The 65,901-nt window shown below is 32.2% G+C and overlaps 5 protein-coding genes and 1 long non-coding RNA gene across 6 annotated transcripts; 1 reads left to right on the plus strand and 5 right to left on the minus strand.

The window, feature by feature from the left end:
- Positions 1-7,121: 7,121 nt before the first annotated feature.
- On the minus strand, positions 7,122-7,874 carry LOC130626116 (uncharacterized). Its single transcript, XR_008981809.1, has 2 exons — positions 7,504-7,874; positions 7,122-7,405 (listed from the first exon to the last, which is right to left on the minus strand). It is a non-coding gene; the product is annotated as an uncharacterized LOC130626116 (long non-coding RNA).
- Positions 7,875-19,030: 11,156 nt separating this feature from the next.
- LOC130626121 (malonyl-CoA-acyl carrier protein transacylase, mitochondrial-like) lies at positions 19,031-20,960 on the plus strand. The gene is made up of 2 exons (XM_057441224.1): positions 19,031-19,173; positions 19,316-20,960. The coding sequence occupies exons 1-2, from the start codon at positions 19,036-19,038 to the stop codon at positions 19,685-19,687; spliced, it is 510 nt and encodes a 169-aa protein (XP_057297207.1). The 5' UTR covers positions 19,031-19,035; the 3' UTR covers positions 19,688-20,960.
- A 4,166-nt stretch (positions 20,961-25,126) lies between these two features.
- LOC130625907 (gamma-aminobutyric acid receptor subunit delta-like) lies at positions 25,127-30,950 on the minus strand. Its single transcript, XM_057441034.1, has 8 exons — positions 30,403-30,950; positions 29,797-29,885; positions 28,927-28,994; positions 27,979-28,208; positions 27,497-27,579; positions 26,799-26,957; positions 26,233-26,597; positions 25,127-25,537 (listed from the first exon to the last, which is right to left on the minus strand). The coding sequence occupies exons 1-8, from the start codon at positions 30,519-30,521 to the stop codon at positions 25,163-25,165; spliced, it is 1,488 nt and encodes a 495-aa protein (XP_057297017.1). The 5' UTR covers positions 30,522-30,950; the 3' UTR covers positions 25,127-25,162.
- Positions 30,951-35,112: 4,162 nt separating this feature from the next.
- On the minus strand, positions 35,113-39,979 carry LOC130625086 (uncharacterized). Its single transcript, XM_057440163.1, has 4 exons — positions 39,930-39,979; positions 39,648-39,799; positions 38,111-38,259; positions 35,113-37,512 (listed from the first exon to the last, which is right to left on the minus strand). The coding sequence occupies exons 1-4, from the start codon at positions 39,977-39,979 to the stop codon at positions 37,279-37,281; spliced, it is 585 nt and encodes a 194-aa protein (XP_057296146.1). The 3' UTR covers positions 35,113-37,278.
- A 415-nt stretch (positions 39,980-40,394) lies between these two features.
- On the minus strand, positions 40,395-51,466 carry LOC130625468 (mucin-2-like). The gene is made up of 5 exons (XM_057440570.1): positions 51,158-51,466; positions 44,316-44,562; positions 43,316-43,476; positions 42,722-42,823; positions 40,395-41,400 (listed from the first exon to the last, which is right to left on the minus strand). Exons 1-5 carry the CDS (start codon positions 51,204-51,206, stop codon positions 40,574-40,576), a joined length of 1,386 nt encoding a protein of 461 aa, XP_057296553.1. The 5' UTR covers positions 51,207-51,466; the 3' UTR covers positions 40,395-40,573.
- A 4,831-nt stretch (positions 51,467-56,297) lies between these two features.
- Positions 56,298-60,466, minus strand: LOC130625860 (contactin-2-like). Its single transcript, XM_057440974.1, has 6 exons — positions 60,307-60,466; positions 59,332-59,616; positions 58,239-58,577; positions 57,685-57,787; positions 57,127-57,329; positions 56,298-56,639 (listed from the first exon to the last, which is right to left on the minus strand). Exons 1-6 carry the CDS (start codon positions 60,371-60,373, stop codon positions 56,404-56,406), a joined length of 1,233 nt encoding a protein of 410 aa, XP_057296957.1. The 5' UTR covers positions 60,374-60,466; the 3' UTR covers positions 56,298-56,403.
- Between the last annotated feature and the right edge of the window lie 5,435 nt (positions 60,467-65,901).

The following is a 65,901-nucleotide window of genomic DNA, read 5'->3' on the forward strand; positions in this document are numbered from 1 at the left end:
GATTCTTCACCTGAAGTATCAACCTCTTAATTTCCGTTTGTATTTTCCAGTTTCTAGCTAAGTATTTTTCAAGCCATGGTATGTACATAATCGTTTTCCAGCGACACAACTGCTAGACAATAGCCGAAGAACCTCAGCAGAAGGTGAATCGCTAAGCATCCAATCGATGTCTAGCTTCTCATTATTTAATAACCATCCTTTTTGATGAGGCGAAAGAATATAGAGGGTTTTGGACCAGCGCCCTTTTAACACTAGTGACATAGGTTCTCTTTTAACAAAAGGCTGTTGGTTTTCGGCTTAAGTGACAAACACGAAAGTCCAGCGAATGGCGGTGGAAAAGTCCATGATCACTGAGGACAAATACAACAACTTAAATCTTCAATGAAACTAAAAATAACAGAAAAGTTCCGTAAATATGTTGAATATCAGCTATTTATTCGATGTAAAAACTTGTCTTGCATTTAACTTAAGCTTTCTAATAAAATAGACTTCAATCCTTTTGAACTAGCTAGGTAATTATATCCTTCAAAATTTTGCATAGGGACATATAATTTTTTTGCACATAGGGTCAGTCTAAAAACAACAATGACTTTAAAATCTTTTTAAACGTAATAATTACCTTTTTAAAGCTAAAAACAATGTTTTAACACCTACAGCTCTGTTGCCTAGTCAAAAAAAAACTTTTGAATTACCGATGTTTAATATATTATACAGACCGTAGCTTATTTTATGGCAAAAAAAATACTGAAAGAAATTTATTTATTTTTAACAAAGTAAAAACAAAAAGTATCGAATTCACCATAAAAAATTAATTATTCATAAACAGGTTGTCTAGACGTCTATATGGTTTCTACTGGTCTGTTTATTACATACCTTTCTACAGAATGTGCGAGAATTAAGCTTATTGAATCGTATACCAGATATGTCGTTGTTACTACAAACAACCGTTACATATGACAACTATTTAATGGGGTGTGAACTACATCGTTCGATAGTAAAGTTTTGACAAAACTGATCTCGCCATTGGTTATTCCATGCCCGTATTAATTCATTGTGATAATTTCTTGAACTAGTATTTCGTTTTACACAAAAATGGAAAAACTTTCTGTAGTACTTTTATTAGCCATCTTGATTTCATTTATGAATCCAAAATCAAATGGCCAATCGAGATCAATTTTTCAATTCGACAACCTTTTAAGGAATATTTTCCCCTTTCTCGAAGTTTGTTGCTAAATGTGGTTCTAGAAAAATCTTGATTTCTCGAGGGTTGTTTTTTTACCCACGTTTTGCTGAATTTTGAAACAGTAAGCACATCAGTTAGCTTGCAAACCAATCTGGTGCACCTATAATCGTCAACGACTAAAGAAAGTATTCTCAAAAAAGCGATGACATCATAGCAAAGCTGCAGGTGTCTGCACATTTTTGTCCCAACCAAGCGATGGCGCTATACCATATTTCTGCAAAGGTGTATAAGTATTTCTTAAGCTACCGCAAATTAATTTCAGATGGTTAAATTCATATTAAAATCAAAAAAAACACAGTATGAATATAGTTAAACTCATTTTTATAATACAGCATGTCTTAAAAATACTTTTGCAAATGATTAACTGAATCCAACTGCAGTGGGATTAAGGGTTGTGTTGGAAATAAAGAAGTGAAAACAAAGTTTTTAAGCTGCATTCACATGCACGTGAATTCCTAGGTAAGGGCGTACGAAATTGCTGGTGTTCATTCATTCTCTTACGCTAGATAGAATCACTACATGCATGTCACATACTTTACGGTAAGTGCTTACGTAGATTTTCTTACGAACATAACATTTTGTCCGTACGAAACTCTACGAAAGCCGGTAAAGAAAAAATAAGGAAAAATCTGCGCAATAGAAAGAAAAAATCAAAAAAATATACATAATTAAAATGTTACAAAGACGATATTATAACTGTATCACGATTTGTAGGGCTAATCCATGACCTCTTTTTACGGCGCAGTAAAGATACTTTTTGACGACATCGGGAGATTATATAGAATGGTTGGTGCTATGTAGATTTCAGTGTGGTCTGTGTCCAATTTTTTTTTGCAATGAACTAAATATGAAAGCATGTTAGATCCTATTTTTACATCAAACCAATCAATAAGCCTTAAGTAACTATCGTGAAGCGACTCACCACTTGGTATTGAGTCAGTGGAAATAAAAACTTGTCCAGACTGTTTTAATTATCAGAAACTTTTAAAAGGAACCACAACTTAGACTACTTAACATAATTACACCTCAGTGAGAAAGTACGCTGACGTAAATAACTGGTATTATTTCAAAAGCCACAACAGACTAGTTGACATCATCACTCATGCTTATATCACCAAATCGATGTTGGAATTAATAAGTTGTGGTAAGGAAGTTCTATATACTTTAAGCGAAAGAATGATTCCAGTATCATAAAGATGTTTTTGGTGTAGATTCCTTCAGTTTATCACAACACCCTTTAACTGAAAGAAGGTCGTACATGTAGATAGATATAAACCTTACAAAATCCCTTGAAAATTTCTGCGCGAATATGCAAATTCAACGATAATCGTACATCAAAAAATAACGAGGCATGTCATAAAAATGGAATAAAATCAAATTCCATCAATGTTAAAGTTATGTGGAACATCGGGATCTTATTAAAAAAGTTATCTCAATAAGAGTAGTCGTCTGTCTGTCTGTCTCTGCGGAAAATGTTACCGCAAGTAGTGAGACACACGCAATGCGCTATATAAAAGACAGGCTAATCCTTGGATTTGTCTACAGGCCACTGACTTACTCTTTAATAATAGCCATTGTCTGTCTGTTCATGTGTCAAAATGGTACCGCAAGTAGCGAGACACACGCAATGCAGTAAATAAAGGACGGGCAATCATGTGGATTTATCCACAGGCCAGAGACTAGTGTTACACTAATCATAACATCACAAGTTAAAGCAAGTGTTAAATTCTTATTCGGGAGTCACGAAAACCAAAATTTAAGCAAAAAAAATTTAAAGCTAATCTACCGCCAATAAGTTAGAACCTTTTACACACCATCTCTATGATGCTGAATATGATCTTAGAGGAAAAACATCAAAATCTCAAATGAAAACATTGCAAGAGTATCAGTATTTTTAAACTCAAATTGCATTGTACAGCATTGATGTTACATTTGCAAGCCGAAAAGTTATTTGCTAGTTTTAACTTTTTTTTGTTGGTACTTCATCCATGTAATTGTACTGTGTTACTTTCCAATATTTCAAAAAAAAGTTTATTTATTTACTGTGCTAATTTTACCCAAGGGTCTTTCGAACGCAAGTAAATAGATAATGTAAAAGATTCTTCAATCATTCGCGTGTTTTTGCGTTCATACAACCTGGTTTAATTCGTTAACATGTTTGTAGTCAAACGTACATTCTGTTTTGATTGTATACCCTTGTGACTTCGTAGCTAGTGACAATGGTAATTAATATTTATCAAAATCAGGTTTGGATAAGTTCATTAAACTCAATACCATATTTTGTGTGTTAAAAAGGGTTGCGCCAAAGCTTGTTTTCGGAAAATCCCTACTAGCTACCGCCTACTTAACCAATTATGAGTCCTGAGTTTTGATAATAAACTGTACAAGTTCTTTGCGCCTCAGCATGTTGACAGAGCAAATATACTTTGATACGTTTATGCACACGAACCCCATTCTTGTTTTGAAATGAGGGTGCGCGGTTTGTAGGTCTACTTTTGACCTTTTTCTTTTCCAAATACTATATATTTCCTGTATGTTTTCATACGCTAAGATATATATTGTTACGGTTTCTACAAATCAGATGTACATATCTTAAACACACGAATTTAAAGATTTTGCCTACGAACGAAGATTTTGAAGGAGCATCCCGAAGCCACCTACCTAGTCTTGTATATTGCTATTCTTTCAAGGTTTTTCTTCGTTCTTAAAAAAGAGCTTTTTATCCTGGGGTTGTGGCTTTTGTTAGCTAAGTCTCGCTAAAAATTGAAGGTAGCTAAATACAGTTGGCTGTAAAATAAAATTGAATAATCGTATGCTAAATGCAGTTAGGTAGCTACACCTTTTACTGTAATATAAATTTTGAAAAAAAGTCTAAAGTTTATTATTGCGAAAAGTGTCGATTAAGCTTTGATATTTGTGATTTACTTTTACCCACAATTAATTTCGTATGGCTTTAGGATGTGTTTTTTATTTTAACTGACAATGAACTTCGCAAACCTTTTCCGCAACAGGCTGTTCCTGTGTTCTTATTTTAACCTAAGCTGCGATAATTTTTTTTTTGGGGGGGAAAGAGTATTGCCAAAACAGTGTACTTATTTAAACACTCCACACAAGCTTGTTTTTACATGTACTGAACACTTATCCGGATATCCCTGCTAATTTTTGAAGGTTACCAGGAACTTATCAAGAAAAATAAAAAAAATATCCGCGGACTGTTTTTCTAAGACGAGGTAACAACGGGTAAAAATTTTATTTCAGCTTAAAACTGTGGGAAAGTCATTTTTGGGAAAATACTTTACACCCTAAACGTTATAACACTCTGGATTTGCAACATACTGTATACCTTTACTACAGCGCTTCACCTGGATATGCAGCACGGTTTACCTCCACTTAAGCGTTCAATCTGCCGTTGCACAATTAATTACCGGTGGCTTAACCCGTAAATACATATGGATGCAGCTTAAGGAAGACGAAATAGAATGGTTGTCGCGATGTAGATTTAAGTGTGCTCTGTGTCCGAAATTTTAAAGATAATTGGATGATTGCAATTACCTCGATGTAAAAACATGATAGGTCTTTGTTTACACCCATCAATAACCCTTAGATGACTATTGTGAAGCGACTCGCCACTGGAAATTGCGTCAGTGAAAACAAGAACTTGTTCAGACTGCTTTAATTATCAGAAACGTTTAAACCGTAACTAAGGCTACTTGAAATAATTACAACTTATCAATCGAAAATTATGCTTACGTATATGACTGGTATTATTTCAAAAACCAGACATGATGCATACAATAAGTTGTATTAAGGCAATATTTAATCATAGTTACTTTTGGTAATTTGTAGTATTTAAAGGGTCCTTCGAAGCATAGCTTATTGCGCATTATTTCGGCATTTTAGTGTAATAAGTGTTAACATTAGTACGAAGAATATCTTAATTTAAAAGCTTTTCATAAAGGCTGAAACTGGTGAGGTGGGGTACAAATTTGCACTTTTGAAAACAAAATAACGGTGCTTTCTTATCGATTCCCTGTAAACCCTGGAACCTGGTGAGAACAAACACGTGTAACGAAATAAAGTTTAAAATAACTTACCGAAGCGAAACCATTTTACCAAATGTTACTCTCGACGTTGTCAACAAAAGTAAAAAATAAAATCCGTCTAGTAACAGTGAATTGTTAGTTTATTAGTTATTAAAACCTGTATAAGAATCCACTTAAATATATTGTGCTTCTTATCACAAAAAAGTTTGTTGATAATTTCATTCAAGAGGCTGAAAAATCATTTTACCTGAAGTCGCGTGCAAGAATCCACTCAAAACAATGAATTAAATTTTTTTTAAAAAAATGTTCTACAATAATAACAACATTAATTGCCTGTGACTTTTCCTGTACAATAATTTATAACAAAGTACTCGTCACGGTAAATTTATATTTGCAATAATTCTCCTGCTAACGATAAAGTAATTTTCGTACAGACAACACTAAATGACACTGCACAATTTTGTTTTTATCCAACTTTCGTATATCGGCGCGTGCAACATCTAGTACTTGTAAGCTCCCAAATTAAATTTGTTTAAAGAAACTGCAAATTCCCAAAATTTTGGGTAATATTATGGTGATGGTAATATGAAAAATCATTGCTTGAAACTCGTGCAGTTTCAGATTCATACATCTTTACTCGACAATGACGCTTATTATTATTACTTTAACCATATCAATAACGAAGTTAAAACGGTACTTTCCTAGGTCAAATTAAGTTAGAAGTTTATACACAAACCATTTCAATGATGTTGAATGTAACTGTGACATCAAACATCAAAATTCTAGTACTTTAAAGAACATTGTATTCAGAAATGTGTATCTCTATAATAATAGCCGTATTCCGTCTGTCTGTCTCTGCGCGGACCCCCCGCTGAGTTAGAAAATGATGTTACGGAAACACGAATATCAAATGCGATATATTCTTATCCACTTTATTGCGACGGGTAAATATAAAGGACGAGCGAACCCGTGGATTTTTTCCCGGGTAACGACTTCTCTATAATAATAGCCGTCGTCTGTCTGCTGTCTCTGTGTAGACCCCCCGCTGAGTTAGAAAATGATGTTACGGAAACACGAATTTCAAATGCGATATCTTTTATCCCCTTTGTTGCGACGGGTAAATATAAAGGACGGGAGACCCCGTGGATTCTTCCACGGGCTAACGACTAGTACCCTATAATAAGAGTATATAAATCAGGATTGGTTACAAGGTTAAAACAATAGAGTAGCTACAATGATAGAAAAATAAGAATAATTAGCAACCTGGTTAGTCCGACATTGTTTAATGTCGTTTGATGTCGTAAAGGATCTATATGTCGTTAGCGCATATTTGTGGATTTTCACACACCTTTCGTGCCTTGACGGATGAGTTCATTTCCGGAAATTTTTTTATTTTAGTTGTACAAGCCCTGAACTAGACTTCAATCGACTACGTAGAACTTTCAATGTTGTAAGCAGGAGCCAGAAAAAATAGCAGTGTTTTGACCATAATATTTGTAAAATACCAAAAAAAACGACAACGTTTGCACAAGGCTTAAGTGAAATTTACGCAAATTAAAACTATAGAACGCAGAGAAAAGGACAAACGTTTAAATGATTTTCCACTGCGGGTTGAATTTTCTTTCTGGGTTGCCCGTAATGGGCGAATTCTTTTGTGTTCGAGCAATGACTTGTATACATTTTTTTCTTGTAAATAATTTGCTCTTGAAAATAACTTTCAAAAGACTTCCTTAATCTGTAAGTATGTTGATGGCAACTCTTCATTCTTTTACTGCATAATGCACAAGATGTAGTCATCTCTGGCTTATCATAAAAACTGAAGTTATTATGGCTAGTTGTGCCAAAACAAAGTCTTTGTATTTCATTTTTAACAATTATATACCTAAACTTTCGACATTTTTCAGTAAACAAAACAAAATTTATTGTTCAAAATACAGCAATTAAATATTCAAACTTGCGCACTGTCCGTCACTACGCGGTAAAATAGTTACCAGATACTTGAGCTCCGGCTTTAAAATCACCTTAAGGAACACAAAGGGACAACATCACTCTGCAGGGTCCAGTAGTGCAATGTTGCAATATCCAGAATAAAACATCTGCTTCTGTCCTTAGACATTTTCTAAAAGCCAATAAAAATCCATAATATTCATTTTAAACAATAAAATTGTTCCATTTTACATCAGTAAAAATACAGATTTTCAATAATCTAATTGTTACCTTATTTAAACATGTTGCCCACCAAAGGATTTTACCAACAGGAAATCGCTTTAAATCCACTAACTTATTTATCAGCATAGTATTCCATGTTGTTAATCATCTGGTTTATGCAAGCGGAGAATACATTCTGATGGTCTTAGGCCTTTGATGTCGCGCCGATATGGATCGGTATTAATATTAGCTTGAAACGTAAACAAACCCCGAACACAAAGATTAAAAAGCATTTGTAATGATTTTATATTTAATTCCTGTGATACGTTACCTGATAAGCAATGTTAAGTTTTACTGATAAAGTACCTGGAATTAGCGTCAATATTTTGTCTGGAAGCTTTCTTAAAGCTAGAAGCTTCTTTAACATAGCTGGCTAACTAGCTACCTACATTGACTATAAAAGACGATATTCCGTTTTACCGAAACTACTAAATGCAGGAAGACAACTTTGTAGCACAAATACGTTCCCTATAATTGTCAGTCTCGGTCCTGCAGCTGTTTTGTTACTCAGTTAACGTAAAATCGTCAAAAGACATATTTAGCTATCTATCCAAAAAAAATCTACTTTAATATTGGCTGCGCGTAAACTTTTAACTGCACATTGAACGTTTTGCCTTTACATCGGGGAAATCGGTTATTACTTTATTAGTGTTGCAAAATTTGGGTTCACAAAGTTAAAATAAAAAGGGACGGTTTAGTAGTTGCCCGGAAAAATATATAGAACGGATGCAGGTACGAATTTGCATTTAACGGTTCCCTTTAAGCGAACATCAAACCTTTGTTTCAGATAAGAGATGTTTATTTTTAGAAATACATAAATTGAGAAAGTGTTATACCTCGAGCAGGAAAAAAGCAATTTTCCGTCGGAAATTTAAAACTTACAAAATTTACAAAAACACGAAGAATTATTTAATTCTAAATTCCTCTCAACATTATTTCTATCGGTGCCAAATTACTTTTTCCTTTAATCTATGAAATGAGAAAGCTATTCTGAGAATGCAAACAATAATTATTGCCTTGGTGTTTTACTTTTTGAATTTCGTGTTAAAGACGCATAGAACGTGTGTTTTTAACAAACGGTTAAGAGGTTTTTAGAGCTTAAAAATTTTGTGGAAGTTAAGAAAGGCTACACAATTAACGAAAAAACGTTCTTTAAAAATTTGTTTTGCAATTACGTCCATTGAATAGAAAAGCTGATTGATAGTGGAAAGTTATTATTGCGGGTAAAATGCTTTTTGATGACGTCATCAATCAACGATTCCAAACGGAAATATTAGACCAGCTTTACTGATCTGATTAAACGCTTTGACGTCAGTCTAAAATACATTCACGTGCTGCTGTAAAGAAAAAGAACATGTCGACTATGTTTGTCACAGACACGCGGAAACAGTTAGGCCAATAATAAACGCGATCGAAAAGTCTGTGGAAAAATCCAATTAGGCAAAAGAACGATGGAAATATATAGCCTGTTTTATGAATTTTAATGAGGTCAGCAATGCACAGAGAAAAAATTATTTAAAAATCTTCTTTACCCGTTGTCTCTCATACGTACAGCTTGAAACACTGATGAAGAAAATGTGTGCGACCATATGCTTTTGACGAAAGGTTAAGGAAATGTATCGGTGTAAAGGATTTGTTGACGTCACCAAAGTTGCGCGAAAGAAGAGAAATTGTTTTAAAATTTTTTATACCTGTTTCCTCCATTATATAGAGCTTTAAATGCCGATTGGGGAAACGTATATCCCATACATTTCCCCGATCGGCATGTGCTTTTGACGAACGGTACAAAGACATACTGGTTTTGAAGACTTTTTTGACCTCTCTGTTCTGAAACGGGTGAGTTGACCCAGCATTGCCAAACGCGTGAGATGACGTCAGTTATTTTCCTGGCGTTTCCAAAATATTAGACCTTTCACATAAAAGTTCACTACAACGGCCTCACTTAAAATATTTAAAATCTAGCAAAAATAAATACACTTCAAGTATCAAATATTATTAATTGGCATTTTCTACTTGAGCATAAACATGCAACTTGGAATTTTTTCATAAGCTCAGTAGCTAGATGTTTTTCAGTAGCTAGATCTATTTACGATATAAGATTTGCTTGCATCACCTTTTTAAATTAAACAATTATAGATGGAAGATAACATGACGCTATAAGATTTTGCTGAGACACTGCTTTTTCTAAATAAGAGACAGAAGTGTGGTTAACCTTTAAATGTTATGACAGCACAGAATTTACTCTGTGCTTCCGTCCGGTTAAATAACAAGTCATGTAAACATATTCCACTAATAACATGTACAGAGGATTACTGCAACTAAGTTCGTGATCAGAACCAAAAGAATTTTTTAAGATATAAGGGATGCCTCCATTAATTACAATTGTTTGGTGTTACTTGGAAACCAATTTGCAAAAGCTCGTAACAATGTTGTCATCAAAATATGACTTTGTGAAACCCAAATGAGCTCAAAATTTAACACGCATGCATCTGAAAACTTGAAATCCAGGAAATGTTTATAGTTGCATGATCGCCAAACTTCTGAACAGAACAGATTAAACAAAAACATTTTTATTTGATACATTTTATTTCTTTTTTAAAAGTTTGTAATCTACACGCAGCAAATGACTTCTTCATACATTAGATCCCGTGTATGATAAAAGAATCTCTTTCAATGTAATGGACAAATGCATTTTGCTGTAAACATATTATAATTTGCGAGGTGTTTGCATTTTATAAATTCTATATTTTGCAACAAATACACCCATGGCTTTTATTAAATAATTCCAAACTCTTAGTTTTACAATATGTTACGGAAGGGAACGGACAGAAAAAGAAAATCTAAACATTCGAGCTTTAAATGTTTACATCGAGTGAGTGGAAAATTGTCGTTTCTGTTCTGTTCCAGGAAAGTAGAAACGAGTTTAACTTTTTCCTTGCCTTTTGTGTGGCAAGGGCAGGTAGAATATTACTTAACCAATCAGATTATTTTAATTCGATAAAATTGCGCAAAATGTGTTTACTTTCTGTATTAAAATGTGCGCAATAATATAAAATGGAAATTACGAGAAGAACATTTTCTGTTCTGTTCTGTTCTAGTTCGTTCGTTCTGCGGAAACCTTTCTTGAGGTGAGAAACAACCTTACCTAAAGGCTGATCTGAACTTTTGAAATAGTTTCCATACATAAAAAAAATTCCAATATGGGCATGCGCATTAAAAAAAGTTTACAACACTATCCGGAAATTTTTCATGGATTTGACGGAATTTCGAAATGTAAAAACTTTCGACTTGGACATTAAATATGCGACAATACATCATCTGTGTAAGCATTGGGGAAAGTTGTGAAAAGCATTGCATTCAAGATGGCGGGTGATATGAATTAAAATCTTTTTTCCCGGGAAAAATATGTCAATAAAATTTTTTTGTCAGATAACTATATTCACCAGCCTTAATGCTAATCATTCAATTTCATAAGTTTGCAGCAAAGTCAGAATATTACTGAGCTTTAAACAAAACTACATGAATCTGCTTTTTTTGCTATTCAGCAAAGATTTGTTGTCGTTTTGGACAGGTGCAGCCTGTCATCTTTAATGACATTTTGTCCAAGTAAACTGCCATGACTCCAATTTAAAATAAGTAGAGGCCTCTTGGAAGTTTAATATTTCATAGTATTAAATTATTAAAAATTTATTTGTGGTTTTATTCAACCCTCAGTTTTTAATGAGTTGATTTTGCAACTAGTTATCAGCATTACGTTCTCAACAACATCTTTCCATTTCAGTGTGGGACAAGACGGAAGACCTTAATTTGTGCTAGAACCATAGCTTTTATGGCTAAAAAACGTGATAATAAGGTTACCTACTCTATACAAAACGTGCTGGTTATATACATGGCCATGTCTTATTTTCACTGAGCTCGGACACAAATGTTGCTGTGTATCTTATGAATATATTTATTAGCAAATATTTCTTTATAGATACATTGTAATTGGGTTTTGCGAATATATTTGGATTCTCATTTTCAAGTACATTGGTAGTCGTCGTTTTTCTTTAATTTTCAAACGTTGCGATATGACCAGTAGCCATTGTCACCTGAATTCTTTAGGTTGCCAAAGGACGTAACTTACGGTTTTTTCCAATTAACCTTTTTGGCACAGCTTTGTACATGTACCTTAGCACGAAGACATTTTTAACATCGGAAATACTTGTAATTTTCCAGGTGTGATTTGATTACCACCTGAAGAAAATGGATACGTCAGAAACTGATAGAAAACAATGTGCTGCCGTTTCAAACAAATTTCTTCTTTGTAATTGACTGCTCATGGTACATTCACTAAACAAAATTTGAAAAATCTTATCTATTCGTTTCTTCTACAGTCATAGGTTATTCTGCGTTTTCCTCGGCAGTAAAGGAACATACGCTAGTATTAGGCGAAAACACTTCTTGAACACTTTCGATCGAAGCAAGACGCAAATATGAACGGAAACTTTTACTGGAGTTATTTGGGGTTGTTGCTGTCCATGTATTGTACATATTATTAACTTTATCAATTTTGGCATCACTTTTGCCATTACTTTTGTTATCTTGATATGTTCAAATTTCCCCTTTGAACAATTAGGAAGTGCACTACATAACAGCTTTACAGAGCCTGTACCCAATTTACATATGATATGGCCAGTTTGTTGCTTTGCCACAGTTTCTGCCTGCGTATTTAAAAGAAACACAGTTATCTTACCGATGAACTCTGCTTTTAGTTTAATTAACTTTAAGCATTACAATTTCCATTACATTGTTTTGTTTTTTTTGTTTTTTTTATTTCTTTCTTATTAATTTCAAGTTGATTTAACACAGTTTCAATTAATTTAATTGACTATAGAAGTAATATTTTTTGACAGAAATAAACCTTTGTATCTACATTTTAACTAATGTTTTATTTCACACTCGCATCTACATCGCATTAAACTTTTAGAGCAAGTGCTCTGGCATGTTTTTATAGGTAACGCCATTAGCAGTCCAATCAAGGTTTTAAAGTAAAAAGCAAAATCATGTAAGTGAGCCTACATGTTTACCAGGTGAATGACTAACGTTCCCTTCCAGAAACAGCTTGTTTGAAATTTTTTTTGCTTCAAACAGCAGCTTTTTTAACAAGCTAAGCCAAATATGAAGCGTGCATCTGCATGAACAGGCAGTCAAAAAAGGATTCAAAATATACAAAATTATGTTTATTTGCATTTTTCTTTCTACGCCTTGCTCGGGAGTTTCTCTTATCTTAGTTTACAACAATAAAATCATGTTTCTAAAATTTTCCACTGATGCCGATATAATTTATGTAAATTCCATTTAATCAAAAATTAGGTAACTAAAATGTGACAAAAGAATCGATATTTTTAAACAACTCTTTCATGAACTTTGGAGGACAGGGTTATTTATTTAAGGTCAATATTTTCCAGCGCGTTATCATTACCAATTAATTACAGGACCTTATTAAGGAAATATTAAACGGTTTGTTAGAAATAACTGGGGATTGCGCGAGCAATTTTTGAAACCGCATAATCATATACATTGGTTTAAATTATTAAAATTTTTTTGATAGGAGTACCGGTACGTCACGTACGAATTTGCGTATGTTCCTTGTTAAATTGCGTCCTAACTGTTTCAGCAAGTTCACTTTTGGTGAAACTAGGAAACGACCGACTAGTAAAGATGTTGCTTATAGGAACACTCAACAAAAAACATGATTTTGAGACAACAAGAGATTTACATGAATAAATATTTATCAAAAAAGGTAAAATAATGCCTTTTTTGACTTTTCTGTATCCTCTAACATAATATCTGTTCCGTTTAAATTTTCATTTTTTTCTAAGTAATCTTCCTTTTTTCAGTATAAAAAACTTGATATTGGTCTGATTTCTTTTTATCGGATAATAATACCTGAACGCCTTAGATTGATAAAAGACATGTATGGAAACTATTCCTTATTTAAAACTTTTAAATTTTCAGAAGGCGACTTGGAAGTTCTTAAAAAGTGTTTTCTTTTGTTAAAAACGTGTTAGAAAAATAACAGCTAAAATAAATAAACACAAACAATAAATTGTGGCTTTTCAAATAGACTCACGTATCTGAAAAAGCCACAAACCCACCTTTCTCGGATTTGTACGGTTTTGCCCTCACATCCTTCTCAAGCCTAGGTGCTTAATGGGTTTTCCCTAAGTTAGCCTATTAAGGAAGATAAGATAACTTTTAATCTGATAAAGCTGTGACGATTAAACTTTCAACATCCATATTTGTTTATGTGTTGAAGGCAGTTTGTATTCTCTGCTCAACGAAGTTCTCCGTCAGGACTCACGATGTCCCTGAAACTCGTGGAAAAAATAACCATGCTGATTTCGGCAAAAAATGCGCATTATAAGAGTTTAGACGCAACCAAGTAACCTAAGGACCCACGTCCTAGCTAAAGCTCTCACAAAACACATTTCATAAATTTTAATTGTTTGAATGTAATTATTCTAATTATTTTTTTTTATCCACAATTTAATTTTCGAACGTAAAAAGGCACAAAAAACTCGCCATTACTTTCTAAATCTATTTACGAAAAAAATTCATATGCTTGAGGCTGTGTTACCTTTGCGGAAGGTCTTTGAGGAAGATACGTGGCAACAATACCTAAATCGCTTTTTCTGTTAAGCAACATTGTTTACCACACAACGAAGAAAAAACTTATTTATGTTAGACGCGTTTGCCATTCACAAAGCTACATTCTCTGTCTCGACAATTTCCACCTAGCTAAAAATACCAGCAAAAGAATCCAAACATGTGTATTTCTTTGATGCAGAATTCCCTCTATTTGCACCCTTTGTGCCAATACACCTTTGCAAAATTTCATAAATTATAATAATTATGACGTCATCTATAATTTTATAATGGTACTGTGCTCTTCAAATAAGGATTTTTCAGATAGAATATTATATTATGAATGAAGTTTTTAGAGCAATATAATATTCTGGTTGGATTTTATTTAGGCTTAAACAAAACAATTATTTTGAAAACGGGGCTATTCTTAGGAAGCTCGGCTATATGAATGGTTTGACCGTAACTTTCGGCTCGCAGTTGAGGCATTTAAGGAATAGAAATATTAACGAAATTAGTTAATTTGTTCTACCTTTTGCTAAGGAGCTTAGGGATAAAAATCATTGTTAGTATCGAGCTCTTTAATTGAGTTTGGTATAATCAGGAAATTCGGGAAAGGTCCAATGTATTAAATCTTATAGTCATAAGGTTTTCTTTCTTTTCCTACATCTGTAATTTCCAATATATTCTCTTAGACGTAGACCCAAATATTACCTAACCTCCCACAGAAGCAAGTTAAAAAAATAACTATCGCCCTGGCGTTTCAGATCCAAACATATTGTGAAGAAATACGCTCCATGGACAACATTTCTAATTTCCACTATTAACAGAAAATTTGATCATATCGTAAAGTCTTTCTAGAGTTCACCGTGTTATGACTGGTATTTTTTGCCAGCTCGTAAGACTAGCCAAATTAATTTCTCGTTCATAAATTGCCTATTGCGGAGCTTTACTGGTTTATTTATTTAAGCGGAGATGGTGAAGTGGTAGCGCATTCTACTTGTAAACATAGGGTTTCAGGTTCGGCGCAATTTAAATGCAGTGTTCTCAGCCCAATCTACTGACCGCCAACGGACTTATGTGGCAGGCGAGCAAGTTGGAGCAATGCTATACGTATCTCTGGCGGTAATGTAACATAGTTCGGTCGGAGGGGAGGAAGAGCCAACCGTTAGGATGGAATCTCCAAGGACGTTAAAACTTCCCATTACTATTCATAAAATGAGTAGGGAGAATCAAAAACATTATACATTATACATGTTCATTATTATAGCTGTAAAAAAAGCTGACTCACAATGCACATTGTGTACTGTAAGAAATATTTTATGTCGTCAAACAATGCTCACGAAAGATAGTAAAAACTAACAAAGAAATATCTAATTATCGAGGTTCAAATCATCATGTCATAGTTTTTTCCTCCTAGCGTAGGTATGACAAAAGGGAGTAATGACCAAAGTACCCTTAATCAATTTCAAGAAACCAGAACAGCCTAATAGCCTACGTATACCATTGTTGTAAAAATGATAATAAGCATTTGTTGTTTCAACAATAGAAACAGGATAAACTGGTTCCTCATTCTTAAAAAACGTCAATGGTTGATTAGAACGTCAAAGAAGCACGTCATCTGAGGAATTTCATTTCATCAGTAAATCTTTGAATGATTTGACAGCACGTATTTTTAAAATGTGTACACCGTCTCACTAATTAATTAAAAATCCTGTCAAAAGTCACGCAATGATTTTTTACTAATTGATTGTTATGAAGATCAATGGTACTAAGGTCATGTACCGAAACCTTAAGAAATTTAAACCAATTAGGCATGTCGCCATGAGCTACAAATATTTTCTGTTGCTTGAAAGTGTACGTGTTCAGCTATTTTCGTAGAAAGGAAACAAATCTCTGTAACTAGTTCCCAAATTTTGAAAGCGTGTGCCAAAAGAATAAATCATCGCGAAATTTCGTTTCTGGGTGTATAACGTCAGCATTCAGGACAAAGTTACGATTCTAATACTCATTGCAAAACACGTGACTGCTAATAGGCATTTCAGTTTTGTATATAACGAGCTGTTTTTGCTCAATATTATTAAATTTGTTAAACTTCAAAAGAATAACATTGAAATATATATTTGCTCCATTAAGGAATATCTCTGGTATACCTTTTCATTTTGGTACATTCTGATGTTCATTGCAAGAATTTGCACTCCATTGGTACGTATAGTATTTTTAGCATAATAAAAAATGTCCTACTGAGGTAGATACCTATAACTTAGGGGAATTTTTCTGGAAAACTTACTTTTTTCCCCGCAGTCTACAATACGTTCGCTGCTCAGTATGACTTTTTTACGCAATAGTCGGATGATTGCATCGGGAAAGTTTTAAAACGCTTGGTCTTATTTTAACCATTTTATTTCCTAAACATTTTGCCAGCTGTCTTAGCGAAAAAATGCTTATTTTCACAACATTATGTTGTTCTGTATTATAGAAAATGAAATCATTATTTGAACTGGTCAACAAAACTAAATGTCTGTTTACCGCTTCTGGTCTTCTTAATTACGCTTCAGTAGTTAGAAGCCGGCCATCGTCAGCATACCATGGCGAAAAGACAGCTATTCTCTGTCCTGGTCAAGGCGCACAATACGTTGGTATGCTACAAAATCTAGAGCCACACATTGAAGAGCCTTTGCGTAGAATTACTTCAGAAATATTGGGTTATGATTTAACTAAGATTTGTTGGAACGGACCAAAGGAGGTTTTGGACAGGTAATCCTATTTATACAACAAGTACTTGTAAATAAACTTATACTAATTGTGTAAGTAAGGATAAGTAGCCTTCAAGACGTTTCACACTTCAAAATTTATATATGGTTTGTATATTTACATTTTGATATTTAATTTACATCTCATCTTTCATCTCTTATATCCTGAAAAATTTAAATTATTTCTTCTTAAAATTCTTTTTATTACGCATTTAACTCTCCATGGTATGGACTAATTCATACTTTCCAGTCCACCCTAAATGATTTCAGAGCTAAAAATTTGTTACTTTTTAGTTTGTTATTCTCAGTCAAATGCTTTTTATTGATGAATGAAGTCCAAATTGTGACTATGCTTTTAGGTAGATTTCACAGCTTTTTTTAATAATCAGATTTACTGCTTTAACCAACTCTCTATTGAGTAGATCCCGCCGCGGTTAGGGCTGACGGGCGGGGCGAATTTCCAAGGCTATAAATTCCTTTGCATCGTAAGTAAAAGTATCCGTATTAACCGTAATCAATCTTCCGGCCCTTAGGTCTCTACCGCCTTTTTACCGAAAAATTCATGTCAGCTGAATACCTTCTGTCGTAGTGATTCTTACGAACACACCGGTACATTTTAGGCATTTTTATTGCTGTTTGAAAACATTGACTTCTTTAAACCTGATTTTTTAACAGTAAAATAAGATTTTCACGCAATAGTAGCAGTCATTTTGACCAGGTTCATTTATTTCTAACTAATGGCTATCTAGCATGGGTTCTCTATCTAGAAAATCAACGCCACAATTCTTTTAATTAGTAAAGGTCGTAACTTGCAGTATTTTTATTTGTTTATGCCTGTTAACACAGTTTTGCACATTAACCTAAGCATTTCCACATTGTTGACACCAGATACCGTCCTTGCCACAATGCCAAACGCAGTCATCTTCAGCATTAGTACTTCTTGTAACTGTTAACAACCAACGAGTACAATCAAATGTTAAGAAAGCTTAAAGGGAACAGGTCCAGTTGAAAACAAATATCTAATATAGAAAAGAGGTACTTTCCAACTTGTAGTATTCAGCGACATTTTCAATTTTTTTAGTTTGTATTGTCACAAATAAAAATCAAATATATAGAACATACAAGAAATTGTTTTAATAAAAAATGGTTTAATAATTAAGAAGCACTTGTGATACATTGATGTCAATGATTATTCGCAATGATTAATCAATATGTTTCTAAAATTCACATGCAACTGTCGAAATAACAAAGAAGATCATACCACCGTAAAGGTCACAACATGATTAAGGTTGCATATAGACTTTCGAGAGATTGAGACAACCTTTTAAAAAACTTCAATCTATGTCAGCAAATTTGACATGTCGATATAGAGGTCCCATTTGACAATTTAGAACTTTATATACCCAACCCGCTGTTATGGTGGCGTCGATTCTGGGATACTACAAGTTGAAAGGAAGGTTGCTAGACGAGCACAATGTGGACCACTTTGATGTAAGTTACAAATTCTTTGATAAATAGCTTACAAAAACACTTTTTATTTTCCTCCACTAACAATTGAATATCAGCGCAGTTTAATCTCATTTTCAGATTATTAAACCTAATCTGTTTTGTATCTTAGGCTGGATTTGTCATTGGAAATAGTGTTGGTGAAGTTGCTGCGTTGTGTATTGCAGACTGGATCACTTTTGAAGAGGGTAAATATGTTTTTATGTTATAAATTTGTAACTCTTCCTCAATCACTTCAGTGTTAGGCCTGTAAAATAGATACTAATAATTTTTAGTATCTGCGTCTGCCTCTGAAAGTAACAGACAAAAAGTCATGTTTGGTAACTTTTGCCAGCACACTAAAATTTTGAATATAATCATATAGCCTAAGATTTAGTTCTAAGCATTTCCTGTGAATATCCACTGTATAAATTGGTTCTTAACATCCGTTCTCAACATTCGTTAAGGGTGTGTGATCATTTTAAACACTCTCACGTACTCTGCGTGAGTGAATGACACAGAAAGTTACATAAATAATGCAGCATAAGGATGGTGTTTAATATCTTTAGCTTTGCATGTTATAAAAGCACGAGCAAAGTCAATGGATAGAGCTGTAAGCATGGCATCAACTGGAATGGTTGCTGTTCATGGGCTCGAATTTGATGACGTAAAGCAAATGTGCGAAGATTTAACAGAAAGTGTTGACAATCCAAATAAACATATTTCCATGGCTGTCGAGCGCTTCCACAAAAGTATAGCGTTAGGTGGATCCAAAGATTTAGTACAAAGAGTTTTGGATCGAGAGCACTTTCTTGTAAGTACAGTATTCTTAGATTGCTTTTCCTCTTTAACAAATTGTTGATATTTTTTAAAAGGCTTTTGTTTTTATGACGAATAATTTTTAAATCGTTTGGTATTTTCTTTTGGGCTAAACACATTTTTGGTGGGCTTTTTAGCTTAAAAATCCAGCAAAAGTGAAAATTTCTGAAATGTCAATGAGTGCTGCATTTCACACGCCTTACATGAATCCAGCCATAGAAGAGTTTCACGATGCCCTTTGCAGCGTCAACATTACTCCAAATGATGCTACATTGTATTCAAATGTTACCGGGGAGAAGTATACTAACAAAGATAATATTGCGGAATTAATGGCACGCCAGATTGCGGAACCTGTGCTTTGGAATACGATATTGAATAAACTGCGAGGGAAGTACATATCTGGTGCTGTGGAAAACATATTCGAAGTAGGTGCTGGTCAACAATTGAAAAGAATGTATGGGAAGCTTGATCGTGATTTATTTGGAAATGTACAAACCGTTGGCATGTAACCTTCCATACTTTTTCACAGCTTTTAGAAAATGCAGTGGATCCTTCATAAAGTCTTTTGTGGTTTTTCTGTTACTTTCAGGAAGTTACTTTTAAGCTAAAATAACTAAGAAATCTTTTAGGTCTAATTTGATCCTAACGTTTTCTTTACCTAGACTACACATTAAGGAAGTGAAACTAAATTAACTTGATATGTGAAGCATCTTTATATCAATTAATTCACTGCAGTCGTTAATATACCCTTACTAATAATTGAAACTTTATATACTCAAGATTGACCTCAATATATGAAAATTGTTTTTTGTTTGATGATAAATTATACTTTACAAGTGTTATATTTTATATATAATATAATTTTTATTTTTACTTACGAGTTTGGTTTATAAAATAAAGATTTTTTTTCTGTAAATAGAGCATAGTTATTATATTAAATAATCATTTTTAATACCATTCTTTTTTATTTCAAACCAGACGATTTTTAGGCAGCACACTACCAGGCTCCGTTGCAGTCAAGGAGACTGCATTATGTAACATCCCCTTCATGACGCAGCAGAAACCCGACAAAAGGAGAGGCAGAAGACCCACCATTTTTCCTCCCCTTCACTTTGTGTAAAATCTCCAATAAAACAAAAGGAGTAAACTGGGAAAGCGAATTTCTTGAAAATAAAAGATTCCTCAGGCCGAGATAAACAAGTACCTCTTCTATTTAAGGTTTTTTTTGGATATAACACATGGACTCAACGCTATACTATCATGTTACTAACTCCTGCTAATTATTGGTAATTTAAATTCGTTCTAGGTAATTTCTTTACACAAAAACATTCAATATTATTCTTATTAAATTTATTTACCCAGGATAACCTCTTAAGTTCCTATTGGTAATATCATCAACGAGGTCCAGCAAAAATGGATCCTAGTGCATATACTATTCTATAGTCTCTGTCATGACTCGGCCGGGATTTGAACCCAAGACCACCTGTACTGGAAGCGAACGCACTATCCCAAGGCTACCCGTCGGTGACAGACGCATACAAAAACACCCAAATGAAATCAATGAATACAATTATTAAACAAAAGTCATCTTTCCTTACAACTTATTAAAACTACACACACATACTTTAAATAGGGTAGAAATAAGGAATGTGTTCTTCTACCTACTAACTGTAAATAAATTTAAATATTTTGATGAAATTAAAACAAATTCAATTTGTTCGTCCTCTTAAATAGCAGGTGGTTTTTTCATTGGTCAAGTATTGTTTTACACCATTTTAATATGCGTGTGTTTTTTTTTTAAATACGTATATGTAATAAAAGCCTAAAACAATTAAATTCGTTTTACACAATTCTAAACAATTTTATTGAATTCCTGTCGAAAACAAAGAGTAAACAGACAACGAACAAATAATTTACTAAATTGCAGAAATTCATCGTTTACCCGACCATCAAAGTTGTGTTCGCTAATGTCAGTAAAGAGCGAGCTTTGGGAAAACGTTTGAAACGAAATAAACAATTTATTTAATAACAATCAAATGTTCGTGTACTTGCAACATAAAAAATGCATTAACGGACAATAAAAGTTAATTACCAAGAACTTTTGTGTTATGAAATTACATTTTAAATTATACAATATCTTTTGCAAAAAAAAGATACAAAAGACAAACAGAAATAATCACTTAGCAAATGAGACGCATTTTTGAGGCGATTTCTAAAGAATAAACAGCATATGAGCGTATTATTATAAAAGAAGTTTTAAACTTATCTTCAGGTCTAAGTAAGTTAAAACCATTACAAAGAGGCATGATAATATTTTATAATTCCCTTAAATATGTTAACACCGCATAAGAAACAAACCAAAAAGAAAATTAAGCCTACAAAGTTGATATGAAGAATATTAACTCTCAAAAGACTGCAATACAAGTAATAAAAATACTTAAGCATGTTAATTTTGTTGATGTTGCGTTTACGCTGTGACAGTAGATAATATTCCGGAGAAAAATCGTTTTGGGATATAATGTGTACAGACATTTTCCGGGTTTTATGTATTTCGTACCACACAATGTCAAATATGGCCAGAAAAACTTCAAATTTTAGAATTCGCGAAATCAGGTTAATAACATGTCCAAAGTTTTTAAAATGATTCTTCTTGGCGCAGTGAGTAAGGTTCAAGGCATAAACCTAAGGGAAGTTGTTATGTTTAATCAAATATAAATATTTTGATCGAGTTATATCCATATATAGAGAGCTAATATATACGGCATAAAAAATGAATAAATATGGAAATTCGGTAGCTACCATAGCTACGCAATGTAGTGAAAGAAGAGTTATTAAAAACCTGGATCCAATTAGGCGAGAATAATATTTTATAGCATATACAGGACAGTCACAAGCTAGCTGCTGAGGAATATACAAGAATCTATGTATGCCAATAATAATTGCGATTTTCGAGAATGATATGTCATTTGCGCAAGACATGACCTAATTGGAATAGTATTAATTACTGTTATAAACGCAACAAAGGTTTATTGAAAGGAAATATTTAGTAGAACATGTAGATAAAATGAATGTTATGTCTTCTTAATAATCTTTAAAGATGTTGTTAAATGATTTAATAAGCTCAATCCCTGCAATTTCTGAAGAATGGCGTGTAATAAACGGACCACTTTAAAAGGTTGAGGCGCAAGAAATTATACACACTTTGAATACACGGATGTCTAGGCAAGATGTTTATAAATAAATATATTTTTACGATGAATTTAATACTCTTTTATTTTGATCTTTTAAAGAAAGAAAATTTTTCCTTCAGTATTCTTCTTGGAGGTACAATAACTACGGTCTGTAAAATATTGTATATCGGTAAATCAAAAGTTGTTATGACGAAGTAGCAAAGACAACACGAGAATCTTTTTTTCTTAAATATGCTATGTTAATAGTTTAAAGAAAGTAATTTATACCTTTAAAATGATTTTAACTCATTGTTGTTGCTTAGCCCGGCTTTATGTACAATAAATTTATATGTTTTAATGCAAATTTCGAAGGATATAGCTAGCTAGCTAGTTGAAAATGTTTAAATTTGTTTTTATTGGAAAGTTTGAGTTTAAAGCAAGAGAAGTACTTATATCCAATAATTCATGGGTATCCAATTTATGTAGGGAAAATTTCTGTTATATTTGGATGTTCAATATGATATTTAAGATGATTTAAGTTGTTGTTTTTGTCTTCAGTGATTATAAACATTTACACCGCCATCAGCTCGACTTTTGTGTAAGCCACTATAGTCAAAAACCAACAACCGTTTTCCACTTCGCATTATTGCAGAAAGTAAACACATTTTAGTCAATTCTCTCGAAAAAAGAAACAATCTGATTGGCTAACTAAATTTCTACTTCTCGTTTCCCCACAGCACGCAAAGAAAAAGTTGAACTCGCTTCTAAGTTTTTCCGGAACGGAACGTAAATAAACATTTTCCACTCACGTGGTGCAAATATTTTAAGTACGCAAGGTCAGAAGATTTTTTTCTTGTCCGTTCCGTTCCGCGGAATATTTTCTTGAAGTGGAAAACAGCATTTACTTTTCACTTTTAATCCTTGTTCATCAATCAGATTCACTCTTTTCACAAAGCAGTAATTAGGTATTTTATATGATGAGTCACAAATTAACTCAATGCTGACGATATGCGCCAAGAAAATTCCTTGTTAGCGTGTGCATTTGATCATGCAATATAAACTCAGGAACTAGTTGCAACGAATTGTTTTCTTTTCTATCAAATTACCTTGACACGTACGCTTTCATTGCTGTTGCTGTTAATTAAACAATTTGTATTTGTGATTAAGGTTAGCATACCTCAACAATAGTATTCTTAAGATGTGCATAACCTAATTACCTGTCATCTGTTTATAAAAATCAACTTGTGCCACACATTTACGTCACCTAAAACAGGAATTTTGTAGGAACGAAAGAATTATGCAATAATGTGCCATCAAAGTCAATCAAAAGATTGGATCCATTAAGCAAATAGATCTGAGCTATTCGGTGGCCGTAGAAAAATCCATGGGTGCGCCCGTCCTTTTTATACCGCATTGCGTGCGTTTCTTTACTTGCGGTACCATTTTGACGCACGAACAGACACACAACGGCTATTACTAAAGAGATAACAAATTGAATCCTAATACCTAATGAGAGAACCTTGTATTTATTAGCATTACTATAAAAATCCCATACCGAAATTGACGTTAGTGTGAAGTATTTCTTTCTAAATTGCTTGGTAATGCTTACGTAAAACGTAAATAACGTTTGAGAAAGCTGTTTCTTAATTAAGCCATTGAATCCACTGGAAAAGAATTTGTGGTGACATTAGCATTAATTAAGAAATTTTTGTTTTTACAATAGCTTAAATTTTGAAATTCTGTTAAAAAAATGTACAGGACCATCAAGTGTTGATTAGTGGTTAAGAAAATAAAAGAGCCATAACATACAAAAATTGATTTTTTAAAAAATTCTATATATATATATATATATATATATATATATATATATATATATATATATATATATATATATATATATATATATATATATATATATATATATATATATATATATATATATATATATATATATATATATATATATATATATATATATATATATATATATATATATATATATATATATATATATATATATATATATATATATATATATATATATATATATATATATATATATATATATATATATATATATATATATACAATGATCATTGTCATTTTCTGATGAAGTCTGTTGTAGACAGACGAAAATTTAAATAAATATAATTTTATCACTCAATTACAAATGCAGTCGTTCATCATTTCCAGCATTGGAGTTTTGACCTGACTGGAAAGATTTGGTTTTATACATATATATATATATATACATATATATATATATATTCCAATGTGGAGAGCAATTGTGAGTGTATATCATATTAACAGGATACCATTACAAAGTTGCAGGATAATCGCGAAATCCCTTTGCCTCGGCAGCCCAGGGACTCGAACCCGGGATCGTTGCATCAGATGCACCGCGGACTCTTATCCACTGAGCCACGTCGTCGGCAAAAGGATTCGTGAGAATCCAGACAACTTTGGTATTTGGGCTAACAAGCCTTCGTCAGCGGATACCAGAGCCAGTATTGAGCACTGCAGGAACTCTGGGGCAGCTCGAGCTATATATATTCCAATGTGGAGAGCAATCGTTAAAGTTTTTTTTCATGCGAAAAAATCATTTTTTTCGCGAAATTTGTACCAAAAACCGCGAAACGTCCTTAAAGTAACAGAAGTGTCTGTTTACACGTGTCTTTTATGTGAATTGCTTCTAAACTTAAACGGTAATAACAAAGCGCATAGTTGGAATTGTCTTCCTTGCATTGGTAAACAAACAACAAAATAAACAAACAAAGGTGCTGCAAACAAGTAAACAAACATATGACTTCATAATTACAACATTTCTTCGTATAACTTGCTTTCTGACAGATAAGTGGTCCAATATCCGATATTAAAACAAGCAAATGCCAAAGGAAAAAGAAAACGTGCTGCCTTGTCTGTTCTTGATGAAGACCATACCAACACATTTGAAATTCTTTCTGACATATTGGTGTCAGCTGTGTTTATGTTACTAGTTGAGTTGGTTAAACATTCCCTTTCTAAATCTATAATGGTATCTCTATAGGGAGATTCAAAATTGTCAGCATAACTTCTCCGTGGTCTTGTGTTTACACCGTTTGAAATAGGAAAGCGACCATTTGGGCATTGTGTGCTTAGTTTAAACGCTTTATCGCTGCTGCTCCACATACTTTTGGTCGTATAATTTTGCTAAAAAAAGGAATAGGATATAGGTAACTATAGATATACACGTTATTGCATATCGGACAATTACATAGTTGTTTATTCGTGACGCCTGTCTTCTGTCAATATTTTACTGCAATTTATCTCCATTGATCTACATATTTTTATAATAACTTTATGATCCTTAAAGAGCATACACTTTATAGCAGTCACCTTTCTGCAGGGGACAGTTATCTTATATCCTGATGTTATTGCTATAGGAAGATTTCCCTGTAGTTATATTTTTTTATTGTATGACACGTTTTGAAATAAAAAACAACGGACTTGCATTGCTAATCTAACAAATACTCATTCTACTAACTTATTGCATTTTTAGGATAATTAAAATTAAAGGAAATTTAAGAATAACAGTAAGTAAGTAAATTTTAACGTCCTTTGGTATTCCATCCTTGCAATTGGCTGCTCCTCCCCTCTCGTCTGTAACTAGCTATGTTACATTACCGTCAGAGATGCGTGTAGCATTGCTCTAACTTGCTTGTCTGCCAAAAAATCCGGTTAGCGGTAAGTAGATGGCACCAAATGGACTGACAACACTACATTTTAAGTGCACCGGAGTTGGCACTCAAACTCGAAACCTTATGATTACAAGCCGAATGCGCTACCACCATCTCCGCATTGTTAAAAAAATATTATATCTATTAACGCCCGAAGTAAATACATACATTCTCATTTTCTTCCTTTATCTTTCTTTTCTGCCATTTTCTCCGGGAATGGTTGGCAAAATTTAAGACCAAAATGTATTCCAATAGAGACAAGAAAACAAATATAAAGGACACAAACAAATACATATCCAAAGCTTTGATGTAGCTCACTTTCGGCATGTTTACATTCACGATTCCTAGCATTGTGATCAAAGTTAGTATAGTCGTCACACAGATTGCAGAACGAGCAGGCACTGCCGATGGAGTGATCCAAAATGTTGTCCATGTTACCATGACAATCAAAACACACGGTAAGTACACTTGCAGCAAAAAGTATTTTGCCCGCCGTCTAAATGTGAACTGCGCCGTAGCGCTGGAAAATAATTCTAAAAATAAAAGTAGTCATCTTTTATTGTCAGCCAAATCTTAAAGTTTTCACATTAATTTGATATCAAAGTGAGATTTCGCGGCAAACTTTTACCAATTGCTTACAATATAAAAGACTTGTTTTAAAAAAGATAAGGTTAAAAAGCAATTTACTTGGAATTTATAAATACAGGTATTACATAAAAAATGTCGCTATATACCTGCATGATATGCTGTTTTGTTAGGTGATTTGATGGCTTGAATCACATCAAAATTCGACATTTCTTTATCATAAACATATATTTGTCTACATTGGCCTGTACATTCGTCTTGATTGTAGTCTTGCCACGCGTAAAGAATATCACTTTTATCGTGGCCATCTAAAAATTTCAATTATAGAAGGAAAAGTAAGGGCGAAAAAATATTTTACATAACGAGATGTTATGGTGGGGATTATTTAAACTTGTATTTTTGTCAATTTATGTCAATTTATGTCAATTTATGTCAATTTATGTCAATTTATGTCAATTTATGTCAATTTATGTCAATTTATGTCAATTTATGTCAATTTATGTCAATTTATGTCAATTTATGTCAATTTATGTCAATTTATGTCAATTTATGTCAATTTATGGCAATTTATGGCAATTTATGTCAATTTATGTAAATTTATGTAAATTTATGTAAATTCATGATGTAAATTCATGATGTAAATTCATGATGTAAATTCATGATGTAATTTAATGCTAATTAATGTAAATTAATGCAAACATAACAATCGATTTTTTAACTAAGGTCATCAACGTAAATAAATTTACGTAAACCATTAATAAAACCTTTCAAATCTACTCATGGTAAAAAATCACATGATCTCAAATTGGCGTCGAATGATTGGCTCACAGAATAATAATTTACTTACAACTTTCTATAGCCAAGAAACAAGTCTGCTTGTCGAATGGATAGTCTCTCAAATCCATCGGACACGACGCTTTTGTTGTAATTCTGTTAAGAAAGGACAAGTGAACTCACAATGTTTTTCTCAAAAACGATTTATTCAGAGATGACAATTGAGTAATGTACTCAATTGTCTCCTTCTTCAAACTTCTTCAAATCTGCAGATACTATGATAAGACCGAAACTAATCAGACTGTTTTTTTTTTGTTTTAAGTTGCGATAAGAAGAATCAACATAATGATTTTTTTATCAACTTGTCAATCTAATTTTATTTTTCATTTGTTTTTCTTTGAGGTTAACTAAAAACACACCGACAGGAAGTTTTTTGTAGGCATGCACTTTGATGGCCCACCTCCTCCCCCGTTCTCTGTCTCCACACACTTCACACACATCTACTGACAATGTGAATAAAATTTCTTCAGATTTTTTTCTTAATAATATACACACCTAGAGTGATAAAGCATATCACCACTATTGAAATCCACAGATAAAAATCTATTATTTATCGTTACATCATGGAATTTCGACTCCTTCGAGTTGATAAACACTGTGTCAGGTAGCCATATGTTCTCAACTTCTTTGCCGATCAAATTTATAAGCGCTGCTTCTTGTGTTTCGTGCACTCTGAAGCGGTAATCATTCCAAAATTGAGCGAAATAAAAGTCCATTTCAAATTCCTAAATAATGAAAATGAGGTAATTGAGATATCCTTTCGTGAGAGTAAGCAAGTGACAGGGAAATTACTTGATTTTTTCATCCTAATGGTTTAGTTCTTCTTTAACTCCAATTTGAACTATGCAGTATGTGGAAGTATACAAGATGTGTTAACCTGTTTACTTACCTGTCCTTAGGGCTCTTTGAGATAACAAAGAGTCTTGAGGAGAAGGGTTTTTTACATAAAATGATGAGCGATTCTGGTTTCTGAAGCGATACAACGCCTTCAAATTTTAAGTGTTTCTTTGGTTTACTTAATGCAAACTTTTTTTCTCATTTTCAACTATATTATATAGCAAGAAAAAAAATTGTAGCAACTTTCAATTTTTTCTTGGATAAATTTCTTTTTTTCGTTTTATTTGGATGCATTTCTTTTTTTTGTCGCAAAATTTACTTTCTTCCAGCCTTCTACAGCTGGTTTATGTTTTTCACTATACCACAATTAAATTCTTCCAATGAATATTATGTTGGCTTTCACAAACCTATTGTCTTACAAACATATTATGTGAGAAAATAAAACTTTGAACTTTTGCGAAGATATTATCAGTTTCTTATCTTAAAAATTTACTAGATTCTACAAGTTACAGAATATTTCTAAAAGCACACAAGCATAGGATAGCAATCAAGTGAATAAAAATTGCTGCAGCAGGGATTTCATAAACGTATTAACAGATTCATTACCATTGCTCCTTCATCAAACTCACTAAATGATAGCACTTGTACTTCAAGCTTCACCAGTGTCGCGTTTTCTAAAAAGGTAAAAAATGACTACTTTGTAACCTTAATAAAATTAATTGTTGGAGGGATTAATATTAAAAAGTTTTGCAGCTTTCCACGGAATTAAGTACCAAAATAACATATAAAAATTGTGCAAAACAGTACTTTATTGAAAATCAATTATCCGCGAATTTATTCATTTATTTATTTATTTATTTATTTCACGAATGTTTTACAAGGATGGCCATTTCAGACATTATAAAGTCTGTTATCAACATGGGTCCTTGGAATAAATAGGATAAAAAAATATTAGTAACAATAAAACAAGAAAATGTAAATGTACAATAAAAACGGTGAGTAAAAAATATATAAATTGCAAAACGGTGAGTATAAAATATATAAATTGCAAAAAAAATAAAAATACTTCGCAAAATATATTCTTTTATTTTTTTCACAGATAAGTCACTCTAATTTTTTATTATTATTATTTTCTTGGATTAACATACTGATAAAAATGAGCACAGTACTTTTTTGGAAAGTCACAGTTCGCGAAAACAAATCTTGATAAGGTAGTAGCTGCGTAGAAATAAAATATGCAATTCTGTTTACGTAGATAAGAAGATAACCAAACAATTACTGAAAACAACTATAACAATGTCTTAGTTGGATTTTAAAATACGGCTTCTTGAACTTTACCTAAGAGACCTTTGATCTACGGTACGGGAAAGGAGGTATCAAAGGAAAAGAAATATGTCTTCCTTTAAGTTAGTCAGTATAAGAGTTTCACCATCTTCTCCCTGAAACTTAAAGATAAGAGCAACACACAATACTAACCCCCGTGTCCTGGTCGAAACTTTTTATCATATGTCTTCATGACGTCAATATACATCTTGGACAATTCTGTAGCACTTACTTTTCGTTGTCTGAAAAATTAAAAGGATTAGTTAAAAGCCTGGCATCATGTATATAGAACTTTTGTGTCTGTAAGTTTTAACTTCCAACTTCACATTGTACTGGTGCTTCTTTTGTCAGTTAAAAAAGGAACTGACGAGCAAAACCGAACCTAAAGTGTCTGAATAAGAGTTTCCGACACATATCTTGCTTTAAATAGAGTTGGATACAAGAAAAGAGATATAAGCTTTTTCCAAGTGTTTAGTCAGCATGCAACAAGCAAGCAACGGATGCACCTGTGAAAGACAGAACTTAGCCAACATTGGGCCTCAGGGAAATTTTAGTGCCGTGAGGTATACTTATAAAAAAAAGTGTGACATTTTAATTCTTTTGAAAGGAAATGATAGAAAAGTCGTGATATCTATTGACAATTGCTGATGAGAATGTGTAAATGAACTAACCACACTAATTGAAAGGTCCCTTATGGTGACACCAAACATTTATATAAAACATTTTAAACTTAACATCTAAAAATAATAACCTACTCACTTTTGTGTTGCATTTTGAGGAGAAACTGTCGTTTTGAATTCGGACACCGTGTAATAACTACCCGCTGGACGATGACTGTCCACCATTGACCATAGCATCATGACAACCACCAGCAGCATTGTTGATACCTTTCTCCAAGTTAATACTTGCAAAACAAAATTTTCTTTTAACCTTCTATTGGTAATGTGGCACAGTGGTACTTGATATGTGCGTTGAGAGTATACGATCTCTTACTTGTAAACGTGCATCTCATAAATAATTTATTCCAACAGAGCAGATGCGAAGTCTCATCACCTTTTATTGAAGTATGTGGGAATGGCAGTATCGGGATTAAAAGTGTTTTTTCTTTAATAGTTTTTTTCCTAACTGGATTAATGTGATGTGTGTTGAACTTCTTTTATTATTTTTTTTATTATTGTATTCTAACTTAAAATTTAACGCATATCAAAATTTCAACTTTTAATATCAATAATAACACTTATCACAAGAGAAAATGCGACATCGTTAAACTAAAATTATAATATAAAATAAAATAAAATTTTCACTATTTGTTATATTGTTTCTTCTGTATCTTTACATGTATTTATATATCCGTTCGTTCATTTTTAAAAGCACTTAAGCCAAGTTGATTAATTTTTCCAAATTAAGCGAATCTTATGTATATTTGCGAAAATTCATCTGCGCGAAAAATCCCGGAAAGGTCAATTCGTACAAAAAAATGTTCGCAAAATATTTCGACATCACTGATTGGCGAAATTTAATGGTTACGAAATGCATTTTTAGCCTTTAATAAACATTAGCAAATTAATGAACTTGAGGTAACAAGCAGCTAAAAGTGATTTTTACAAACTTATCATGTTCATTTTTATTTCACAGAATACATATATTCCTTAGAAAACATAAAAAGTAAAGGAAGACGAATAAAAATTAAGAGATTAAGCAAAGGTGACCTTCTCTTTAACTGCATCCTTATCCAGATTTTGCTGCGTGATGGTAAAGCCGCTAGCGCTTACTTTATTACTTTTAATAAATAATGAGATTGGTTAGATCCACCTGTTTCCACTCCTGGTAAATGTAATTTAATCCACTTATGGTTCTTCGCGAGCACATGTTGCTTATGTATTCCAAGCTTAACTTTATAATGCTTTATCTGAAGCCAATTTATTACTTGTCCACACTTAAACTATATGTAACTAGTCGTTAGCCCGTGGAAAATCCACGGGTTCGCCCATCCTTTTTATACCGCATTGCGTGCTTCTCGCTATTGCGCAGCTAAGCTACCATTTTGCGTGACAGACAGACAGACGTATACGGGTATTATAATATAGATGGTGGTAAAATCACTTAAAATACATTACCAAATTAAATAAGGTTTATTTTGGGGTGGGGGTTTCTTTAAAATAATTACAACAGTTTTCCGTATATAACATATAGATAGTCAGCTGGCTAGCTACGTATAACTTTAAACATAAGCAAAGGACTTTACCAAAGCTATCTAGCTATCAAATAAAATGTTTACCCCAAAAAGTTTATAAACATCCTTGATTTATCCAAAATCTTACAGCTTAATGTCAGCTAACTACTAGCTACTTGTTTTTCCATAAGCAACCAGTTGCTTAGTATCTTAAATTGCGCTAACAAAAAATGAGGCTTGCATCCATCCCATAATCGCTTATTTCTTACTTTCTTCTTAGTTAACAAAACCATTTTCAAATTTAAAAAAGGAACTTTTATAGCAATTTCTTTTCTTATGACGTTTTTTTAGAAGCAAGCGATCAAAAAGTTAACGATCACGAAATTAACGAAAAAAGTAAACGCGAATGTTTATAACAACTTATAAAGAAAATTTAAGTAAATGATTTAAAAAAAGCATTAAAATAAGGCAAATCTTTATTTTGAGAATGGGTTTATTAACAATCAGTTTCTCTTGTTTTCTTCGACGTATTTATAATATCAGCCACTCTACGACCCGCCTTAATCACACTAGGTGAGTGAACTGTATCAGAACAATTTCTTTTGTGTTAATCCAACAAGGAGAAAACGTGTGTGTGTGTGTGTGAGTGTTTTGCAATGCAATTGCATTGAATAGTATAAGTTTGAACTTCAATTATAGGTTTTACATTCACTAGTAACTTTTTTAAAATCTTGGACATTTACGTTACACTTTTAGAGGCATTTAATTACCACGAATTTTAAAAATTCGTGGTAATTTCCTAGATTAAGATTAATCAGAAATTAGCACTTTAGTTATTGTGCTTTGTAGAAAACCTTCTGTGTGTGTTTGGTTTGTAACTGATGAAAACGATCTAAAGGTGCAAAGTATAGATTCACAATGCCAATACTGTATCTGTGAAGCAATTATGTGCTTAGGAACCACGAAATAAGCATCTTAAGAGCTAAAAGATACTTTGCTCTTAGCAACCTAAGACCTGACCCAATACGAGACTTGTTTTTCTAACAACTACTGCCTCACAACATACAGTTAGGCTAGTACCAGAAAGTACTCGTGAAAGCTCTGAATCGAGTAAGCGTTGTGGCAGTTGATATAGTGTCTTTCTGAACTTTCTCTCATCACTCCTCCGATTTTGTTTACAAAATGTCTACACATTATTTTGGCTGTCCCTATTCTCCTCTATATCTGTGACTTCAAGTTCTATCCTATCTGTTCCGCAACTATCCTTTCTGAATAGATTAATGCAAGTGGCATTATTCTATCAACTGGCATATGTAAATAACTTGAACATTTCAGGTAACAGAGAAAAAGTTTTAGATATGTCAGCTAACACTGGACATGTGCTAAATCATTGGACATGTCAGAAACGCTTTAGAGAGGCCAGAAAATTAATCGATTAAGTCCGAAAATGATACAAAGTTTCTTACCGTCGATAATTTAAAAAAAGTAATGTCTCGTTAAGAAATTTGCATCGTTTTAGAAATTGTTCAAAGTCGTTTTTTAAAGAAGAAAGATCAGGAATTAAAAAAGGATTTAAAAGTTAGAGAGTTATTAAATGGTGAAATGAATGTTTTCATCTCGTCCTATTTCTGAAAGACAACCAGCAAAATAACCAACAAGAAGCAAAATAAACAATCACAAAGTACGCAAATTTTATAACTCTGCGTTCTAAGCCAAGACTTTTGTTTCATTCCACGACAACAACAAATTCTATAAGGGTTTACTCTTTTATATCTCACTAAAAGTCAGTACTGATTCTCAATTTGTAATTTTGATGTACTTTACATCCAATATTTCTAATAATTCCACAAAAAAAGCTGTTTGAACTCAAATATATTTACACCACACAATATTGATGTAAGCCGAAAGCTCTTCACGATTATCGTTACAAAATTCTTGTTTGTTCTACTTCAATCATTCATACGTTTTGTATACGCATTGAAAAAAAGAATGAAAAAAAAAAAAGAGAAAGAACATTGAAAGTCACTGGTTACGAAAAAATTGAATGGATATATATTAAAAATTAAAGGATTTAAAAAAAAATTCGCAATTGATAAATTCATTCCCTTTTTTGTGCACATTTATTGAATTATATCGATACAAAGAATTTTGAAGTAACCTTTTGTGAAGTGAAAGACTAAACAAAGAGGATAAAAGTGAAATAATGCAATTAGATTTTAATAGAATTTACTTTCTCTCCGATTACGACAACAAGACAACCCCTTGCACATGATACTCTGCTAGGTAACTGATAAAAAACGTCTCTAACCGATAAAGTAATCGTGACGTGGGGTTTTTTATGTTCCCCAGACTTCCTACGCCAATCGACAGGTACAATAGTGCATGACGTAAGAGTGGACCAGTCCATTTCAAACTTTATTTTTCAGTAAGGGTCGGCTGCGTTGATTGTAAAATTAATATATAGTTTGCATGAACTTCAGTTTTAGAGCATATTCAGTAAGAAAATGCCGCCAGCCACATAAAAAATAATTTGGCTTTCTTCACCTGAAGTCCGCATTTTAGTGCCAGTCGATTTTTCAATTTTTTTCAGCACATGCGCGAGAATCTCGTCAAAACGTAAAAATTAAAAATCATCTATTTAGGTTTTTTATGCAGGTTGTAATAAATGCATATATGTAAACTTAACCAATGAGTTTAATCACTAATCTTTATTCTGTGGAAAATCTGTAAGAATTTCATCAACAGTCAATTTTCTCCATGTGGTTCTGCTTTTTCACCTACAACGTGTACGTACAAACACTAAGTTTCGCAAGAGTATGTAAACATTGGCAAGTACAGACTTTACGAAATAAGAAAAGGGGCTATCTGCAACGACGTTGTCAGGAACATTTTATGAAAGCCCGTCACATGAAAAAACGCGCCAAAAAGTTAAACGAAAGTGACGTGAGAAAGAACTAAAACAAATATGGCGACTGTCAAAAATTTTGAAACTGATAAAGAAAACAACAACAAGCCGTTGAACTCAAAACTTAGAAGAAAAAAATTATGTTCTCTTCTTATGCGTAATCAGTAACATATGACATTATCATACGAAATTTTTACTTCGTAAAAATATTCGACGTTCTACCTATCTCAAAATGTTTTTTTCTAGTCAGATGGAGAATGGAAACTTTGTTTTTGGGGTGTACCCTGATCTGTACGTGCGCATCGTAGATGCCCCTTTCCCTGTTACACTTGCAACACTGCCGCAAAATACTACAGTATTTCCAACGAGTGGAAATACAGAAGGGTTCAACTCACACTATTCTATTCTTATATTTTCAAATTAAAGCAAACACTAAAAGAAATACTAAATCAGACCGGCTGATACACTACGTATATGTGCAAATACTACAGAATATAAAAAAAGCAAGAGTGATATTCATTTTTGCAAATTATTCAAAACAAATTCTGTGGCATCGTTTAATTCATTAACCGGTATGAGTATTTTTCGAAACCAAAAGATTTTGCTGAGACTGCAAACTCATTATTATAATAGACTAGTTAACATGAAAATCAGATATTTTCTTTTTCTTTTGTTTTTCTCACATTTAGCGCAACTAAATTTAAGTCCACGTAATTTAAAGTAAGGCGAGTAAATATATATATACAAATTATTATTTAAAGTTGTATTATCACACAATGTGTTTGTAACATTCGATGCACAACATACTGAAAATGAGTATAAACTCCAACATGCAAGTAACAAATTTTTCTTCAGTAATCACTTTTTTTCTTTTTCTTTCTCTTAATCAATAACAGAAATTTCGGAGAAAACTTCAAAAGCCTCAAGCGTAAAATCAAAAAATGACTAACCCATGTGCATGCTATAAAAAATAAAAAATAAAGCAAAAATAATATGAAAATTATTAGATATTATTAGTTATAATCAAAATTTACTTTTCCTTTCTTTAATTAGAGAAAAATCATGTGAAATTTTCTTTTTAAATGTCCTTCCCTTTTTCTTTTACACAACATTCAACTTAACATACTTTTAGAAAGATTAAAAAATGAGACTCATTGTTTTTGAGAATTAGTGGACAGATATAAAAAAAACCCCTCAAAAATTTTTCCGATTATAATTTTGCTCAAAACAATAAATATCAAACTTTCAAAGCCTCGATTACAAAATACAAATTTACAATATTTACGTGCGTTTTACGTTATTTTATATAATAACTCAAGTAAAAATAACAGGAAAATTATTAAATATAATTAGTTAAAATGAAAAGTTACTTCTCCTTTCTTTAATTAGAGGAAAATCATGTGATATTTTCTTTTGCAACTTCCTTCTCTATTTATTTTACACAACATTGAACTCAACAGACTATTAAAAAGATCAAAAAATGAGACTCATTGTTTTGAGAATTAGTGGACGAAAATGAACACTCTAAATTTTTAGGAGTATGATTTTGCTCAAAACAATAAATATCAAACTTTAAAAGCCTTGATTACAAAATACAAATTTACAATATATACGTGCGTTTTACGTTATTTTAAATAATAATTCAAGTAAAAATAACATGAAAATTATTAAATATTATTAGTTAAAATGAAAAGTTACTTCTCCTTTCTTTAATTAGAGGAAAATCATGTGATATTTTCTCTTGCAACTTCCTTCTCTATTTATTTTACACAACATTCAACTTAACATACTTTTAGAAAGATTAAAAAATGAGACTCATTGTTTTTGAGAATTAGTGGACGAAAATTAACACTCTGAATTTTTAGGAGTATAATTTTGCTCAAAACAATAAATATCAAACTTTAAAAGCCTCGATTACAAAATACAAATTACAATATTTACGTGCGTTTTACGTTATTTTAAATAATAATAATAATAATAATTATTATTATTATTATTATTATTACTAATGATACTTAATAAAGAAAATTGACAAATTGTATATGTCAAAATGCGTGCCAATTTATATAAGTTAAGCAAAGCTGGCAAAAATAAATCTTTACTTAATATCCGCAAAGTGATTTAGACAGTTTAATATTACGTAAAACATGCAATTAAAGCAAATTATGGCCTGACAACGACAGAAAAATTAAGACTATAAAACAAAAGCAAAAACGAAGTAAAGGACAAGGCGGAAAAAACAAATTTCAAAATATTTAATCAATATAAAATAAATAATTAACAGTTGAATATATAAATAAAATAAAAAAGCTATGCCAAAAAAGAGCAAAACTTATGTTAAAAAAAAAATAAGTCGAAGGTTGAACGAGAACATAAACAATTTAGATATAAAAAAAAAATTCATAACATTCTGAATAACTACTGAAAAGAAATGGAATTCAAGTCCGCTATTTCAAATAAAAATGCAGTTGAAATGATAAACGTATAGCAATTTTTGAACAAACCAGCCAAGAATGGATGATTTGAAAAACACTTTCGCAGTAGTGTTGGTTTGTAACTATTCAATTTCTACCCAAGCCTTGCATGCGGCAATCTCATCATATATGGGTGACTTCTTATCCTCGAAAACTGTATACGAAGGTGGAGCTTCAGTCCGATACGCAGGCAAATCCACATACACATTTTCTTTAGCTTTTTGCCTTTTATTGTATTCGTTTACAGCAAAATCTACCATGATACGGTCCTTCCTCAACGAACCCATAGGTGATTTGTTGTTACTTCTTCGAGCATTCTGAAATGAGGAATAATTTTTTTTAACAAGAATTAAAAGTTACTCCAACTTTAATTCTAATTCTTTTTACTACTTTTTTTAGGCTTTTTTTTTCTCTTTTTGCCCACATGTTCATCCTGTTTTTCCCGGTTATTATATTTCCTAATCTTACTCTAATTTTTCAGAAGCAATAAAAATTGCTAATGGTAAAATTGTTTTTGTTTGGAGTGGCATATGGTTAAACACGTGTCAGTAAATAGTAAATTAAAATGAACTCTTTTTGGATGGCAAGACCAGAATGGATTCCGATTTTGTTCGCCAGTGTTCGTATAATTTGTCATTTGCATCAAAAAAATCATGGAATAACACATATTGTTATAAGCAATGCTTCCACGGAACGTTAAGTAAAATTGCCTAAGAATTAAATAGATAAAGTCCTTTAAATGTGAACAGAATGCGTAGGGCAAAACTGAAGATTTTCATTCAAAAATAAAATTGGTGTAATATCCTTTTCTTGGTGCAGATACAGCAAGTTAATTAAAAGAGCAGAATAAGCTCAAATTTTATAATTAACAAATTATCAGAAAAATACAAGTAACAAATTTTAACATCAATGTACCTCTGAGTTTGCTCTCTTTCTTCCTTTACAAACACAAGCCACACAGACCAACAACAGGATCACAAACAGAAAGCCAACACCACCAATTGCAGATACGAATATATAATTTTTATCGCCAACCTTGCCGTCAATCGATTTTCCTCCTCCTGCTGGAAGTTAAATTTTAAAATTCAGAATTAGAACGAAATAACATTGGAAGAAAGAGATGTATTAACACATATAAATGACGCATGTTTTTCGCAGATAAAAATAAACAAATAGATTTCTTTTATCTAACTGACAAGTCAAAGATTGCGTGCTAAATAATAATCCGAATTTAAAGTTAAAGAAAGGGGGTATAATCTTGTTTTGTTCAAAACAGCGTGAATATAAAGTGGAGTGTCAGTACAAGTATTGCGAGATTCTTATGGCTGACTGTTGGTCAGGAAATTTTGTTTCTTAATTTAATAACGAGGTGTGGCGCAGTTTCCTCATATAACAAAGCTGCTGCAGCAAACAACTGAACATAGATTGTAATATAACTTTCTGCAGAGAAAGAAAGAAACAAAATTGCTGCAAAGCTAAAAAAAACCAACTAAATTGTGATTGTGATGTAGTAAGCTTCTGCAGAAAAAATAAATATCAAAATTACGATTCTGATTTAGCAAAGTTTCAGCGAAAAAATAAATATCAAAATTGAGACTAACAACTAACTTGTTATGGTGATATAAAAAGTTGCTGCAGAAAAATAAACAACTGACTTGTGATAGTGTTGTAGCAAAGTTACAGCGAAAAAATAGACAAAATTTGAATCTGATATAGCAACGTTGCTGCAAAAAAAACTAAATTGTGATAGTGATGTAGAAAAGTTGCTGCAGAACAATAAACAAGTTAATTGTGATTCTGATGTAGCAAATCGCTGGAGCAAAATGAAAAAATTGAATTGTTATTGTTATTGTGATGCAGCAAAGTTGCTGCAGAAAAATAAACAACTAAATTGTGATTCTGATATAGCAAAATTGCTGCAATGCAATAAAAAGAATTATGGAAATTTTTCTGCAGCAAAGTTGCTGCAGAAAAATAAACAACTAAATTGTGATTCTGATATAGCAAAGTTGCTGCAGAACAATAAAAAGATTATTTTTATGGAGAAAAAAAAATTTGTTGCTGTGGTGACAAATTTTTAAAGAAGTTATGCAAAGCATAGTTGGACGTATTTTTATTTGGTTACAGTCTAAATAAATATACAGAATTTAAAAACCTTATGTTAAAGGATTTTTAAAGCTTCCACAACCTTATCGCTTCGGTTCCAAGTTAAAGTTGAAATAAATTTTCTAAATTTTCAGATAACTCTCATTTTTCTACGTTCGCCAGAACGCTATGTTCACAATCTCCCCGATCATTTTCTTATGTTAAACAAAAATGACCAATTTTAATATTTGCTAATAATTTCGTAATTTCCAGATGGTCTATAAACCGTAAATATTATCAGTTATAAAATAGCAAAACTTTAACAATAAATAACAAGAAGAATAAAAAGATATAGTGAACAACATACAATTTTCATTCTTTTCCATGGTAATATCAACGTGATAATATTTATCACCACTTCTAATTTGAAATATATTGCTTGTATTGCTGACGTAATCATTACTTTGTATTTGTTCTTTATCTTGCTCGCTGTAACACCATCCAACATTTAATATTGCACTAAAATGAAGAATGACATAAACTACCAAGTCCCTTATAACACAATTAAGATCCTTACAAAATCACCTAAGGTTTTGACAACCATATTATATTTAACTTCTCAAGCGTCGCACATATCAGGAAGACATACCTGCACCCACATATACATACATGCATGCAATCACATACATACTCACACATATCTATACACAACCTGTATGCTTATATGCAAAAATTATCATAAATAGCCTCTCTCAAATTTCTTTTTGCAAATATATCCAGTTTTGCTATTTTAGGAAAATTTATTTCTGCCAATCTGCCTTCTCTTTAATTAAGAAAAGGTTTTATGTTAATACAGATTAAGAAATTTTTTCTAACATATATACTTTTTAAAGATGATAATTTTTAACTAGAAATTCCAAGAGAATGTTTTAGCTGAATTAATTGAGCTTATCTGTCAATAAAGAATTTCGCGACACTTTTATTTTTTATCGCAAAACCCGCAAAAATTTCTGCTTGCAATATTTTCCTGCAGTTTGTGACACAAAAAATGTAAATTTACAAAAATCAGCTCTTCAAGCGGTACAAAAATTTAACACGAAATGAAAAAACCCAATTAGTGATTTATAACGCCTACAAAGATCACTACTTCTCAAAATTAAAAACAATCCTGTATAGTAGTAAAATAGTTTATACAATTGTTTATAAACGTAGAAGACACAATATACTATATTAAAGAATTTTGTGACTAGGTGCATCTGCTATCATTTTTTTTAAAACAATACTATGCACAAATCATCGTGTTCCAACTGAGCCTGGAGATGTTCCAGATGCTGCTTTAGGCGTTGTCTTCATACTAGGCGCGATCTCTATGGTATTATCTGTAAAATTTGTCTTTGGTTGAGAGAAAGTTTTTGTGCTTTGTGTTGTTGTTGGTGATGTTGTGGTACTTTTTGATGGTGTTGTCGTGGTAGTTGTTGATGTTGTTGTGGTACTTGTTGGTGTTCTGGTGGTGGTAGTTGTTGGTGTTGTTGTTGTTGTGGTAGTTGTTGATGGTGTTGTCGTGGTAGTTGTTGATGGTGTTGTCGTGGTAGTTGTTGATGTTGTTGTGGTAGTTGTTGGTGTTCTGGTGGTGGTAGTTGTTGGTGTTGTGGTGGTAGTTGTTGGTGTTGTTGTTGTGGTGGTGGTTGTTGGTGTTGTTGTGGTGGTGGTTGTTGGTGTTGTTGTGGTAGTTGTTGGTGTTGTCGTGGTAGTAGTTTTTGGTGTTGTGGTGGTAGTTGTTGTTGTTGTTGTTGTGGTGGTGGTTGTTGGTGTTGTGGTGGTGGTTGTTGGTGTTGTGGTGGTGGTTGTTGGTGTTGTGGTGGTGGTTGTTGGTGTTGTGGTGGTGGTGGCTGTTGGTGTTGTGGTGGTAGTTGTTGGTGTTGTCGTGGTGGTAGTTGTTGGTGCTGTTGTGGTGGTAGTTGTTGGTGTTGTGGTGGTAGTTGTTGGTGTTGTCGTGGTGGTAGTTGTTGGTGTTGTTGTGGTGGTTGTTGGTTTTGTTGTGGTGGTGGTTGTTGGTGTTGTTGTGGTGGTTGTTGTTGGTGGTGTTGTTGTAGTTGTCGGTATTGCTGTGGTAGTTGTTGCTGAAAATATGTAAATTGTTTGTTAATGAAGGTATACTATTATACAATTAGAAAATATGTATGAGAAAGTCTACGTAAGTACTTTCAAATAATCAAAAGTGTAGATGTGAACACACTTAAATATATGCTTTTGATATTGGAAAACACATTCAATACATACATTAAAAAACCACAGCTTGTAAAATTAAAGTTTTCTACAGTAAAACGAATGCATAATAAAGCATGTACATTTAAATTACAGTTTTCATAAACTGATCAAAGAGTTTGCGTAATTTTAAATAGTTTCTGGTATTCCAAAAGTTGTGCTGAAGACTAAAAGAAAAAAAAACAGTGCACATTTATGTATTGTAACTTTTTTTATCAATAACAAGGTCTTTTCATTAGGGGAAGAATTTATTGCTGTTTTTAAAGAAAGATGTAGTAACAAGAAGAAATTTCTTAGGTTTTTTACTTGCAGTGTAATCATTTATTTTAGCTGTCACCACAAGAAATTTTTGCGGAAGCTATTTATGCGATGTAAGTCCATATTCCCAATTCCCCAAACTACATTTTTTAAAGCGAATTGCAAAAATGAGTTCGGCAATTTTGTTTTTAAAAGAACTCTTGAATTGCAGTGATATTTGAAATAGTTGATGATGATGAGAAATACAGTGATCTTTATATATATTGAAGTTAACTTGACACTTGCTCATACAATTATGTTGTGCAGAAACCCCTTCTTGTGATAAATTTCCTTGAAAAATTTTCAAAATGTAAAAGAACATGTTTAGAAATTGTGCGACATTTCATTCTTTGACTTTTTAAAGTTTTTTGGATAAAGGTAAATAACTTAAGCTTTTATTCATATGAATTCATTCTGCGCTGAATGTTCAGGGTTTATTTGCTTTGGTGAAACGAACAGGTGTATAGTAAGTTTTTTATCCATTTTGGAGTGAAATGTGTAGACTTACAGAGATTTTTAAGCAGGTCACAATATGCAAGTCTAAATGATTTACCTGACCATTTCAGAAGAAACGTATCTGAAAAACTATTTCCAGATTACATAAAAAGGTATATTTTTAGTCAGGTGAAAGAACATCACAGTGAAAATAGTTGGTAAAACATCCTTTGCAAGTGTAAATTTTGATATGCATACTCAATTACTGAATAAAATTAAAATCAAATGCAGAGTCTAAGCATTATATATTTGGTTAATAAACTCATACAAGTGAACAAACTATGCTTACAATACCTTATTTTAAAGAACAGTAACCCCATTGTATACTGTTTTATACTGTTTCACACACTACATAGTAAAACAAAGAAACTGTAATTCACTTACTTCTACATCCACCCTGATCGTTACATTGACAATTCGCTTTACCATTGTCATTTATTTGACATGACTCAGATTTTAAATCACATTGTTTGGTTCCACACAGACCTTGAAATATATTGAATACATTACGTTTTAAAATCTTATGTAGCAGCATGCTCAACTATTTGGAAAAAAAATTGTGTTACTTTAGTCCTTTTCAATAAAAAGTTTAAAATCTTTGTTACCACAATGGTTTTGTTCTAGCTGTGTTCTAATAAAAGGCTCAGAAAACAGCCTAATTCGGTAATTTGTAGTCAATAATTCTCGCTTAACCTTAACACCAAAAATTTGATAACTACACTGTTATGGCTCTAAACTGTAAATTTTGTTTTGCAAATTTTTATTAACAATCTAATAGCATAAAAAATTGTTTTTAATTGATGCATCAACCGTATATTACAAAGTCAATACAAATCTTTTCTTTATTTAAAAATTAAGCCAGGCCTTAATTCAAAAACAACACTATATTAACAAAATTTACAGGGGCTATACAAAATTCTGGCCCGCAAAAAGAATAATTGCTGCCATCTCACAAAACAGTAACTGAAATAATCATACCTAATGAATCATATGGTATCATTTTCATGTCTTTTGCATTAAACTCAGTTTCCTTCCCTCTAATCGGGAGAGGGTAAAGAAATTCATTTTCGTAGTCTCCTTTCTTAATATATGCACCTTTGTAATCTGGACTTGGACACCATCCAATGTGCAATCGGGAACTAAATTTAAGAAAAAAAGTTTATAACAAACTAACAATGAATATAAAGACATGCCTGGGGTAATGCCAATATAAGGGCTCGAAATACTAAAGTACAATACTCACCAAATAAAAACTTCCCTAAAAAACTTGTGCAAAGATAACAATTTTCTTCATTTTGGTATAACAACTAGTTATTTAAACCTGTGAAAGAATCCACTTGAATTTTTTTTAAAGTTTATATATTGTGCTTTTTATCACAATTTGTTGTAAGTTTCACTAAAAAGACACAAATAATAGGCAGCAATAATAACAACGTTGAATTGCGTGTGACTTTACCCGTACAATAATTTATATATATAACAAAAAAATTTAAATTAGCATGCAATAAAACTTTGTTTTACCATATGATTTGTTCTAGCCGATTAAAAAACGTAAACAATTTTTTTAAAAAATGAAGAACATTATTATAGAGGTTGTTTTATAGACGTTTTTCAAAAAAATTGTAAAAAATAATTTTGACTTTGCCTTTTCAGACACACACAGAGTTTCCATATTATTACAAAAAATTCAACAAAATATTGCTGAGGGCAAAACTTTACTATGTGTTATTTTTACACTGTAACAATGACGAGATACAAGGTTCATTTATCACTTTCTCATAAGTATTTCTCATAAATTACCAAACCCTTTAAAATACACACTAAAAAGCAAAAACGCACAAAAAACTAGACGGCAGCCTGTGGATGAATCCCAGGCTTGTAAGTCCTTTATACATTGCATACTATATTTACCGTGGCTAAAAAATTGCAGAGACAGAAAATGGGCATTAATATAAAAAATAAATGAAATTTTATTTACCTGAGAATATATGGCAACATTAGATGTTCACATGTGACTTCATATTCAAATATGTTACTTGAAAAAGTAACATTGTGGGTAATAGATTTTCCACTGAGGCGAGGAGCGTCACATTGACCATCACACAGTATATATTCAACCACTTTCACCACAAAGCAGCTATTGGCAGGAATGTGTGTGTACACTCCATCTTTTGGAAAGACAAGTTTTCCTGACACCTTGAATTCATTTGCCTTGATCTGTACGACTAGAATAAAAATAACATAACCACCATCATCATCATTCTCGGCTTAACGTCCGTTTTCCATGCTGGCATGGTTGGACTGGGTATATTAATGACCCTCTTCCAATCTGATCTAGACTGTGTTAAATCTAAACTCAACTTCCTCTTTATCAAGTCTGTCCTTAATAACCCCAGCAGATATACTTAATACAGTATGAGATATGTGAAAACACCTATATGTACACATTGTAATCAAACAAACCAGACAGTGTTGTAAATATTTACTTATCAAGGAAATAAATTATTGTCTCGGAAAAAATGTGTTGTGAGCATGTCTGTTAGGGTTTTACTTTTTTTTCGCTTTTACTTTAAAAAATACACACAAAACATTTAAAGTAACATTATTCACCCTATAGTTGTATTAGGCTAAGGAAAGTAGATAACCTTCATTATACAAGACCACGCACACGAATTTTTAGTGTTTTTATAATTAAACACCTTTTGTCATTTTTCCATCATTTCTCCAGTCATTATTAAAACAAACAAGTTAAGTTTTCAACCTCTCCAAAATAACCAATTGATTTAACAGGTTCATAAAAATGTAAAATAGGAATCAATTTATGTTTGCAGTGCTAGTTTGACAATTCACAAACGTTAAAAAGTTGATATAACAATAGAACTACTTTACAATAATGAATTGGAAAAGTTACTATCTATATTTTGTTCCATTCGTGGTCTATTACCATAACATACCTATGCCTTAACATATTGGAAAGTCTTTTTAAAAATAAATTTTCTGGGAGGATTAATTTTACAAATTGGTAATTCAGACATATTTTGCATGTATACATATCACTAAACTTTTTATTTCCAATATTTTCAAAAAGGGGAAAAAAGAAAAAAATTCACAGAAATGTCTCCTCTAAAAATGACAAAAAAAGCATTGTATTTCATTACATATTACGTGAAAGTAATCTTAGAGAAAGTGTGTGCATAAAATTCCTTTTCTTGATGTTACTATGGTGATAATATATAAAGTCGTGTAAAGGGTATAGATTTCAAATAACAAAAAAAAACATCCTTAAATAGGTGCTGGTTTGCCTAAGCCTTTGTAACTTTTGCTAACCAACATACACCAACATCTTAATTTTGATATTGGAATTTACTGTAGGTCATAATAAGTATAATAAAAAATTATTCACTCATCAGCAGTAATGTGTGCTTCATGATTTGCAATTCATGAGACATTTATTAATCAATGGGAAAAAAAACAAGGAATTACTTATTATAACACACAATTCTTAAACATTTATTAAAATATTTTACATATTCTGATAAAATATGTTTCTCACCATATATTCTAAACATTGTTTTATTTCACCATGAAATTTATAATTGGTTTAAAATTAATATACATAAAAGATTTGTTCGTAATTATAGAAATGATATTTAAAAAATTGACAAAAATTATTCACTTCTTTGTATTGATGTTATTAAAACCTATTAAGCTGGATATAGAATCAATATTATTATTTATTTTGTCAAAATTAATAAAAGCAGAACTCCAATCATAATTTAACAACTTGTGTAAAGCGGTAGTCCAGTTGCAACAGGCACTTTCCCTGGCGGAAGCAAAAATTAAACTGATCTCAAAGTGATAAGCAATCTTAAGTTTTATATAGCTGAAAAAATTATTCACTGTCTTTAAACTTTAACGCTTTATTTGTCAAATTTGCATTGAAAGTTATGTTGCATTATTAAGGACTAGTCAATAAGCTTTTGGGAAGATCAATAGGCAGGAAACAATGGGAAAGATCTGCTGTTTGAATTTTGATGATGTCAGCAGTGAGCAGTTTTTCAGAAATTTGTATAGCCATTGCATCTATTGCACATATAGAGCTTGAAACGCTAATCAAGAAAATGTATATGATCATTGTATATGATCATATACTTTAGACATATGGTAAAGCTAAAAAGTTCATCTTATTCTGTTTATACTATGTTGAGAATTTGTAATTTAACATTTATTAAGTAAAATTCGAAATAATAAAGCTAATATAAAGCCACATTTTTTTTGTGTTTACAGCATACTTCCTTCTCGAAAGCCACCATTTTGTAATATTTTTTTGGGATTAAACTCAGTTTGACGTCATCTCCCGGATGGCATAAAAAGGCCCCCTGAACATATTGCCGTATAACTCAGAGAAAAAGAAGAAGAGTAAATTATTGCAACTAAGATTAATTTTGTTAATAATTATATAGAATGTGTCGAAACACTTTCAAAGTCAAGTTTTAATCACTAAAATGTTTTAATCAACGCTGACAAAAAAGGCTTTGGCAATTCTATCTCTGTCCACTTGCATAGGTGCTGGCTCTTCTTCTACGTTGCATCTAAGACTTTTATATTACATTGTGGTACACTAGGCAGGGATTTACAGGATTTTACTTCGCTCTGTGCGAGTTGTTGTTTCTTCTTTTTATTTTTCTTTCTTTCTTATATTAATCTATTTTAATTTATCTTTCATGTCGTATTTCATTCTCATATCAAAGAACACTAAAGGCACTGGGATCGAGGTTGCTTAAATTGTTATTATAATAAGCCAGGGTTGAGTTTTAGCATAGAATGAAGTTTTCTACAAATTTTCTAAATTAAAAACGCTTTCCGAGTCTAACTCTTTTAACCAACAAAAACTGTAAGGGATCGCGCCGGGGCATTTATTGCAAAGCATTTAATGGTTTGTTCTAATAACCCTAAATAGATTCTTTTTCACTTTAAAATATACTTCCCAGTGCAGCAACCCATCTCTGTGGGCATTTCTGTAAGTCTCTATACAAGTCGGAAAGAGCAAACCTGGCTCTCAGTGCATCAGAATAGCTAAAAAGGCCACGGTTCTCCTCTATAAGCTATTGCTTCCACTTCCATTCTAATCCTCATAACCGCTTTCCCAGTTAGAGTCTGATTTACTGTCAGGTAGACTTTTTACTAACCGAAACTAAGAAAGCCTACAACTTTTTCACGGGAACTCAGTTTTAAAAAGGAATGTAAAAAACAAGTGTTAAATTATCTTCAGTATATACCTGTTACAAACTCGTCTTTAGTACCCGTTACAAATGTTAAAAAAAAAAACAACCGCTTTGTATACATATATATATATATATATAAAACAGCTTTGTGTATATAAAAACATGGGCCAGGGCATAGTTGGCAAAATTATCATCCAGGAGTTGACGTCACAAGCCCTTCCGCAAAGGCATTTATTTATAATTGGGACACAAGATGGCGACTGGCACAAAGCTTCTTCTCCAGCTAACATTTTACAACTTTAACGATGAATATCTTACAAACAAATCAAAATAAGTATAAAAGAAATTTTTTTTTCATAATTATAGTACAACATTTTGAGTTGATTTTCCAATACTTTTTTTAAAATGGGAGGTAGGCTTTAAAGAGAAACTGGGATTGTAAGGTTTTTTGATGCTGTCACCAACCCATCGGTTTCAAAATAGTTGGGTTGACCTAGTCATAGGAAATTGGTCTCAGGGGGTCCCTACAGTTACCCACAAAGGGTTGATATCGGTTATTTACACCCGTTTCCAAGTTATTTAGCCTCAAAGTTTATGAGTTCCCTGCAATGTCAATCTAATATATTGAAATTGTGATATCACATCAATGTAACTATGTTATTGATTACAACAACAAATTAGTTACTTTTTGTTGGAAAAACAACAACAAAAAAATAGCCAAGAAACACTGTTACTTCTTAATAACAATTAAGACATATTTTCACGCTAGTTTTAAAGGAAGAAAAGAGATATAGAGGACTTTCATCGTGACCCGTGCTGTTTGTAATCCCCAGACCTTTTACGCAAATCGACAGGCAAAATAATGCAGGTGGTAGTCCGTGGACCAGTCCATTCCAAACTTTATTTTAGGTAGAGGCATCTTTTGATCTTGAAATTAGAATATAGCTTGCATGTAGTTTAGATTTAGATCATATATCATTGAAAAGATACTAGAAGCCACAGTACGAAAGTTTTTAATTATAATTTGACTTTCCTCACGTTGAAATTACGTGGAAGTGGACCAAAAAACTGCCAATGCGAACTATAACCAAATCTTCAAATTTAATTATGTTAGTAAAATCTTTGTGGAAAACAGCTAAAAAAGTTAAAAATAAAGAAATAGACCGGTCTGGATGATCTTCCACCACGCTTATTAAAGGACGCTGCAAGTATTGTAGCAGGACCATTAAGTCACATCATAAACTTGTCTGTTAAATCTGGAGAGGTACTATCTGATTGGAAAATAAGTATATATAAAGTTGTTCCTATACTGAAAAATTGGAACTGTACTTCTGCAAATAAGTTTTTTCCATAATTCTGATAGTTTTAAAAATTATGGAAAGAGCAATTCAGGAACAATTGGTTGATTATTTAGAGAACAACAAGCTTCTTTCAAATCGCCATGTAGTTTTAGAAAAGGTAGATCCCCGGAGCTAGCTAGCCGACATAAGTAAAGAAGTAGATTAGGAAAAGCTTGTAAGAACTGTCTTCATAGATATTTCCAAGGCATTTGATATGTTAGGGCACTCCATACCACTTTCAAAGTTGAAATCATATATATGGTATATAATGCGTTAAGTTGGATTGGTTCCGCAGTTACTTATTTAACAGAAAGCAAGTGTGAATACAAAGGTAAACTGTCAGATGCTTATCCTATACCCTGTGGCGTACCGCAAGGGTCCGTTCTGGGACCTATATTGTTCCTTATTTACTTTAATGATTTTAAAGACATCCTTAAACATTCAAAAGTGATCCAATTCGCTGACGATACAGTTGTTTATGTATCAGATAAGTGTTTTAACACAATTGAACGTAAATTAAATGAAGATTTGCAATCGATTGCAGCCTATTTTTTTTACCAACGAATTGATTATCAATTCCAGTAAAGGAAAACCGAATCCATGTTGCTTGGAACAGCTATAAAACTATGAAAATTTTCAACTGGACTAAGCCTTTCGTACGGTCATAAGGGGGTTGTGGCCACAGCTCGATACAAATATCTGGGTACTCAAATCAATCAATCGTTAAAAATGGAGGAAAATTTTAATTACCTCTATAAACAAGCATCAAATAAACTTCGTATGTTGATTACTCGAGAGATGGCTTGGACAAAGAATGCTCTAGCAAAATTAACCAATCAATGATTTTATCTGCACTAATGTACAATTGTACAACAAATTTGAATTTGAACTCAACAGAAAAATATAAACTTCAATCAAAAAGAAATCGAGCTGAGAGGATCACTGATGTTCCACAAAAGAATATCATAAATTTAGTTGAGAGAAGGTCAGTTTTAATTGTGCGAAAATGTATTGATGGCTTAATGTGTTATGATTTTTCTAATTATTTTCAGTTTATTAAGCACACAAAGAGAACCAGAAACAAAGGCTATTTTCTAAAAATTCCTAGAGTGAAACTCGAGTTTTCCCGTTCTGGCTTTTTCTCAATGGGTGTAAAACATTTCAATTTTTTGCCCAAACAAACAGAGTCCTTTAGGGATTTTAAGAAGCTGTGCGACACATATTTTGATACATAGTATTAGATATAGTATTGTGTATATTGAAGTCTATTTTTTTCATCAAGTCTATTCAACTTTGTCCTTTCATGCTTCCTTGTTTTCTTTTTTCAGTCTGCATTGCTACATGGTAACTTTTATTGTCTTTTTTTCCAGTTCATGTGTGTGTTTCTTATACGTTGCTCAAGTTTCTCAATTTTTTTTAAGATATTTTACTTATTTTACTAACTTTATTATATATACACAGGACACATTTAAATAGCAGTGTTTCAAATACTGAAAATGTTTTCATCCTGTATATATATATAAATAATCGTCATAAATAAATAAATAAACAAATAAATAAGGTCTGCACTTTTTTGTTGGTCGATTTTCTGATTTTTTCCGCACATGCGCTAGAATTCCGTAAAAACGTAAAAAAAACGTAAACATAGAAACTTATATATCTATTTAAATTGGAATGCAAAAAACACAGACTAAAATGTATTAATATATATATTATAATAGATTTTATATTTCAGTTAAATCAAATTTTTACATTTTTTTACTTTTGTACAGGGTGTATTAAACATAGACAGGGAAGTGATTCCCCAATTTCTCTCTATAAATTTTTTAAATGAAACTAAATTGGGACGAGAAAGAAAAAACAGTGAAAATAAATTTTCGCATATGTTTTTTGTTAAGCTTGAAATTCTGTCCAAACATGCCTACTAAAATATCTTTCGATATATAAAATTGTCAAAGATTTTTTACGTGAAATCCAAAAATATTGACAAATCAGATTTCTCATGCTTCAAAACTAATGAACTATATTTTGTTGATTTGCAATGTAAGTAAGTAAGAAAGTAAGTAATAATAATATGCAACTTCTGAAATATGGAGCATTAGAAACACGTTTGTGTTCCCTCTTGAAAAAAATTGACAGGATTTATCCCTGGACATTGGTTAGGTTAGGCTAAACACATAAAATTTAAATCACCACTCTACCAAACGGTAGACTGAAAGCACATTGGTAGCAAACTAGCAAAATTAAAAACTAACCTAAATTTGCAGAAAGCAGCATTGACAAAGTAAATATCTTTAGCCACATGTTTCTGCAACTAAATCACTTCTTCCTGATGATTGTCACTTCCAGTTTTGAGTACAGATTGCACATGTAGTTTTTGTTTTGTTTTGACCCTCCTCCACATATAAATGTAACCAATTCAAACTAACGTCGCCACAGGGTCCCTTATTTTAAAAAGGTAGCGGGAAGAATCGTATAACTCGTTGTGTCGCATAAATATAATATGCGCTGGCCGAGATAGTGATAAGGTTAGTTTTGTAGTATTTAATAACTTTAACCTTTATTTAACTAGATTTTGATGAAATCGAAACAAGGAAATATATACATCTAATGCCGATTACACGAATTAGCCCACCTAACAGATAGCAAAAATAAAACTATTAAAAAAAATATTAATCGCCATGGGTGATCTTTTAAAAAGCAATCATTGTCTAATAGAACGTTAATATCCTTTAAACTTTCTGAGGAACGGAGAAGTTCTGTAAGCATTTAAATTTCTAATTTTTGTTGCGAAGAAACACTCCTTCATAGGTACTTCTTGTTCCACAAACAATATTGATCATAATGTTTTTCATATCTTATTGCACAACCCACATAGTTAGTTGCCGCAAGGACAGCTCCAAAAAGCGTCGTCTTTAAAAAACTTTTGTAGAAATTAAAGAAACTGTAAATAAGACCCGCGCTGAAGCCACCGTGACGATCAACCTACTTCTCTCCTACACTCTTGTTTTTATTATTAACACAAAATTTTGACTGAAACTCAACCGTTTCTTACTTGTTGCTTGTTTACTATCTATTAGTAACACTAAGTTTGAGTGTTAGCTTGCGCAGTTAGGTTGGTGCGCCAGCTGAAATCAAAGTATTGCAATCGCGTTTGTCGTCGTATGATGACTTTAAGAACAACTAAATTCTCGAACACTATGCCTGTTTTAAAATTCCCATTGTTTTTCTTTCAAGTAACTCACTTTAAGATAGATGTTGCTGCAAGATGCGTTAGGGTTAACTGGAAGCGTGTATATGGTGCATGAACATCGTAAAGAAATGCGACAATTGTTGCCCTAAATGTAAAAAATTTATTTCTGTGTTAGATGTGAAAGGATAAAGCTGGATCCACCTAGGTTAAACGATCAAATGTTAGTATTGTTCAATCTATGAGAATAGATTTAATTAAGTTTCTCATGCTCAACGTCAGGTTGACTCAGCAATTTTTTATATTACTTTATTAAATTCTTCACATAACTAAAAAAAGTCCTAATTAGAAATCTTTTTATAAATCTATGCTTATAGCCATAGCACTGATTGGCAGAGAGTCTCTCCCTCACAGATGGAAGTATGGATTCTCGATGCATTGTTGCATTTAATGGAAGTCTTTTGTTTCTTAATGTGTTAGGGAGTTTTTTTCTTGCTGAGTCCGGGTCAGCAATAAAACAGGAAAATATCTCCTTATTACGTGTTATTTCTTTATTCTATTGGAAAATGCTTTCAAAAGTTCTGCCTTGGTTAATAGGATTAATGCTATTTAAGTTTCTAAATACAAAAAAATGCTGACTCAGAAGATTATTATAACACCAATTAAGTTTTTTAAAGTCTAAAAAGTCATCGGTTTTTTATACTTATGAAATGTTAATTCTGTCGACTTATTTTTCCCAATTTGTGCATCGATTCGTCTAACAAATTGAGAAGCGAAAGGGGGACATTCCATCGAAAAGAGGGAAATTCCATTGACAAAGAATTTTTACTATTGTGTTCTGTCGGACAGAATAATTTTTCCGACAAGGTATTCGTCAGATTATTAGTCTTCACAGTATAAATACAACTATTTGTTTACAAAGTTGAAACTCATCCCGTATTTTTTGCAAATTCTATCGAATCAAGTAAAACTTCTGATAAATTATTTATTAACTTTATATTAAAAACATCTATCTTTTTAAAAAACGTTTGGATGTATGGATATTCTCTCCTTAAATATTACAATAAACACCCTACAATATCCTTCAATAATAAACCGCAAATATGTCGGCACAACGAATAAATGTGTACTGCAACACCAGTCAACAAGTTGGCGTTATCTGCATGTTAAAAACCACTTACATAAAGTATTATGTCGCATATGGTTCGCTCTGTTCCTGATTTCAATGACCCCTTAACATATACGCGCTTGTATCTTTATTTCGTTTAATAAAATCTATTCTTACGTAACTCACAACGACTAATACTCACAATACTCACAATGCAAAAGTTTTCTACTGAAACAGTTGGAACTAAGCCTACAAAAAGCCAAAAAATCACAGATAAAAGAAAATAATGGAGAACAAAAGAAATTCAGCACCTATGTAAAATATATATTATTCGCCATTCCGACCTTAAAAAATAAGTCTTGAAACAATTCTCCCAATGTATTTCTGGCAAGCCGGAATTCAAAATATACCAAAAAGACTGCATTTAAAACTCCACACGAAAAGGGCAGTCAGCTAGTAAGCATAACCTAAGCTAAACAGCCTTTTGAGGGCAATTATTTTTGTTTAAGCTTTTGTGTGCATTATCTCTAACGAAGTTCTGGCATGACATATATAAAAAAACAAAAAAGGAAAAAACAGCTAAAATCAACGGCAGCAGTACACCAACATCGAGGAAGATGACACACATCAAAAAATGAAAACAGAAATGAAAGCAAATAACTAAAGAAATATATGAAGTTTTTAAACGTTAAAAATACACCTCTCTATAGCATGCACGGATAATTTTTTAGTGAATGCGCCCAAAAACTGTCTAGCGGCATTACATTTCGTTAAGATGATATCAAGTGCATACTTAAGTATGCAGGACTCCCTATCATTGCTTCGGTTAAGACTTTCATTGTTTTGCTACACATTTCAGCGCCAGGGATAATTTAAAGACTAGTTGCATATTGTTGAGTTGGAATCTCTGTTCCACTTTCCAGGTGCCAAACTAGACGTATCAGAAATAGCTGACGTAACCATGTGTTCAGAGTTGATTTTTTTATTATAAAGGCATATACAGATAAAGTTTCAAATACCTACGTACCCATATTTTTCGGATTTTAATGACATTTTAAAAAAGTGACAAAAGCTCGGACCGACGATAAGACAATGAATGTATAAGCCAAAGAACACATATTCCAATAATGTTTTTCGCCCTTCACAATATATATAATAATTTCTCTCATGATGTTTTTGCTAGCGCTTTGTTTTTTGGCATATGCGAAGGTTGGAAACTGATTTTAGGTGGAAATCGTAACTTTAAGGACATAATTGGGCTTCAATAGGACATCATACCGGCAAAAGAGTTTCTTATTTTACCGATAAACATATCAAGATCAGTTGTTCTGAAAAAAACTTATGCTCGAGGTACAAGACTTGGTACAATAATGATCCACATTGTAATATACGGGTATACGTCAGTCTGTCACGCAAAATGGTACCAGAGGTAGTAAGACGCACACAATGCGGCATTAAAAGGACGTGTGAACCAACGGAGCAATATATTAGGCTGTTACAAAAAAACGTTAAGTGATGATTCTTTTTTATAATTACTTCACAGGAGCGTTACACAAAAGTTTAAAAACAATCAACATAAAAAAACATCGGTAAATTTTTATTATACAAGTGAAATTTCCCATCAAGTTATCAAATTAATCCCACAAACAATATAAAAATTTATATATATTGAAAATTCCTACTTAAAAATTGCCACACTAACTAATGTGGACAATTCATGTTTCAATTAAACCACATTGGTGTTTATATGCTTTATTTATTCCTAAAATAAACAGTGCAAACAAGGTGATTGGTTAAAAATAGAAAGATATGTAATGAAAAAGCAACGTAAGGATATTTTTGATGCAGCATCAAAGGCTATATTTCAAAACTCCGTATGGAGTATATATTAATCAAGCGATCTTAGTTCAAACGCTAATAATTAAATTTATTATCGTACTTGGTCCCTTGTGAGATCTTACTACACTGACCTTTCTACCAAAAGAAAGAATATAGGCAAAAAAATATAGGTCTTTTCGTTTGAATATATAAATAAAAAATTAAAAGCAGAAATTAAAAAATCTGGACTGTAATATATGGTGCGGTAGTTACGGTTAATTGCCTTTTGAACATCCGAGGAATGCATCACGTGATCTAAAGAAGATATATAAAGAATTGGTAAATATGAAATTCTTTAGTGTTGCTGGAATTCAAATCAAGTAAATCCTAAGGATAATAAAATACCCCGAAAAAATTCATCCGCTCTTTTAGTAGCTCTCTATACCCTCTATTATTATTTGACTGCTTCCTTCGTCATGTTCTTTTTTCTCGCGTCTATTTTGATTTTACTTGCATTTATTGCACTTAGTATTTACGCATTTCAGCATTAAGAACCATTGTAATTTATGGATGCTTGAAATATATGTCGAATAATAATAATAATAACAACAATAATAATAATAATAATAATAATAATAATAGAATCATTAAATTGTGATAAATAGAAGCCAATCGGTTTTTATTTAGGGTTTTACTTCACATAAGCGGCAAAAAATACTCCAAAAAACCAAAAGTCGTGAAACTTTCCATCATATTCAGATGAATTAAATCCATAACCCAACTGTATTACATCTTTGATCGCAATTATAGACGATTTGAACTTACCAATCAAAGGTAAGGATATTATTTGATAATTGTTCATTTAAAAGCGAAAGGAAACTCACTTTATAACTGTAACATATGTCGAAGATGTGATTGTTTTGTAGACATTGGACGCGACACAAGTATACACACCACCATGATGAAATTCAGCTTTAGCAATACTATACACAAATTGGTGCTTGTAATTTGGCCTGGAACTGAAAAAAGAAAGAATAATTAAAGTCAAGTGACGTTTATTCAAAACAAAAAATAATATGCACTAAAGATTTTAAGGTTCATGTTCGAACAAATATAATGTGAATCGTGTTGCATAACAAAGTGAAACCAAGCTAACTATATATCAACATTGCAAGCCTTTCTTCCATTTTGGACACTGGCATTAACACTATGGTAACGTTTACGTAAGAACTACTTAAGAAATTAATTGTGATGGTAGATAATTTAGAGTAAAATATACAATTGGTGGAGGATTTGGGCTTATTGGACTATACACAGTACTCTGAGAATAATCGTGACAACATTTTGTTTGTTTTTTCTCATCATATTTGCCCAAAGAGAATAGGTTACGCAGAAAACAAACAAAAAAATAACAACAACCACGGCATCAAGTTAGGTAACTGATAATCTGAAATCTTAGAAACTGTCCATTTATAAAATGTATACCTCGTTAGAAGAGTGTCATTATGGTATAACGAATACTGAACAACTGGATAACCCAAAGCTGAGCACTCCAGTGTTAATTTAAAGTTATGTGATACGACTTGCGCTTTTGGAAGTTGCTTTATCCACGATGGTTCACCTATCACCAAAAAAGTATGACAACGATCCATAGACAAAAAAATGAAATACATATGACTTAAATTATATGTTATAAGTATCAGTCATTTCATTTTATCCTTCCTTAGATTTAGAGATTGAAAGTAAATAAAAAGACAAGTTGTACGCCTCGCGGAAAAATACACTGGAGCAGGCGAATAATAGAAGAGATCATTAAGCACTGAAATGATCTAAGTCATGAACTATTAGTATATAAACATTTTCAAATGTCAATCTGCTTGTTAATATTGCTGTAATGTTAGAAGAAGGTAAGTTAATAATAACAAAAAATATCAAACAAAATGAATACATGATCATTACAGACACAGCAGCCTATTTTAAATTTCTACAAATGGTAAAAAAAGGTTGTGCAGAACAAGGGAAGGTGTACAGTATTACAAAACAGCTAAGATTTTTGTTACATCTCAGATATTTGTTAGGCTGCATTTAGGATAACGTAAATAACTCACTATGAACCATTAATAGCCCTTGCTTCGAGTCTTCACCCAGGCTATTTCTTGTGACACATTTATATACTCCGAAGTCTGTTGCTGTAACCGGGTCAATTCGTAGCTGCATATTCCCGGCCAAAATTTTGATGTTGCCTGAACCACTGCCATTTGAAGGTAAAATTTTAACTCCGTTTTTATACCAGGATATCAAAGGGGTTGGTCTAAAAATATTTGTAACTTTTTTCAAAAGCCTTCACGCACTCTTAATAAGTTGCTTTTTTAGAATGAGAATGTGCAAATCTCCTCGTGATCCAAACAATTTTTATTTTGTCTGCCTGTTTGCGTTATTTACTTATTGGACATTCAAGCAACCTGCTAATGATTGGTTAATTAAATAATGCCTAAGTATTATACAGCAATATGAAACGAAATGTCCCCTACTTATCCGATAAAATTGCTCACCCAGTCTGGCCGTAGGTTTGATCAGGGTGAACTGCTCTTAGCTGATAGTAAATGCAATAATTCGAAGATTAATTTTGGTCATTTAATACAATATAAATTAGAACAAACACTTACTTTCCTGTCGCACCGCATAATATATCCACTGATCTTCCTTCAACAGCGGAGAACTCTTTATCCATGTGAGATACCAAAGTTGGTAAAAATGACTCGTTGGTAGCTATAAATTCCATAACCAAACCTTAGAAAGCACGGAGTGTAAGGATCGGCAAAACATTACAATACATTTCTCGTATGTACTGGGTTTGTCTAAAGCAAGCGCCTAAATTTATTCGTAGGTCATCTCCTTTATACTTTTCTCTATAGTATGGGTTTAATTCTTCCACTTTTTTGTTATTATAACTATTTGTTGGAATTTTTAAGTACTAAGTTACTTTGTAAGCATCAATAACGCAAAATATACTTTGCGTTAAAATTACTGACTACAGCAACAAGTACTGACTTGACCACAATTTACAGCTTGAAAGTACACCTTTTTTGTGAAACATTCAATGACAATGAGTCAAATGTATTGGGTCTGTAAGGCGACCAGTTAAAACATAAAATGTACTTGTTTACTACAAAAGTTACTGAACAAAGAGTAAAAATAAAAGGGCCAGGAAACTAAAAACCTTTTTGAGCATCGATTTTAAACTGACAGCTGAGAGTCACCTCTCTCTGGTTGTACAAGATGCAGCTGATGCCACCCAAGTTATTAATAAAATCAACATCACTCTGTTTCAAGTGCGGAATGACAAAGGAGCCAGATTTTCCAATGAATGCATGCTTTATTGGCAAATTGGTACTCAGTATAACAGGAACAGCGTTATATTTCATGACGCCCCAATAGTAAATTTGTCCGTGACCAGTTGTATGTGTGGGACATTTTAACGTTAAACTTTTACCAAGAGTTGCTTTAACAGTTCTTGCTGCATCATGTGATTGGAAGCCAGGGTTGAATTCTCCAAGACCTAAGCAATTTTTGATTTTAAATTAATGAGTAATATAATGAAACAAGTTTGTGCTAAAAGTGTAAGAAAGGCACACATATTTATTTTTAAAAAGCCGAGTGAGTAAATACTTAACTTTTAAATTGAACTAATAGATAGTTTAATGAGAGCGAAAAAGATTTTCTGGTATAAAACTAATTCGTGATAATTCCAAGCACTTTGAGGTCTTCAAATTTCTTTTGACCTTACCTTGAAAGTACGTGATAAGAGTGACTTCACAACTTCTAAACCTAAAACTTACTATTTAATACACAGTCTTCTATTGATAAGAAATACAAGACCCAAATTCTTCAAACGACAAAAGAGCAGCTTTGAGGTGACTCAAGAAAAGGACAAAAGGAGATTACAGAAACAGCGATTTTTTCCAATAATATTCTTGTTCTAAGACGTTTTAAACAACGCAAAATTTCATTGCAACCGATGTTTGACTTTAGTTGGCGTACCAACTTAACCGTACAAGGAAACATGTAAAATTCGAACTTCAAAGTAGAGAATCAATAAGCAATAAATAAGAGTCACTTAAGCCTGTAAGATTAAAAAGACGTAAGCAACATTGAACCTCAACCTTAACATTGTGTTGCTTATGACAAAGTGGAGTATTAACGGTTAAAGAGTGCTTTAATAATCGATCAATTGTTCATCACTTATACAATTTACAAGGTTATAATGTCGTGGACGATGAAAAAAGTTTATGTAGAGTTTGGACTTAACTTACTTTTAACTTTCAAGATATACTCTGAAAATACTGCTCCATAATTATTACTGACGTGGCAGCGATAGACGCCGTTATTTCGATTTGTGACGCCGAGTACTCTTAATTTATCAGGGGCGATTAAACTGTATTGCCCTTTGTTATGTATTTTCGTTCCGTTAAAAGTCCAGCTGATTGTCACATTTGATTTACAGCTGTATTTACATTCCAATGTGAGAGAATTTCTACCAGGAAAACCTTCTAATGGAGGATTTCCTTCCAATGAGATTTCTTTAATTACAGGTAACGCTAAAAAATACAAAATTAGATTGGTCTTAAGCGAACTCTATCTAGTTTGTTATAACAAATCAGAAAGCTATATCAGATACTTTACTTGAGTTGTCTCCAGTACGATCTTTTTAAAACAACAAGGCCAACAACAATAAGGTCACTAGTAGGTGTATCGTATGTGTGCATTTTAACTTTTGATTACTAAATTAATCTCCTCTGAAAACGCAAAATGCACGTAGACGTGCATAGGACGGCGCTCTCAGCCTGGGACAGTAACCGTTGCTTTTTCCTGTATTTTATAATTAGCCTATATTTTCAGATGTGGCATTCTGTAAATTAGCGCAGCAGCAAAAGCTAAATAAAAATAAGATTGTGATTATAATAAAAAGAAGAATCAAAAGCTTTTTTTAAAAAATGTTAATATTAACTAATATTGATCCAAAACTTTTGTAGTCTTTGAAGGGCAAAAAACCTTGTGATTTTCCTGTAGTTCAGTGGTTTTGTAAAAAAATGCGTGTCACATGAAAAAGAGAAACAGTAATCAAAAACACATTTAAGAGTCAAATACAACTATTGTGTTTTCTTTTAAGATGTCTTGTATCCGTTCTCTTTTGTTTACGTCAGAAAAACTCATCCCAAACAACATAAACAACACCTGAAGAGGTTATCAAAACAACTTAGCAATCAAAACATTCTTACGATACTCACGCGATAAGCTGCCATGAATGAACAATAACATTCGCATTGCACACATAAACGTTTTGAAAGAAGCCATTGTTTTTTTCCTAAAATGCTTAAATGAATTAAAGAAAGTTATGGTGGCATCTGCATTAATACTTTTACATAACTTAGTATTCAACAACTACACATCAAATTTTCTGGCTTTTTACATGAACCCTTTTTATAAACTATATTAACGTTGCAACGTAGCTACGGACACCTTAAGCCTTCAGTTTACTTTTTTTCTTTTCCAAAGTTTATTCAAACACATTTTTCATGAACTATACAAAAAAAATTATTTCTCATCAAGGTGGATATAAATACTATATGGCTACTACACTAAAACTTTCTTTCTGGAAATTTTGTAAATCAGATTTTTTCTGAAATTTACATCCTGTATAAATATTGATGATAAATAAATAAATAAAGAAATAAAATTGTCAGTTAAAATAAGATAAAAATAAGAATACCATCTGTGGGATGTTTGTGTCTTATCCCAAATTAATTTGTGAGAATATATTTGTCAAAGATTTAAAGTTTGCTACATAAAATATTAATAAACATAACAGCAGGCAGTATTCTGAAATTTAAATACTGCAAAAGAAATAATGGCAAACATGAAGTAACACAAGGTAAGAAACCACTTGGGATCAAAAAAAGAACCAATTTCTTAAAGCTGGGTCAATTCACTTGTTTTGGAACATACGAGTTCAGGACGTCATCAACGGCCCTAACCAACAATATCTATGCGACCGTCAAAGAAATCACATTATTCTATACATTTTCTTGATCAGTACTTGCTCCAAATTTCTAGACTTTTCTATTTCCTTAACCGTTGGCTGAAAATACACGACCCTATACATTTTCAAGGTTCGAGTTTCAAGGTCTAAACAAATAAGGTCACAAGTAAACAATTTTATTAAAACAAAATGCATTGGTTGGCTTTTGATGACTTCAGCAAAAGGTTTTTAACTCCTTAGTTGTTTGTGGAAAGCACATTCTTTATCAGAGTTTCAAGCTGTTCACAATAGATGATAATGATTGGCAAATTTCTAAACGTAATTTTTGTTTAAAATTCAAATGACAGGTCTTTTCCATTTATCTTCTGTATTCTGTCTAATTGTCTTTGTCCACAGCCTTCCACAGCTAATGTATTTGTAAATCCAAATATATCCACATGAATTCGAACTAACAAACTGAACAAACATACCTAGGTAGGTGACACTTTTATTCTTTCTCTGCTCGTAAAACTTTAAAACCTTTAAGTAAATACCGAGTTAAAGATTTAATTTTTAATTTTTCTCACTTATATTAATTTATACGCGCATGCGTATTAATATTGTAAACACTTTTAAAAGTTATCTATAATCGCAAGTAAAACAAAAACAACAAACCTATCGAAACTTAGTGACAAAACGAAATATTATTTTAATAGAAAGTGCCAGAAGAAGGTTGTTTTATATATAAGAAAACTTCAGGCTGAGAAACAAACGTACAATAGGCCATAGAAATATTCTTACCGCGTTTCTAATGTTACGTGCGTTTTCTTGTGGTGTAGTTTTCGTGGTTAGTTTGAAAGTTCATAGGTTTACTCGTCAACTGAGTTATTTCAGATACTACTAAAACGGATTCGTTTTGCTTTTTGCTGATTTTATTCAGTTGTCATTGTGCGACATGCGTATCTGAAATCCGAGCTTTTAATGTGGTACAAACTGGCGGATAGCAGGTTTTTATATAAAATCAGAGTAAAATACAGTCTGTAATTCGAACTCACAGGGGACTGAAAAGAAATTTGAATTATGGAGAGTTCGAAGTTGAAGTGCTTCGTATTTTGTTTTCATAGGTTTTCACTGTGCCTACCTTTTGCTGGAAGAGTCCCCATCTTGTTGATTAATAACAAAAATATATCCTTTGTAGTTTGAAAATAATCCTAGACCTTCGATTTTAAAATGGAACATGCAAAACACTGTTTACACTCGATGCAAGATTATCAGAGGGAGATAAAATGGCTACTTTACGTATTTCTATCTTTAAAAGTTCAATTTACGGGGTGAAATGATTTAAAGGGACCAGAAATATGGTTCGAAATATACAGGTATTCGAATTGTGGAGGTTCGAATTAGGGGAGGTCGAATTACAGAGAGTCTGTATTAAATCGGTAAAGGTTCTATTTTTTTCTGGAAACTGTTGAAACTACTTTAAGGAATGATCGTATTCTATTGTTCCTAATCAAAGACACGCTAGTGTCAAAATTCATACATGTTAACCTTTAAGAAACGTTACGTTTTTAGAAAAACATGTGCGTAGAGCTGTAAAATTGATTACAAAACAATGCAAAAACCCTAAAATTGACATAAAAATATGTGTTCGTCTTTGTTCAATTAATATTATATACTATTTCAAATTTACTTCCATGTCGTGGTGCTCACTTATTTAATTTAGCCATGCTGTGAGTGATTAAGGAATATAATGAATATTTGTATTAAAATTGAAGGTTTAATTCTTAAAATTGTTTATATTTTGCAATTTTGTTAGGTCAGCCAAGTAACATACAACTAGCGGTTTTAAAAGCTGCCACAAATATTTAAGTGGAAAAAAACATAATCTATGACAACTGTCGTGAGTGTACAACAGCATTTATACTTGACTGCAGAAAAGTTTATCAAGAAAACATACCTTCACTGTGACTGTAACTGCGTTATAAGAGAAAATAAACCAGCCGTTTTGGCAGGAAGTTCTGCGGTGTAATATTGATTTAGTAGTGGTCTACAGGGGGTATGTGCTTCAAGTTAATTGTGCAGAAAAAAATGCTCACGTTATTAATAATTTATCTTAACTGGCACAGCAAAAGACTAAAAGAAAAATATGAAAATAGAAAAATGAGTTCAAGTTTGTAAACACCGTTTTTGTGAAACCATAGTGAAATGTAAAATGCAATAAAAACAACCTTTTTTGATTTACTTCGTTTTATGAAACGAATTTTTAGCCTGTTGAAACTTGTTGTACGAAATGCAAATCTAAATTCGGTAAATTCCAGATCACAAAGATAAAAAAACGACTGTTGCAACTTGGTACTAGTGAAACCAATATAAAATAATAATGCAAAATGATTAATTTGTAAAAATAATAGGTAACAGAGTAGTCTGTTATAACACTCAAAAACTAATTATTCCCGCACCACCACACTAGACTGGTATCTTGCCGTGTAGGGACTTTCGAATGCTATATTCTAAATGTCTGTTTCGAATTTTGACCTCGAGTGTTAACAAAAGTAGTGCTAGTGAATTTTATTATAAGAATGCTAAACTAAAATTCTTTTTTTTTAATTTTTATCTTACTTAGACGGTTAACAAATACAATAATAACCGATTACCCCGTGCTGTACCGAAAATATCACCCTCAGTCATTATTCTCGGTTATTTTTGTATTATTATAAACTCAACAGGAATGATTTTATGAAATTGGTTATTGTAGAGTTTCTGGCTTCCCACTTAAACTTTGTTTATTAAGGTAGCATCCGTACATAAAAACCTTACTATATAACCCATATAGGTGGTTGATAAGGTATCTGATAATAATACTTTTTAACATATTTTTCTGCATCTTTATTCAGTAATCGTATATTTGTCACATAGTAAATTCAATTTAGTCAATAAACAGTTTTAATGTCGCAGTTTGATAAACGAAGCTGAAAAAATGCATGCTGTGAATATCGAGCTTAATAAAGAGAAGGGAAAAAACGTGTTTCTTTATTGCTAAGTCACGTGTTTATTAGGGTAATTATGATTGGTGCCTGCAACGCTGCAATATATACTGGTTAAGAGAACCATTGTGCCTTGGGTAAGTGACGTAATGTAGATGGCTGGTGCTATAAACCTCGAGTACACTTCCCTAGAAGGAATATGGATGAATCTAAAGCCAGACATACGCATTGTAGTCACCGAGGGTGATCATGTAAAAGTGTGAATGTACTAAACACCGAAAGGCTTGTGACCCAAAGCTGCCGTAAGTGCTGGGTCAGTCTAACATGTGCTACATAATGACACAAAAGGGCAGTGTTTGCAGGAATCATGCGTCGTATAAAAGAGAGCATCAACGCACTGAAATCATAGTTTGTGCAGGGGAAAATGCCCTAATAAAATGCCGTGCGAACTGAAACTAAAATAATTATCCAATGGCCCGTGAAAAAATCCACGCGTTCGCTCTTCTTTATGCAGTACGCACGTCTCGCTACCATTTTGCGTGACAGATAGACGTATACAATGATTATAATATAGAGTAAAGACTACGTGACAAAAAATATTAGAGCAATTCACGTAAAATGAATATGGAAAGAGGAAGTAATAACAATTGTTGCATTGACAATCGTGTAGTAAAACACAAGAAAATCATTGTATATAAACAATAAGAATTGTGCAAAAAATTCTTCATCAAAAGAACAATGCCCATTTGAGTTCATCCGTGCCAATTTCAAACTTTTGTTTTCTAAAATCTCTTTGTCTCTATAATACTAGTGTTTAATTTTTCTTAACATGTTACAAAGAGATATTTTTGTAAGTTTCCTAGCCATTGTAATCCCAAATACAACAATTTTAATATTTGGGTTACTACACACGTATATTGTTGTAAGAAGCAACCTATTTAGCTAGCTATAAAAGGTTCTTATTCAGGCTGGTGCTTTTTAATCCTAACCACTCCTGTTGTCTGTTTTCGTGTTAAAAGTTTTAATTTTCACTTGCTGCAGCTTGGGTTGTGCCAACCTAGTTAAATCCAGCTAGGAAATGAAAATATCACAAAATACAGTTGGTTGCAATAAAAGCGGATTTTTTGTTTTTATTTTTGTTTGCTAAATGTAGTTAGACAACTATGCCTTTCACTGTAATATGAACTTAAGTAAAAATGATAAAGTTTCTTTATTTAATGACAGACTTTCCTTTTTATTTGAACTGGCACTCAATTTTGGATCAGTAACGAAAACATATTCTGAAAAGTAAAACTGTTGCTTGTCGGTTTTAGATAAACAGGGAAACGACAGTCTGTAGCCTGTATTTTTATGCCAGCTTAAAAAATATCATCAATCATCAAATAACATTGATAATTCATTTCCTTGGAAGAACGAGGTATTAATGGAATATTTCCTGTCGTTTTTGAACTGACACTCAAGTTCGATAAAGCTTTTTTATAGTGGGCAGAACGTCTATTATTGTCTATAAAGCAGTCACCGATTTTAACATTTTAACTTTTGACTTTTAACTTTGATTATTTTTTATAACAAAAACAGAGAAGTCCTTTTTCATCAGTTTCTTGCAGTCAAGAAAAATTGCTGTTGAGTATTTACAACAGTATTAGGTATAAGTCGATCAAATTTGTCCTTTTAACTTACACATTAGTGACAGCTGTGAAAACCTGTAGTTGTATGTTAATTGTCTGGCATGAGCGAAACTACAAGGGATCGTAACAGGTTAAACCATAGTCAAAATTAAGAATACAATTTCAATAATAATTTTGATTATGTCTCTAAATTACTCACAACATAGCTAAATTGAAGCTGTTTAAAATAGTAAGGTGTTGTTTAAGCAAAAC

Source organism: Hydractinia symbiolongicarpus, chromosome 14, assembly GCF_029227915.1.
Source record: "Hydractinia symbiolongicarpus strain clone_291-10 chromosome 14, HSymV2.1, whole genome shotgun sequence".
Lineage (NCBI taxonomy): Eukaryota > Metazoa > Cnidaria > Hydrozoa > Anthoathecata > Hydractiniidae > Hydractinia > Hydractinia symbiolongicarpus.

What these genes read in the sequence shown, in the direction of transcription:
- LOC130625907 (XM_057441034.1), bottom strand. Translation starts at nt 30,521, where the DNA reads ATGCTGCTGGTGGTTGTCATGATGCTATGGTCAATGGTGGACAGTCAT. An exon ending in GATATGCTTTATCACTCTAG is followed by an intron (nt 27,580 to 27,978) that starts GTGTGTATATTA and finishes CTTTCTTAACAG; the next exon opens with AATTACAACAAAAGCGTCGT. An exon ending in TTTCTTGGCTATAGAAAGTT is followed by an intron (nt 26,958 to 27,496) that starts GTAAGTAAATTA and finishes TGAAATTTTTAG; the next exon opens with ATGGCCACGATAAAAGTGAT.
- LOC130625086 (XM_057440163.1), bottom strand. Translation starts at nt 39,979, where the DNA reads ATGTGTGAGTATGTATGTGATTGCATGCATGTATGTATATGTGGGTGC. An exon ending in GTATGTATATGTGGGTGCAG is followed by an intron (nt 39,800 to 39,929) that starts GTATGTCTTCCT and finishes TCTTCATTTTAG; the next exon opens with TGCAATATTAAATGTTGGAT. An exon ending in CATGGAAAAGAATGAAAATT is followed by an intron (nt 38,260 to 39,647) that starts GTATGTTGTTCA and finishes TTTAACTTCCAG; the next exon opens with CAGGAGGAGGAAAATCGATT.
- LOC130625468 (XM_057440570.1), bottom strand. Translation starts at nt 51,206, where the DNA reads ATGTGGCTAAAGATATTTACTTTGTCAATGCTGCTTTCTGCAAATTTA. An exon ending in GCTGCTTTCTGCAAATTTAG is followed by an intron (nt 44,563 to 51,157) that starts GTTAGTTTTTAA and finishes TTTTTATTCTAG; the next exon opens with TCGTACAGATCAAGGCAAAT. An exon ending in ATGTTGCCATATATTCTCAG is followed by an intron (nt 43,477 to 44,315) that starts GTAAATAAAATT and finishes TCTTAAATTTAG; the next exon opens with TTCCCGATTGCACATTGGAT.
- LOC130626121 (XM_057441224.1), top strand. Translation starts at nt 19,036, where the DNA reads ATGTGCGAAGATTTAACAGAAAGTGTTGACAATCCAAATAAACATATT. An exon ending in TGGATCGAGAGCACTTTCTT is followed by an intron (nt 19,174 to 19,315) that starts GTAAGTACAGTA and finishes TGGGCTTTTTAG; the next exon opens with CTTAAAAATCCAGCAAAAGT.
- LOC130625860 (XM_057440974.1), bottom strand. Translation starts at nt 60,373, where the DNA reads ATGGCTTCTTTCAAAACGTTTATGTGTGCAATGCGAATGTTATTGTTC. An exon ending in TTATGCGGTGCGACAGGAAA is followed by an intron (nt 57,330 to 57,684) that starts GTAAGTGTTTGT and finishes AAATATTTTTAG; the next exon opens with ACCAACCCCTTTGATATCCT. An exon ending in AGGGCTATTAATGGTTCATA is followed by an intron (nt 56,640 to 57,126) that starts GTGAGTTATTTA and finishes TTTTGGTGATAG; the next exon opens with GTGAACCATCGTGGATAAAG.